Below are 65,226 nucleotides of genomic sequence, written 5' to 3'. Positions count from 1 at the left end.
GACAAACTGAACCGTTGACGGAGTGACTGACTGGTTTACGGTTTAATATATTATATATATAATATATCACTGAACTCGGATGACAGATGCTTATTGTGCTGAATTGTTTCTTGTATCTTTTTCAAGGATGTGAAAAATTATTCTCAGGGCTACGGTGATACACTGGTTAGACCTGTCGCCTCATATCGAGAAGGTTCTGGGTTCAAACGTGACAGCAGCTGTGTGGAGTTTGCATGATTCCTCACAGAGACCAAAATCATGCAGGTTAGGTTGATCGGTGACTCTTAATTTCCTGTGGTATGAATGTGCGTGTGAATGGTTGTCTGTCTATATTTGTCAGCCCAGTGATTGACGCTGTTCTCCGCCTCTCACCCAGTGTCAGTTGGGATCGGAAACTGGGTTGTTTTTTCACACGGTGTTAGGGCATAAAATGTCTGTTTCTGTTCTTAATACTTTAGTTATTGATCAATCTGATAACAGGCTCTAGTTTGATTATGAAGGAATGATGAAATAATGACATCACCATGTTTTTAATTATAACAGTAGTATAGTTTGAAGTAAGTTTAAATCCAAGAAGGGACACATTGGTTTTTTCTGTGTTTAAATCTTCATTAATGTTATTGTGAGATAAACACAGCAAGTGAAACAGTGTTTGTTTTAAAGTGATGCCACTGACATACATGAGGTTTTCATGCTTTGGACTTACAAACAGTTCAGATTGATATGTATATATATGTATAAATTGGAAGAAATGTGCCAAAATTAAAATGAGCCGTTAGTGAAGACAGTGCAACTGAAGAGTTAAAGTTAGCCATCATTCATACAATATTCTGACAAAGGGTGATCTATCACACTTCCATCCATTGATAAAACTTAAACTGGCTCACAATGACATAACAATGATCTTATAATCAGATATATTTAAAAAGTGATGTTATTGATTTTTGAATGAACACAAAACAAGCTAAGCAGCAAGACATATACCAGTGATCAAACATGTTCTTCCAATGTTGAAATGCTATTATTTTAGTCATGTTTCTTGTTAATCATCACTGGTGATTAACAAAGATGACTTGTTTCTTCTACAGACATTCATTCAAAAAAAAAACATTTAAAAAAGTTTATAGTTTCACAATAGTCATTTACTTCTGTACTTTACTTTCACTTGGTTTTAGTTTTGTAGTTATTATCATTGAGCTTTTACTGCTGACTTCAACCTGCCGTGTCACCGTGACACCCGGCACCATGTAACTGAGAAGATGGACAGCTTCACCGTATACAGCCGATCATACTGAGTGTAGGAGCTGTGGGTAAAATGAATGAATGCTCCAGAGCTTTCTCTTTGTTGCAGAGTTATGTTTCTGCATGAATTCTTGCCTCACAGCTTCTTGAAATAAATCCTGCAAACACTGAACTGGATTTCTCTGTAGAAACACTTTCTACCTGGATGCATGAAGATCACCGGTTGCCATGACATCTTCATTCACAGTTATACTCCTCATTCAGTCCAAGCATCAGAATGACCATCACTATAGTCAATTTGTGATTTATACAAAATCTTTCATGTTATTTATTTGTTAAAATGAGAGCAAATGTGAGCCTACCTGTGTCTGCAGCCACACTGAGAGACTGAACACATCTGGGCAGGTAACAGCACACCTGAGACAGATGTAGCCTGAGGCTGTGTGAATATGAGAGAGAGAGAGAGAGAGAGAGAGAGAGAGAGAGAGAGAGAGAGAGAGAGAGAGAGAGAGAGAGAGAGAGAGCAAGCGACCGAGCGAAAGAGAGAGAGCAAGCGACCGAGCGAGAGAGAGAGCAAGCGACCGAGCGAGAGAGAGAGAGAGAGAGAGAGAGAGAGAGAGAGAGAGAGAGAGAGCAAGCGACGGAGCGAAAGAGAGAGAGAGAGAAAGAGAGCAAGCGACGGAGTGAAAGAGAGAGAGAGAGAGAGAGAGAGAGAGAGAGAGAGAGAGAATTTTGAATTTTCAACAACCTTTATTCACACAGTCAAGTCAACAGAACATCAAAAACACAAAATTCAGCCCAGCATTTGTCCAAAACAGAGCTCCTCTTCATCAATGGAGCACAGAACATTTTTATAGCAGCACACAGACACAAAACAGTCCAGGTCATTCATCATCCTGTAATAATTGTGATAGTCTGCTTATCATTTTGATCAGTATGGTGACAGCATCAAAAACCCATCTTAGCTTGGCCCAGCAGAAAGTTGAACTGGCACTTTTCACAAGCCTTCCATGAGTACTTGTAACCCAGGATGAAAACCTGTTTGGAGAAAATTTCTCCAAACTCACTGAAGAGCCTCTCTAAAAACAGGAACAGAGGAGTTAACCTGACAAATGTTTGTCTCTGAGAACATAAAGGACAGGACTCAGAAACACTAATGAAAGCATTTACAGGCAGGACATTGTGTAAAATCTCCCACTTTTTTGGTCAACGATGGCTTATAAAGTGCTCTCCATTGAGGCCTCACCTCAGCACCCAGACCCAGGTGAGACCTCCATGGTGTGTCAAATCAGGAGTCAGTGTGATTGATGGAAAAGGATCAGAGTCGGTGGGTAAAACAGAGCCCTGGCAGTATGAGACCAGGAGGTTCTGTTCAGTCTGTGAGAGCTGGTCTCTCCACACTCTGAGCTGGTTGGTTATGAGTCTCTCTGAAAATACTCCCAGCTGAGAAGCCAGAGCAGAAACCATCTCTAGCTTAGGTCCACCAGTCTCACCAGCTGACCCAGTGTGACGACTCCGGAGGAGACAAACCTCTCCATAATTGAGGTTCCCAGTCCACAGAGTGTTTTAAAACGTAGTCCATAGACGACAGGTTCCTTTAAAATCCAGTACAATGAGCTTTCACTCAGCGGCCTGTGCTTCTTAAACATGCCCCACACCTTGAACAGCCCCTTATAAAAATCAGAAAGCCCACTCAGTCTGCGGTTCTGTAGATCCATTAAAAACAAATTCTCAGTCAGTCCTTGACCTCCACCTTGGCCCAGGATCGCCCGAGCCACAGGCCTCCGCACCAGATCAGCAGGGCTGGTCAGCAGTCTCTGAATGTGCTGGAGGCGGAAAACAGCGCCCCTACTGGCCAGGTGAATCAGTCCTTGTCCTCCGTCGTCTTTAGATAAGAACAAGACACTCTATGGGATCCAGTGGAAATGATCCCAGAAAAAGTCCACGATCACCCTCTGGATGTTTGACAGAAGGTTAGCTGGAGGATCAACACAGTACAAACGGTGCCACAACATAGAAGCAATCAGATTAATAATAACCAGAACACGACCTCTAAAAGACAACTTGGGTAAAATCCACTTCCATTTTTTAAGTTTACCTTCAGCTTTCTCTAAAACTTTGTCCCAGTTCTTAGAGACAGTGGTGGATCTCTGAGGTATTTGATGCCTCCTTTTTTCCAGGTTCCTCCCTGGTAAGCTGAGGCGCTTTAAACCATCACCTACCCTCAGAGCTTCACTTCTTCCCTAATTAATCTTTGAAGAGGAGATCAGACCAACATTTTCTACACTGTCAACTAAAGAGTCACGACACTGTTTTTGGACCAACATTATGACATCAGCATAGGCAGAAAGCGTACAAAAGAGTTACAACCTGGGAGATTAAAACCAGAGAGTCGTGTTCTTAGTTTGTGTAAAAAAGGCTCTAAGGCCAGTAAGTACAACATGCCTGAGAGGGGGCAACCTTGTCTAACCCCCCTCCCCACCTTAAAAGGAGCACTTAATAATAATAATAATAATAATAATAATAATAATAATAATAATAATAATAATAATAATAATAACAACAACAACAACAATAATAATAATATGTTTTATTTGGAGGCGCCTTTCAAGTCACCCATAGTCACCTTATAAGAAATAAAAGCATTAAAGAATCAAAAAAATATCAATTAAAACAAAACATCAGCATAAAAACAGGTGAGGTGCACAGTGTCCAGTTATAGGGAGTATGCCAGTTTGAGCAGGTGAGTTTTGAGGTGGGACTTAAATGAGGTGATGGAGTCTGACTGTCTTATATGTGGGGGGAGAGAGTTCCAGAGCCTGGGTGCTGAGCAGTGGAAGAATGCAGTCCGGGTGATGTTTTGAATATGGGGTGCAAATAAGGGTGCTGTCCAGAATGACACTGAGGCTCTTGACTTGTGGGGAAAACGGTACAGGGAATCCATCGATGATGATGGGCAGAGCTGGGGTGAGTTGGGATTTGGTGAGGGTGGATTTGGAGCCAATGAGCAGGGCCTCGGTTTTATTGCCGTTCAGCTTCAAGAAGTTCCTGCTCATCCAGCTCCGGATGTCGTCAAGGCAGGTGATGAGGGAAGTGGGGGGGATGGCAGTGGTGGGTTTGGAGGAGATGTAGACCTGTGTGTCATCGGCATAACAGTAAAAATGGGCCCCATGGTGACGAAGAAGAGTGCCTAGGGGGAGGAGGCAAATGGTGAACAGAAGTGGACCCAAGACTGACCCCTGGGGGACACCCAGTGAAATACCCGAACACCCCTTGTGGTTCCTCACTTAAACCACCATTTATCTTAAGTACACTCTCAAACAAAGCCTGGATCTGTGCTATCAGACCTGGATTGAAACCAAAAGCTCTGAGCGTCTGTCACAGGCACATATGTTCAACCCGGTCAAAAGCCTTTTGTTGATCTATGGAAATCAGCCCAAGATCTAACCCCAAAGAACTGGAGAGGTCCACAACATCTCTAATTAAAGCTATGTTGTCTGTAACCAACCTGCCAGGTAGGGTTAGGTATCCTGCAACTCTCCTTTTTTAGGGAGGAGAGTTAGGACTGCTCTTCTGCAGCTTTGAGGCAGCAGGCACTTCCTCAAACCGTCATTGAGGACCATCAGGAGGTCCCCACCAACCACGAACTAGAAGGTCTTATACAAGTTGGCAGGCAGACCATCAATGCCCGGAGATGTTCCACCCCACGTGCCCTGCAATGCAGTACACAGTTCTTCAGAAGATATCTCATTCTCCAGCTCTGCCTTGGCCTCCTCCAAGACTTTTGGCAGATCTACATAGAAGAACTGAGACACTTGGTGTGGTCCGACCTGAACAAGTCACCATAAAAACTCACTGCAAACCTGCAGATGTCAGCAGACTCTTGCAGCAGCTGCCCAGTATGTGAACGTAGCAACAACATCTGCTTCCTCTGCCCATCTTTCTGCTCAGTCTAAAGACAAAGTGAGAAGGAGCGTCCATCAAAGCTACATTCTGAAACCCCTTGCAGAGGTACCAAGACAAGGCAAGTCAGCCAAGACAGACCTTTTAGTTTTGAGGTTCTCAATACGTTCTTTTCTTCTGTGGGATCTGCAAAAGCCTGCAGCTCCATCACTTCTCTCTCCAGAGCTCTTATAGACCCGGCCATGTTTTTGGAGACATTAAAGGTGTACCGTAAACACAGTTTCTGGATTTGGCTTTTCCCAGTATCCCAACACTGCTGCAAAGAGCTGTAGAAGGATTTTGTTTCTCTAAAGTTTTTCTAAAAAAAAAGAGAAACATCTTTAAAATTTCCATCCAATAAAAGCTATGTGTTGAAACGCCAATAGGCGCTGCCAGATTGTACCTGCTTGAACAAAACAGAGCACAACCAAGGAGTGGTCACCAACTGGACTTAATAACAAACCCCTAAAAACATTCAATTGATGTTTAAAGCAATAAAATCTATCAAGCCTGGCTATGGACAAAATGTTGAGTATGGACCCAGGACCCTCCAGGACCCACCATCACTCAGCTCATGAGCTTCCAGTAACTTTAATATAATATTCTTAGAAGCCAAGTGTGAATCTGGATGGTTCCTGTCCATTTCTGAGTTTTCCGTTCAGTTAAAATCACCTCCAAGGAGCAGAAACTTGTCAAAATGACACTGTTTAATTACATCACTTAAAACATTATAAAAGCTTTTTCAGCGCCTGCAGTTGGAGCATAAATGTTGATAAAAACCATTTGTACCACTCTCTCCTCCATTCAGCAGCATTTTCTTCTGTGCTATGAGTTTCCTGGACAAAGGTAACATTCAAATTTTACATGTGAATCAAGCAAAACAGAGGCTTTGTAATATCCCTAGTGCCATTCAGATTTAAAGTGCTGATATTTAAAGTGCACATGTGCAAAATGGGACAAAACAGGGATAAAAACACACAAAATAGGAAGACTGCAAACTCATTATTCATCAGTGCGAATTTGATTTTTCACCTTCAGAACTATTTTTTTCCATCTGAAGATCTCTTGATCAGAAAAAACAAGCCATCCAAACTCCTCCATGTTCTTCATGTAAACTCTGAGTCCAGAAAAAGTTGTAGGTCTGGAAAATAATTGTCTTCCTTGACTTGTCTCATCCCCTTTGTGTCCTGTCAAAACTTTTTTACCCTAGTGAAAGAATATCCACTCTCTAAGTTTCTCTAAGACTTTTACTTTTATTTACCTGTTTGACATTTGACCCTGTCTCCAAATCACTTTGTGAAATACATCTCCATGTATTTTCCCCAGTTACGCTTGTGTCACGTTGTCTGTCCCCATCTTGAAACACTGCACTGCTGGACGCAACACGGACCAGTGACCCCGGTGGCAGAACCCCCGCCCAGTCGGCTCTGCGCCCAGGGCCGGACCCAACGGCCCCACCCTCTCCGGGCAGAAACGAATGAGGTGCCCCTTCAAACGACAACCAAAACACTTCATATTATCTGTTGTTACATGTATAGTGTAATCAGAATAATCTACTTTGAATTTGAAAGTAAGGTGTAATTCATCCTCGTTTCTACTAAGAATCATGAAAGCCTGTCTGCAAAAAGACATGTTTTAAATGGGGAGATTTAAAGCCCAGGGGAATCAGTTTTATGGGTGACATGAGTTGCCTGAACAACTCTTTCGCCAGCACTTCATTTCTAATGAATGGTGAAACATTGGAAATGATGACTTTTTTAGCGGGGTTAACCAACGAGAACACCGGAGTGAAGATGTCTTGAATAACCACATCTGTCTCAACAACACGATTTACTTTGTCCACGCTGTCCAAAAACAAACCACAGTGTTGTTCATCCGGAAGGCATATTTGACACTGACAACCTCACCAACAGCCAGACCACAATCCTCCACACTACATCTAACCGCCAGAGTCAGCTTAATGGTGTGCTGGCAAGTTAACATCTCCAAGCCAGAGCCTCCACCTGCTGTCATGCTTACCAGCAGAGCTTGCAGCTGACGCCACCAGATTCACTCAAACGCAGTGAAAGACACACAAAACAACACAATGAAAAACACAAAGAAAAACATAAAAATCACAGTCTCACAGAGAGCGCAAGCATTAAGACATACATTGACTTAATTATGTTATGATCAACTTTTAACTTTAACAAGTCTAAAATCATCATTTTCCAAAAGAAGCCCAAATCTTAGGAAATCAAATATCAATTGAAACTAGGAAACAGCATCTAGATCACAGCCTATAATATGATTACCTGGCTCTCAGAATCAGTGCGTCAGGTAACTTTGGTCTGGCAGTGAAACAAAAAGCATGTAGAGCATTTTATGCAATTTGAAGAAAATTTTACAAAATAGAGATGAAAATATTTGACAGTATAATCCAACCAATCGCCCTTTATGGTAGTGAAGTTTGGGGTCCATTCAGTCATCAGGACTACACTAGATGGGACCAGCATCCCATAGAAACCCTGCATGCAGAATGTTGTAGGCCCATATTAAACATCCAGAGAAAAACACCAACCAGTGAATGCAGGGCAGAATTAGGCCGTTACACATTGATTATTCACATTAAAAAAGAACACTTTTTGGTTACATCTCAAATTGAGCCCCTAAGACACACTGAGATTCCAGGCACTACAAACCCAGGAACTGAAGCCCCAAAAGAGTCCTTTCTGTCAGCTGGTCCTGAGACTTGGTGATTAATAACACCCAATACTGCTCAACCCCAGACCAGCACTGATCAATAACACCCAATACTGCTCAACCCCAGACCAGCACTGATCAATAACACCCAATACTGCTCAACCCCAGACCAGCACTGATCAATAACACCCAATACTGCTCAACCCCAGACCAGCACTGATCAATAACACCCAATACTGCTCAACCCCAGACCAGCACTGATCAATAACACCCAATACTGCTCAACCTCAGACCAGCACTGATCAATAACACCCAATACTGCTCAACCCCAGACCAGCACTGATCAATAACACCCAATACTGCTCAACCCCAGACCAGCACTGATCAATAACACCCAATACTGCTCAACCCCAGACCAGCACTGATCAATAACACCCAATACTGCTCAACCCCAGACCAGCACTGATCAATAACACCCAATACTGCTCAACCCCAGACCAGCACTGATCAATAACACCCAATACTGCTCAACCCCAGACCAGCACTGATCAATAACACCCAATACTGCTCAACCCCAGACCAGCACTGATCAATAACACCCAATACTGCTCAACCCCAGACCAGCACTGATCAATAACACCCAATACTGCTCAACCCCAGACCAGCACTGATCAATAACACCCAATACTGCTCAACCCCAGACCAGCACTGATCAATAACACCCAATACTGCTCAACCTCAGACCAGCACTGATCAATAACACCCAATACTGCTCAACCCCAGACCAGCACTGATCAATAACACCCAATACTGCTCAACCTCAGACCAGCACTGATCAATAACACCCAATACTGCTCAACCCCAGACCAGCACTGATCAATAACACCCAATACTGCTCAACCCCAGACCAGCACTGATCAATAACACCCAATACTGCTCAACCTCAAACCAGCACTGATCAATAACACCCAATACTGCTCAACCTCAGACCAGCACTGATCAATAACACCCAATACTGCTCAACCTCAGACCAGCACTGATCAATAACACCCAATACTGCTCAACCCCAGACCAGCACTGATCAATAACACCCAATACTGCTCAACCCCAGACCAGCACTGATCAATAACACCCAATACTGCTCAACCTCAGACCAGCACTGATCAATAACACCCAATACTGCTCAACCTCAGACCAGCACTGATCAATAACACCCAATACTGCTCAACCTCAGACCAGCACTGATCAATAACACCCAATACTGCTCAACCCCAGACCAGCACTGATCAATAACACCCAATACTGCTCAACCTCAGACCAGCACTGCTTTCAACCACCAGTCAGAGTTGACCAAATTATTAAACTACCTTAAGAGGCAAAGATGCACTTCCTCTTAAAATGTGACAAATATAATAATATTAATTCAATTCAATTTTATTTATATAATCACAAATCACAACAGAAGTCATCTCAGGGCACTTCTTACATAGAGCAGGTCTGGACCAAACTCTTTAATTTACAGAGACCCAACATTCCTCCATGAGCAGCAGCAGGAAAAACTCCCTTTAACGGGAAGAAACATCAAGCAGAACTGGATTCTAGGTGGACGCCATCTGCCTCGACCAGCTGGGTTGAGAAAGAAAGAAAGAGGGAGACACAGAGAAGCAGAATAACAATAATAGATATATGACTATTATTATTGTTGTCGTTATTATTATTATTATCATTATTATTATTATTATCATCATTAAGTTAGTGACATGCATTGATGTTACATGAATGCATACAGATGGAGAGGAGGAGGAGGAGAGAGGAGCTCAGTGCATCATGGGAAGTCCCCCAGCAGTCTAGGCCTATAGCAGCATAACTAAGGGCTGATCCAAGGCGAGCCTGGTCGGCCCTAACTATAAGCTTTATCAAAAAGGAAAGTTTTAAGCCTACTCTTAAACATAGAGAGGCCGTCTGCACCCCGGACCCAATCTGGAAGATGGTTCCACAGGAGAGGAGCCTGATAGCTGAAGGCTCTGCCTCCCATTCTACTTTTAAAGACTGTAGGGACCACCAGTAAGCCTGCATACTGGGAGCGCAGTGTTCTAGTGGGATAATACGGTACTATGAGCTCTTCAAGATATGATGGTGTCTGACCATTAAGGGCTTTGTAAGTTAGGAGAAGGATTTTAAATTATATTCTGGATTTTACAGGAAGCCAATGCAGCGAAGCTAAAATGGGAGAAATGTGGTCTCTTTTTCTAGTTTTAGTCAGAACACGTGCAGCTGCATTCTGGACCAGCTGGAGAGTCTTTAGAGACTTGTTAGGGCAGCCTGATAATAAGGAATTGCAATAATCCAGCCTAGAAGTAACAAATGTGTGAACTAGTTTTTCTGCATCTTTTAGGGACAGGATGTGCCTGATTTTTGTGATATTACATAAGTGAAAAAAGGCAGTCCTTGAGATTTGATTTATGTGGGAGTTAAAGGACATATCCTGATCAAAGATAACTCCCAGATTCCTTACGGTGGTGCTGGAGGCCAGGGTAATGCCATCCAGAGTAGCTTTATCATTAGATAATGTGTTTCTAAGGTGTTTAGGGCCAAACACAATAACTTCAGTTTTATCTGAGTTTAGTAGCAGAAAATTGCAGGTCATCCAGGTCTTTATGTCGTTAAGGCATGTTTGGAGTTTAGTTAACTGAACAACAACTTCCAACACCTGCAGAGCTGAATTAGGCCCATTTCCATAATGATAACCATAATTGAAAATCCAAAAGCGATCAATTAAATGGCTTCATATAAAAGAAAGTGACCCTCACTCCTACCACCACAAAGCCCTGCAGTGCCAAGAGATGAGCTCAGGACCAGTCTGAGACCAGAACTATTCGAGCCAACCAAATTATAACACAACAGAAACAAAACTACCTCACTTATTGGAACACTTTGGAGCCCCTAAGGGGACATGGGCAATTTGTGAACATGAGAAGCTCTTTCAGGGCTAGGGTTAGGGTTAGAGCTGCAAGAACATTAAGCTCATATTCATTTTCCTGAAAATGTCAAATATACCTGATAGTATCATCAACCAACTAAAAGATGATGAGGTAAATGATCCTGCTGTTAACTCATTGCATTTTCTGAAGATAAATGTTAACTTCAGCCACACAATGTTAGCAATACATCATTAATCTCATTTGGTAGCTTTTTCTACCTGGCTGGTTTGATCTTTTTTTCCAAATATTTTTGACATTTGCCCTGTTTTTTTTTTTTCTCAGATCAACATCAGCATCATAGATGTTATGACTAATGAGGAGTTAGGACAGTATATCGTAAAACATGGGGATCAACTTATACTCAGAGCATTTTGTCGACAAAGAACTGTGACAAACAAAAAGTCTGGAGAAGTAAAGACAGTTCAGTCCGCTTTCATGCAAAGAGTAAGAGACAGACTACGGCAACCATGGAAACCTCCTGCCAACGGTGACACAGCAGGCCCTGGTGTCGGCAATAGACATGCAGCCAAAGACAGCTGGTGGGTTAAAATGGGATAGCTCCAGTTTGATAAGGGTGATTCCCACCAGGTCTGAACAAGACATGGAGGTGGAACACAGCACCTGAGCTGCTGGAAAAGGCTTGTTTATTCCAAATGGACATTCTGCTAAAGGACCAGTGAAAGACTTCAAGTTTGATATTTGTAATTTCAGTCATAAGACAATACTGCTTTAAAGCACAATGAACCAGCTGTACGAGCAGACTAAACCACGAATGCTGCGCATCTACACTCGCTCCCAGGAAAAAGATAAAGAAGTTTTCCCTAAAGATGTTTCAGTAATTCTTTCTGGTACATCTTCAGATTTCAAGCTCACAAAGGCCAATGAAGGTCATTTCTCTTCTGCCACATTTGTGTTATCAAAACATATTGTTGTGGAAATCATAAGACATAATGAAATGGATGACAGCATTCATTTGGAACATGAAACTTGTGTATGATTTGTGTGTAGATGCGCCATTGGATCACTAACCATACGTGAGGAATTGGATGCTTTTATATAAGGAGGCTCTGCATTTTGCCCTCATGGCTGCAGTGTGTAGAACAAGTGTATATACTTACAATACAGGACCATTTTAGCACTGCTGATAGATTAAACGAATAATATCAAATAATATTAAAACTACTAACCAGTGGAGAAGTGTAGAAACCTTATTCAGAGTTACAGAAAGAGCTTGACTGCAGAAACAGGGTTCTCCACGTATCTTCCAACAAAAAGCAGCTGAATCAGGTGCTTCTCAGTTTGAGGACAGCAGACTTCAAAAAACAGAAGGGACTGGAGCACACTGATTAATTTACAGACTTTAATTGTGCAAACAGACGTTTTGACACTATTGTGTCTTCATCAGAGTCAGGGTGGACAAAGACATGAGGCAAATAACATGTAATCAACCTAAAACAGGTGTGCAGTTGTAATTAGATAATAGGTTAAGCAGGATTTCAAAGCTATTGGATGATGAATCCAAGGGTGGGAGTTGCCATAGTCAGTGTCCAAGTGCCACACCCCCAACACGTCAGGAACAAAAGACCACAAACCACTCACAATTAATAAAATGCATCAAATCCAATCCAGTCCATCAAAAGTGACAAACTAGAAGAAAGATGACATACTTAGTTCTTTATCGATGCCAAAGGGACAACACCATATCAGAAACAAAAACAAAACAGAACCCCTTCTAGAGAGTTACAGAAATAAAAGTACCTAAAGTACAAATGCAAAAATCTATGAAGTATGACAAGTCAGAGGAAACATGACAAATTCAGTTCTTCATTGATGCCAAAGGGCTCCACCGTGTTCAGAGTGCGAATCCAAAACGCCTCTCTTTCCCCAGAACTTTAATGATGCTGCAGAGCCTATATGCATAATGACATAGCATAATGACGAGCCATAGTATAGTGCATGTTTTGTATACGTATTGCAGTCTTATGTTCAGATATGTGAGTCTTTAAGGCTCTTTTTGTTTGTCCAACATAAACCAAACCACAGGGGCACTTCAGCACATAGACAACATGTGTGCTACTGCGATTAATGAAAGATCAGTATGTGGATGTGTGAAGTACTTGGTGTCCGATGAGTTAGAACATTGTGCACAGTGTCCACAGCGAGGGTTGATTAGCCAGCCAGGAGGCTGTTTTTTAGTATCAGAATGAACCAGTCTGTCTCTCAGGGTTAGGGTTATTTAAATGTGATCAGGGGAGGGTTGGTAGAGGTAGAGATGGGTTACTTTTGAGGACACTCCAATGTTTAAGGATAATATTTTTGACCCGTCTGCCAGAGAAGAGTACTCAGTAGAGTATCTGTGATCTATGAATAAGTGGTGGTAGCTCTAATTTTCTTAACTAACAGGGATTCCCTCTCTGTATGTAGAGCCCTCAGATAGGCTGAGGAGATGTATGATGTAGGGTAACCCCGCTCTTTCATTTCAATAGTTTTAGACTGGAAATCTGTAAAAACTGACCAACAGGAATATTGCCAATGAGTTGTTTTGGATGGTTCTCAGCCTTTAAAAGTGTGTTTCTGCTGAGGGGTTTATGGTAGATTGTAGTCTCAATAGTACTGTTGTTTCCCTTGTAAAGTGTTAGATCCAGGAAGTGAACAAAGGTATCATGCTGTTCCATAGTGAAAGAAAGATAGTAGTAGAATTTATATATTTCAGGAAATCAAACAGCTCTCCTCTGTCACCTCTGCATATCTCCAGGTATCCATGTCCACACCTCTTTAGACATGTGTTGGGGGTGGGGAAACTCCCACCCTCGGATTCATCATCCAATAGATTTGAATCCCTGTTCAACCTATTATCTAATTACAACTGCACACCTGTTTTAGGCTGATTACATATGTTGTTTACCTCATGTCTTTGTCCACCCTGACTCTGATGAAGACACAGTAGTGTCGAAACATTAGTCTGTTTGCACAATTAAAGTCTGCAAATTAATCAGTGCGCTCCAGTCCCTTCTGTTTTTGAGAGCTTGACTGCAGTTATTGCCTCCAAAGGCTGAGCTGCTAATTATTAAGTTAAGGGAACCAATATTTTTGGTCATTTTCATTTGCTTTATTGTATTAAATAATATGTTAAGTTGTAAATCAAAAGCAACGTTTCAGTTATATTCAATGTAAAATAAAGAATGACAGATACCATATACTTCTGTCAGTTTCAACTTAATACAGAGAAAATTTATTTTTTTTAAAAAAAGTGGATGGGTACCAATATTTCCAGCAACGTCTGTATATCCGTGGTTAAATGGGCACCTGTCAATCTCCCATAATGTTTAAAAGTGGAGAATCGCAGAACTTGTGGGTTTTTTGAGTGGAAGAGATTTTTGCATAAGCTAAATTTTCATTGAGAGACAGCCAAGAACAGTTTGATTAAGGTTAGATTTAGTATTAGATTAGATACATACTATAGAATAGACAGACACAAATACACACACATACCTGTACTGTAGATGGATACACCAACCAGCACACACACATACCTGTACTGTAGATGGATACACCAACCAGCACACACACATACCTGTACTGTAGATGGATACACCAACCAACACACACACATACCTGTACTATAGATGGATACACCAACCAGCACACACACATACCTGTACTATAGATGGATACACCAACCAACACACACACATACCTGTACTATAGATAGATACACCAACCAACACACACACATACCTGTACTGTAGATGGATACACCAACCAACACACACACATACCTGTACTGTAGATGGATACACCAACCAGCACACACACATACCTGTACTGTAGATAGATACACCAACCAGCACACACACATACCTGTACTGTAGATGGATACACCAACCAACACACACACATACCTGTACTATAGATGGATACACCAACCAACACACACACATACCTGTACTATAGATAGATACACCAACCAACACACACACATACCTGTACTGTAGATGGATACACCAACCAACACACACACATACCTGTACTATAGATAGATACACCAACCAGCACACACACATACCTGTACTGTAGATGGATACACCAACCAACACACACACATACCTGTACTATAGATGGATACACCAACCAACACACACACATACCTGTACTGTAGATGGATACACCAACCAACACACACACATACCTGTACTATAGATAGATACACCAACCAGCACACACATACCTGTACTGTAGATGGATACACCAACCAGCACACACACATACCTGTACTATAGATGGATACAACAACCAACACACACACAAAAGCATTCTGAGAGATACTGCAGATCAGCAGATAGATTTAGTTGACTGATAAAAGTTTAGTGTGAGAGAACTAGAAAGTGTTTGAGTGACTTGTTCAAAGTGTGTGTGTGTGTGTGTGAGTGTGTGTGTGTGTGTGTGTGTGTGTGTGTGTGTGTGTGTGTGTGTGTGTGTGTGTGTGTGTGTGTGTGAGTGTGTGTGTGTGTGTGTGAGTGTGTGTGTGTGTGTGTGTGTGTGTGTGTGAGTGTGTGTGTGTGTGTGTGTGTGTGTGTGTGTGTGTGTGTGTGTGTGTGTGTGTGTGTGTGTGTGAGTGTGTGTGTGTGTGTGTGAGTGTGTGTGTGAGGAGTGTTTGATAGAGTGAGGGAAGAAGAAAAAGGGGGAATGGGGGCAGCACCAGCAAAAAGATCATATGTATGGGAGCACTTTGACTTAATTAGTCCTGAAAAGGTCAAATGTTTGATCTGTGCTCAGTAGCTGTCAGTGTATCGGTGTCATGTGAACACGTCTTCTCCAAAGCTAGAAGGTAGTGAGCAAGAAGAGGAGCAGACTGAAGCATAGTGATGTCCAAATGATTTCATTTTTGAGTAAGAAATCTTTGAACCCCCTGCATATACACATCAAAATCCCCAACATGTTTTTATTTTCTTTTTTCATTAGCACAATCACTTTCCTAGTTGCACAAGTATACCCTTAAACACTATATTATCATTGTAGCACAATCACTTTCCTAGTTGCACAAGTATACCCTTAAACACTATATTATCATTGTAGCACAATCACTTTCCTAGTTGCACAAGTATACCCTTAAACACTATATTATCATTGTAGCACAATCACTTTCCTAGTTGCACAAGTATACCCTTAAACACTATATTATCATTGTAGCACAATCACTTTCCTAGTTGCAGCATACTATATAATGCAGACATGTTTATTCCTTTATTTCATGTCACTGCTTAAAGCCAGTAATCATATAAATCTGTCACAGAGTTTACTGTCCCTACGTCATCAAACAGTTTATAAAAGTAGTAAGAGGTTGCCACAAGATATATTTGTACATCCAGAGACAGTGTTGGTAAATAACCTTTATTGAATAAAATGTGACAGAAAACATCAAACAAATGACAGCAGTGAGTTTACTTATAGTTTACCTGTTTCATGACGTCTTGCCCCAAATCCTTGCATATAAAAGCAGATGTCACTATTTTGACTGTATCAAATGCTTTGAAACATATGATGATCATATGATCCACTGCTTCAGAAAGCTTCGTTTCTCCCATCAATAGCTTACAGGTCGTAACAAGAGACAGTTCAAAACAGGCAAACAAGTCCAAAGGGGTAACAAAGATAAACTGACAGAGGATCTGTATATGTACAGCGGAGCTAATGAGGGAACGGGCAGCAGGTGAGCAGTGTGTCTGGAGGCATCTGGTGGACAGGTGGAGAACGACAAGGCCAGGAGAGGAGAGTGAAGGCAGAGTGAGAAAGGTCGAGACATGGACCTGGAAACCTATTTCCTGACAAAGCATAATACGACTATTAATGATATGAATGTAGTTGCATACTGGACCTGGAAAAGATATCTGTATTTTTACAGATATCTTTTTTCTTTTATAGATTTTTCCTGTATTTCAAAAATACATAAAATGTCAATAAAATTACAAAAATATACTGTGAATGTATATGTCTAATGTAAAATGACATGACTCATGTGTAACTGTGATTTACCATAAAATTTCAATTTTTTAAAAGAAAATATAGTTAAAATGTGTATGTATGTGTATATATAATTACAGAGGAAACTTGTGTTTTTGTGTTTCTCTTTTCACAGGTGGAAAGCTTTTTTCCATTTAAACACAAACAATATAATAAAATTACATTTCATTATAGAAGTTATACTTGAAGTGGTCTTGCATTAACAATAGATTGATGCAATTATAAACCTGATTATATGTTTTACAACAGTATTTTGACATTTTTTGAAAGGTAAATCAAATGTTTTATTGGTAGTTTATCATTTTATTGCACTGAATATATTTTAAATACACAAGATGTTATGTAACATTATGTAATTAAATCAACTTATAACAGGACATTTCTGTAATTTTAAGCCTGATTATTTATATTATAGCAGTGTCAGTAAATGTACCCTTATCTCTTTATATAAAACAAGGAATCTCTGTCTGTCTGTTTGTAAGTTTGTCCTTCACATATCTTGAGAACCGTTCGTCTGATCCACTTCATACCTGGCAGGTGGAGAAACAAGGAAGTGCAATGTTGATGTGTGAAGTTGTTTGGATGAGCAGTTCTCAAGAAATATATAAAAATACCTCATAAATAACATTGATTTGCTTATTCTTCTGCCCGTGGAGTTACCAGCGCCACTCTGCCATTGCAACCCACACTGTGGTCAGAGGTGGGATTACACCCATAGTGATAATAACTGGAGAACTGGAGAGTTAAACTCTATTCCTGTTTGTATGTATGTTGAAGACATAGTGCAGGATGTCTTAGACAAATTGTAGTCTCCAGATAATCTGCATGTGAGGCATTAAGGGAAAGATTAAAACTCTCTCTAGGTATTAAGAAATCGTTCCAAACAGGCACATTTTGATCATTAAAAAGCCAAAAAACAAAACAACAAAAACAAAAATCCACAAGATTTTATGTAGAATTAAAGCTCTAAACTGTATTTAGATTATGGAAAATTAATGTATTTTTATGAGATGGTTATTGTCTGTTATTTTACAGTATTTTATTGGCACTCCATTTTATAATCTATTTTTACAGTGTAATTTAGTAAAGATGAGGTGAAAAGTAAAACTATTAATGTGAATAAATAATCCATGTTTATAAGGGGAACAGATGACAAAATAAATTATTGAGATTGTTAAAACCAGCCACCACCACTGAAGTGACAAATCAAATCACGACTAGTCCAGAGTTCCAGTTTAAAGTTGTATTGCTGAAAAGTGGTTTTACAGGGTTTATAACACAGTCTGTGTGTGTGTGGGGGGGGGGGGACCTTGTACATCACTTAAACTAAAACTAGCATAATTAGCATGACCAGCAGTAAAGCAAAGGAATATACATGTAACTGTATGAAGAATATGTACAATTCAATAAACACACAACAGCCAAAACTAAAGGCACTTACACTCTTCTTTGAGCTTTGAATGGGTTTAGAACTAACAGATGAACTTTGTTTGCACTGATGGAATTAGTGGAGGAAATAACAACTGCAGTAGATAATAAAGAATATACAGTGGGGGGGGGGGGGGGGGATTTGATATTGTTGACCATGACTTATTATTGAAGAAATTACAAAGATATGGAATTAGAGGGTTAGCACATTTGGTTAAGTAGTTCCTGGAGAATATATAGGTTATCAATATGTCCAAATCAATAACTTTAACTCACAACTATTGAGTGTTACTTGTTGGGTCACCCAAGGCTCTGTGTTAGACCCATTATTACATAAATTATATATTATATTATATTATATATGTGACATTTCCACACTGGAGAGGAGAAACTAAATTTCTAATCTTTTGTAACTCATAAAGCAAACTCATGATAAACGACGTCGAGAAGAGAAAGACTGAAATTAAATGATAATAGATAATAAATCATTCTGGAAGTCACATAAAAATTATATCAAATCTAAAATAACAAAGTCAATTGCAATACTGTATAAAGTTCTTAAAAATACCTCATACTGTTCCTTTATAGTCCCAAAAACAAATACTAAACCAGTCTTCATACTTCAGAAGAACCATAAGACCTGTAAACAAAACCAACAAACTCTGGTCGACTTTAAACTGGTTCTCATTATGTATTAAGCAAAAAATTAATTATTATATCCAAAAGTCTTTTAAAAAGAGAGAAAGTCGATGTGATCTGAGAAGAATTTACATGTTTAAAAAACAATTAGTGAGGACTGAATTCATGGAAGAGCTGCAGTGAGGAGCTGAAAACATGTAAAACACAAAATAATCTACTGAACAAATATAAAAATGGATCAGAAAGGAATAATGGCAGAGAAAGACGGTACAGGATATATAAGTTGTTTCTGGACTTGAGAAATCTTAAAATTGTGTTATTGTGTTTTAAATTGTGGCATTTGAGTATCTGCCTCTTTGTATGTGTTTATGTATGTATGTGTGCAGATGAATTTATATATAGAGAGTCGGTCCAAAAGTCTGAGACTACCTTGAAAATCTCCTGGAAAAATCACCTGGTAATAATCAGAAAGATTAAAAAACACAAGAAGTTATGACGTATAAAATTAAGAAGAAATATTTCAGATTCTGCACCAATCAAATTTTTAAAAACTTGTGACCAACTGAACTACTTGATACAGGAGGTCGGATTTCCTCGAGTTGTTTCTCTTCCATTGAAGTGTTCAGATGACACTCAGCTGTTCACTAACTCAACCTGCAGCCAGCGTTCACCTGTTATAAATATGGCTGCCTCAAGTTTCCAGCAGATCATCGCTCGATAAGCAGCGTTGTGATGGCGGGAAACATGACGTCAGAACTATGTGAAAGAGTCAGAACTGTTATTCTAAGCAAAGAGCAGCTTTCTCGGCATCACATCATAGCTCGACTAAACTCTCTGCAGAAACTGGATCAGTGCATCCAAAACACCATCAGAGGATCAATACTTAGTTCCCTCAGAGATAGAAACTTCATCACAGTGTGTGTGTGTGTGTGTGTGTGTGTGTGTGTGTGTGGTGTGTGTGTGTGTGTGTGTGTGTGTGTGTGTGTGTGGTGTGTGTGTGTGTGTGTGTGTGTGTGTGTGTGTGTGTGTGTGTGTGTGTGGTGTGTGTGTGTGGTGCGTGTGTTTGTGTGTGTGTGTGGTGTGTGTGTGTGTGTGTGTGTGTGTGTGTGTGTGTGGTGTGTGTGTGTGTGTGGTGTGTGTGTGTGTGTGTGTGTGTGTGGTGTGTGTGTGTGTGTGTGTGTGTGTGTGTGTGGTGTGTGTGTGTGTGTGTGTGTGTGTGTGTGTGTGTGTGTGTGTGTGGTGTGTGTGTGTGTGTGTGTGGTGTGTGTGGTGTGTGTGTGTGGTGTGTGGTGTGTGTGTGTGTGTGTGTGTGTGTGTGTGTGTGTGTGTGTGTGTGTGTGTGGTGTGTGTGTGTGTGTGTGTGGTGTGTGTGGTGTGTGTGTGTGTGTGTGTGTGTGTGTGTGTGTGGTGTGTGTGTGTGTGTGTGTGTGTGTGTGTGTGGTGTGTGTGTGTGTGTGTGTGTGTGTGTGTGTGTGTGTGTGTGTGGTGTGTGTGTGTGTGTGTGTGTGTGTGTGTGTGTGTGTGTGGTGTGTGTGGTGTGTGTGTGTGGTGTGTGTGTGTGTGTGGTGTGTGTGGTGTGTGTGTGTGTGTGTGTGTGTGTGTTACTGTAGTTTCCATTCATCTGTTAATGTTTGTCCTCAGACAGATGAGCTGATCTCTGATTGGCTGAGAGCTGGGCTCTGCAGGCCGCCACACGTTCACAGTCACTACACCTACCCACAATGCACCGGGGCATGCGGCCCTGGATGAGCCTTCAGATGTTCAAGTGGGGGGTCGGATTCACACACACACACACACACACATACACCCCCCCCCCCCCCCCCCCCCACAGTTAAACCTCAGTAACCTCACCTGCAGGTACAAAGGAGGAGGTGTTTATGTCTGTTGGGGTTGGGGTTGGGGGTTGGGGGTTTGGGGGTGGGGGGGTGTTAGGAATGTCTTTTGTCTGTAAAGTCCTCAGTGAAGTGTGTGTGTGTCCTGGGGGGGGGGTTCATGACTGTCTCCCAGTGGAAGACAAAAGAGTTTTGATTCATTTTCTTCAAACAGTTTTTACAACCTGAATCCTACATGTCCAAAAGTATGTGGACAGCTGACCACAGAATAACATGTGATTCGGACATTAATGTGCTGCCAGAGCAGCCGTTTGGTTCGCAGCAGATGTTTGAAGCTGACCACATGTTGGTGACGAGCTGGTTCATCTTCACAGTGTGGGACGGTTTTCTTTATGTTGAAACAGGAAAGAGACAAACACAAAGTTTAGTCTAAACTATCAGATTTCACTTCAACCAGAACAAAAGAACCAATGAAAGATCAGAACTTCATTCTTCTGAGTCTGTAAAGGGACTGAGAGAAACAGTCACACAGGAAGTCAGGTCAGTTTGCTTTCACAATAAGAGTTTGAAACCATTCAGTTCAATACAGCTCATCCCAGTGAGGGCATTTACATGCAGTTGTATGAACTTACATGCAGTTACATGCAGTCACATGCAGTCACATGCAGCTACATGCAGTCACATGCAGCTACATGCAGTTACATGCAGTTGTATGCAGTTACATGCAGTGTATGACCTAACATGCAGTTACATGCAGTTACATGCAGTTACATGCAGTTACATGCAGTCACATGCAGTTACATGCAGTTACATGCAGTCACATGCAGTTACATGCAGTTACATGCAGTTACATGCAGTTGTATGCAGTTACATGCAGTGTATGACCTAACATGCAGTTACATGCAGTTACATGCAGTGTATGACCTAACATGCAGTTACATGCAGTTACATGCAGTGTATGACCTAACATGCAGTTACATGCAGTTACATGCAGTTACATGCAGTTACATGCAGTTGTATGCAGTTACATGCAGTTACATGCAGTTACATGCAGTTGTATGCAGTTACATGCAGTTACATGCAGTTACATGCAGTCACATGCAGCTACATGCAGTTACATGCAGCCACATGCAGTTACATGCAGTTACATGCAGTCACATGCAGCTACATGCAGTTACATGCAGCCACATGCAGTTACATGCAGTCACATGCAGCTACATGCAGTTACATGCAGCCACATGCAGTTACATGCAGTCACATGCAGTTACATGCAGTTACATGCAGTGTGCCAGCAGATCATTACATCAACACAGAGAGGAGAGAGAGAATACTGTCAATCCCAAAGCTGAAAACATTCAGTGTCTATAAGCTTAAAAACTATTTGAGGAACTGGTTACAAACATTTTCATAGATAACTTTAAATATCTAAAAAAAATGTTTTAAATATACAAAAGGTAATGCAAAAGCAAAAAAAAAAAAGAAGAAACAAAAAATGCCTGAGAAAGTGAGACGGCGGACAGCAGATTGGTTCAGTATGATCACAGATGGTTTGTGGTTTCACTCTAATCATCTTAACAAACCATCAATAGATAGATACTACTAGATACCATCAATAAGAAACTTTCAACTGAAGGTGAAACTCAGACAGAAAGTGAGTTGATTTAATTTCACACCTTAAAGTATTTTTGTTGTTATTGTGCTTTATTATTTTATCTTTATAAATGTACTATTTGGTTCCGTTTCAGTGTTTAAGAGCTCACAGTCTTGCAGTTAGAATTCTATATTTATTATATGTAAGCTAATGCTAATGCTAATCATAATGCTGACCTTTTATTCATCTGGTGTTTAACTGCATTAAATACTGAGAGTCCTTCTCACTTATATCAATCAGAGACTTTGATGTTTTATACAATTGTTTGTTGTAAATAAATAAATAAAGTCGGACTGTCAACATGACCGAACACTTTTATTTTGAAAGTTCCCCCGGATGTTGCATGTCGTGTACTTGCCGGTGTATCTGTGGGGGCGGGACCTGACTATCTGCAGGTCCGTGGGGGTCTGCGGAGGTTCAGACGCTGTGCGGGTCTTCAGAGTTCCGGACGGGTCGCGGTTTGCTGGACTTCAGGTTTCACAGCTTCGGGTTCTGGATCGGCAGCATGTTGCAGCTGCTGCTCGGTGAGTTCACTTTAAATGTTTGTTCTCGATCAGCTGCTCAGTAAAGTTTCATTTCTGAGTCCTGAGATCTTTGAATCTTTGATCTGATTCACTTTCCTTTGTTACAAACTGATTTTTGTTTTGAGATCAATAATCACGCGATCAATCAATCAGTTCACACAAACATTCACTTCAAAATGTTTTTAGTTTTTTTTAATCAACATGAAAAACAGAATTTCACCTTCAGCTCCTGAATCAACCGTGACGTCATTTTTTCTCACCTAAATTAAAAATCGATCGGTTTCTAATTACTGATCAATCATTTAAGTAATTTATTAATCAAAGTCCCAAACAGTCTCCTCTGCTTTTCTATCACACACTGAATATGATTATATGACATAATAAACAGCTTCAGACTGAATGTAACATTAAAGAAGGAAGTTTGTTTTTACTACTTATGATGTTTAATAAACTGAAATTAATGAAGATGTAAAGGTTAAATGTAGAATAATTAGTAATGAAATCTTGACTGTTTCATACACAAACATACATGTTACATTAAAATGAATTTGTAAATCAGTTACAAAGTTTATTTGTTTAAAACTTTAAAGTTATTTTCATAAAACACAAAGAGACACGAAGGAGAGAAACGATGAGATATAAAAAGACAGAAACAGCGTTTAAGAGTAAAATGAAGTAGAAAAAATAAACTCGAAGAAGAAGAAGAAGAAGAAGAAGAAGAGAGTTCTCATAAAGTAAAAAGTTTTAAACAAATGAAAAACATTTAAAGGAACCAGAGCGAAAGGATCAATAACTGATCTGAATCAAAACAAGGTTTTTAGATTTTCTAAAAGTTTGATAAGTTTTCATGAAGCTCTGTGATTGAATCACTGCAGTCTGTTAATCAGTCAATGATTGATCAGTCAATGATTGATCAGTTAATGATCAATCATTGACTGCAGCTGCTGTCTGTGTTAACTCACAGACTCTAAATACAACCGTCAGTGAGAGAACTGACATCACTCTTCTTCGTTTGTGTCATTATTTACCTGTCAATCAAACAGTGGGTGGGGCTTCAACACCCGACTTCACTGTTAACAGTTTCACGTTGAAATCAGAGCAGCGTCCCAGTTTGACCTCTGACCTCAGTTCACTTTTTAAAACAGTCTTGTGCTCTCAGCGTTGCAGGTGTTTACCTGTGCCCAGGTGGGCAGGGCCCAGGAGGACAGCAGCCTCCCGGAGCTCAGTGACGTCTGCACTGAAGGCAGCTGTTACCCGGCAACAGGAGACCTTCTGATTGGCCGGGCCCACCAGCTGTTGTCTACCTCCACCTGTGGACTGAACCGACCCGAACCTTTCTGCATCGTCAGCCACCTGCAGGTAAACAACACCTAAACAACACAAACTGCAGGTAAACAACACCTTAACAACACACAATGCAGGTAAACAACACCTAAACAACACAAACTGCAGGTAAACAACACCTAAACAACACAAACTGCAGGTAAACAACACCTAAACAACACACAGTGCAGGTAAACAACACCTAAACAACACAAACTGCAGGTAAACAACACCTGAACAACACACAGTGCAGGTAAACAACACCTGAACAACACAAACTGCAGGTAAACAACACCTTAACAACACACAATGCAGGTAAACAACACCTAAACAACACAAACTGCAGGTAAACAACACCTAAACAACACAAACTGCAGGTAAACAACACCTAAACAACACAAACTGCAGGTAAACAACACCTGAACAACACACAGTGCAGGTAAACAACACCTGAACAACACAAACTGCAGGTAAACAACACCTAAACAACACAAACTGCAGGTAAACAACACCTGAACAACACACAGTGCAGGTAAACAACACCTAAACAACACAAACTGCAGGTAAACAACACCTAAACAACACAAACTGCAGGTAAACAACACCTAAACAACACCTAAACAACACAAACTGCAGGTAAACAACACCTAAACAACACAAACTGCAGGTAAACAACACCTAAACAACACCTAAACAACACAAACTGCAGGTAAACAACACCTAAACAACACAAACTGCAGGTAAACAACACCTAAACAACACACAGTGCAGGTAAACAACACCTGAACAACACAAACTGCAGGTAAACAACACCTGAACAACACAAACTGCAGGTAAACAACACCTAAACAACACAAACTGCAGGTAAACAACACCTGAACAACACAAACTGCAGGTAAACAACACCTAAACAACACAAACTGCAGGTAAACAACACCTAAACAACACAAACTGTAGGTAAACAACACACAGTGCAGGTAAACAACACCTAAACAACACACACTGCAGATAAACAACACCTGAACAACACAAACTGCAGGTAAACAACACCTAAACAACACAAACTGCAGGTAAACAACACCTAAACAACACACAGTGCAGGTAAACAACACCTAAACAACACAAACTGCAGGTAAACAACACCTAAACAACACACAGTGCAGGTAAACAACACCTGAACAACACACACTGCAGGTAAACAACACCTAAACAACACACAGTGCAGGTAAACAACACCTAAACAACACACAGTGCAGGTAAACAACACCTGAACAACACAAACTGCAGGTAAACAACACCTAAACAACACAAACTGCAGGTAAACAACACCTGAACAACACACAGTGCAGGTAAACAACACCTGAACAACACAAACTGCAGGTAAACAACACCTAAACAACACAAACTGCAGGTAAACAACACCTGAACAACACCTAAACAACACAAACTGCAGGTAAACAACACCTAAACAACACAAACTGCAGGTAAACAACACCTGAACAACACACAGTGCAGGTAAACAACACCTGAACAACACAAACTGCAGGTAAACAACACCTGAACAACACACACTGCAGGTAAACAACACCTAAACAACACACAGTGCAGGTAAACAACACCTGAACAACACACACTGCAGGTAAACAACACCTAAACAACACACAGTGTAGGTAAACAACACTTGAACAACACAAACTGCAGGTAAACAACACCTGAACAACACAAACTGCAGGTAAACAACACCTGAACAACACACACTGCAGGTAAACAACACCTAAACAACACACAGTGCAGGTAAACAACACCTGAACAACACAAACTGCAGGTAAACAACACCTAAACAACACAAACTGCAGGTAAACAACACCTGAACAACACACAGTGCAGGTAAACAACACCTGAACAACACAAACTGCAGGTAAACAACACCTAAACAACACAAACTGCAGGTAAACAACACCTAAACAACACAAACTGCAGGTAAACAACACCTGAACAACACACAGTGCAGGTAAACAACACCTGAACAACACAAACTGCAGGTAAACAACACCTAAACAACACAAACTGCAGGTAAACAACACCTAAACAACACAAACTGCAGGTAAACAACACCTAAACAACACAAACTGCAGGTAAACAACACCTAAACAACACAAACTGCAGGTAAACATCAACAACACATTCTTCAACCCAAACCTGCCACAGTTCTGGTGTTTTCAGTGTTTCACAGGTCTGAAGCGTCCATTAGTCCTGCAGTAGACTGTCACTAGAGTTCAGAGATGAAAACAGTGAGTCAGTGAGTGAAAGGACAGGAAACGTTTAATCAAAATGAATGAAGGAAAATTAATTTAAATGTCAGTCAGTAAACATCTTCCTGTTTTCTGTCTAAACATGTGTTAGTTTTGGCCTCATGCCGTGTTTGTCTGCTTCACCCTGATTGTATGGTCAGTGTGTTTAGTTAAAGTGTGTGTGTGTGTGCGTGTGTGTGTGTGTGTGTGTTGGGGGGGGGGGGTGTTACAGTCTGGAGTGTTTCCTGTGTAGGACGGTCCCCTATAAGGAAGTGTTGATCTTTGTGCAGCTGTGCAGAGAACACACAGAACTCTTTAAAGGTTCAAACTGAAGCTGTCCAATCAGATCGCATCATGTTGAGAGATGAAACGGAGCACGCTCAGTGTGAAGCTGTTGTGTCTGTAAACACTGAAGAGTTTCTTTTTGTTTGATGCAGGAAGTGATTCAGAGTCAGAAAGTTTCCTCGTATCTCCACTGAACTCATAAAGACCACCAGCAGTGAGGAATCTGAGGAATGTCTCTCATCATTAACCCTCCCCCCGTTTCTCTCCCTCTCTCTGCCCCCCCCCCTTTACTTTCTGTCAGGAGGAGAAGAAGTGCTTCTTGTGCGACTCGGTGGCGTCCTACGATGAGCTGACCAATCAGACGAGCAGCCATCGTATTGAGAATGTCGTCACCACATTTGCTCCAAACAGACTGAAGACCTGGTGGCAGTCAGAGAACGGTAAATCCTGAGCGGGGGGGGGCTGGGTTGGTTGTTTTAGGTTCCAGTGAGAACAGATCCAGAAAGTTCAGTTTAAGAACAGATGAATGTGTTTATTGGGGATTAAGGTTGTATTATATTGTATCAGACACCAAAACACCTTACAGCGGTTTGTAAAGCTCAGACAGGATTGTACAAAGTTATCACGGCAGGTATTTTATCTTTCACCATGATGACTGCAGGGTGAACAGTAGAAATGTGACGTTCATGTTACAACATAATACCAGGAATGTGCGCTTGCACGAATGTGATTGGCTAACACACTGCCTCGGATGACATCATGTTGCGTTGCAGGAAATGGAACCAGATTCTGGACAACCCAGTGTTGTTTTGCTGGAGCTCTCTGTAATGAAATGTACCGCCCCATCAAATGAATGGGAAGCGACGTTTCCACAGAGCTAATGTCAGTCTGAATGTGGCCTCAGGCCTTCATAAATCCTTGATTAGAGGCTTTCAAACTGTGGGGGTGTGTTTGACCAGAGGGGGAAATTATCAGAGGTTGTTTCCACTGCAGGAACTTTCCCACCAGATCAAGAACTCAGAAAGTTTACTTGAGTTTGAAGAAGGAAGCACATTCAGTTCCAAGTGTAAAAACATTTGTGGGAGGTCTGACCATCTCTGATTGGTCAAACACTGACAGTGTGGCTTCTTCAACTTGTACACAGCTTCATTCATAAAACAAGGAAGGACTCTAGTATTGATTTAAGTCTAGTCAAGTCAGTTTTATTTATATAGCGACAAATCACAACAGACGTTATCTCAGAGCAGTTATCACATAGAGCAGATGTAGACCGTACTCTTTAATTTCCATCCTGCATTCTGGACCAGCTGGAGAGTCTTTAGAGACTTGTTAGAGCAGCCTGATAATAAGGAATTACAATAATCCAGCCTAGAAGTAACAAATGTGTGAACTAGTTTTTCTGCATCTTTTAGGGACAGGATGTGATTTTTGTGATATTACGTAAGTGAAAAAAGGCAGTCCTTGAGATTTGATTTATGTGGGAGTTAAAGGACATATCCTGATCAAAGATAACTCCCAGATTCCTTACGGTGGTGCTGGAGGCCAGGGTAATGCCATCCAGAGTAGCTTTATCATTAGATAATGTGTTTCTAAGGTGTTTAGGGCCAAACACAATAACTTCAGTTTTATCTGAGTTTAGTAGCAGAAAATTGCAGGTCATCCAGGTCTTTATGTCGTTAAGGCATGTTTGGAGTTTGTTTAACTGATTGGTTTCATCAGGCTTCACTGATAAATATAATTGGGTGTCATCTGCATAACAATGAACATTTATGGAGTGTTTCCTAATAATATTACCTAAAGGAAGCATATACAAGGTGAATAGTATTGGTCCAAGTACAGAACCTTGTGGAACTCCGTGTCTAACTTTTGCCTTCATGGAGGATTCATCATTCACATGTACAAACTGAAATCGGTCTGATAAATAGGACTTAAACCAGCTTAATGCAGTTCCTTTAATGCCAATTAAATGTTCCAGTCTCTGTAATAGGATGTGATGATCAATTGTGTTGAATGCAGCACTAAGATCTAACAGGACAAGTATAGAGACAAGTCCTTTGTCTGATGCAGTTAGGAGGTCATTAGTGACTTTCACCAGTGCTGTCTCTGTGCTATGATGCCTCTAAATCCTGACTGAAAATCCTCAAATAAACTATTGTTATGTAGAAAGTCACATAACTGATTAGAGACTGCTTTCTCAAGGATCTTAGAGAGAAATGGAAGGTTAGATATAGGTCTATAATTGGCTAAAATGCCTGAATCAAGAGTAGGCCTCTTAAGAAGAGGTTTAATTACAGCTACTTTAAAGGACTGTGGTACATAGCCTGTTACTAAAGACAGATTGATCATATCTAGTAAAGAAGTGCTCACTAAGGGTAAGGCTTCCTTAAGCAGCCTAGTTGGGATGGGATCTAAGAGACAGGTTGATGGTTTAGATAAAGAAATCGTTGAAAGGTCAATTGGAGAGAAAAACAGTCTAATTACATATCAGGTTTTACGGCTGTTTCTAAGGTTCCTGTGTTTGGGGATAAATCGGTGCCTGTTACTACTGAGAGCTATAGGTAACCATGGATACATGGATTCTTCTAGTTTGGTGAAACTCCATATCCTTTCAAGTTTCCGCAATGTTTGCTTTAATTTGCAGGTTTGGGAGTTAAACCATGGAGCTAAGCTCTTATGTTTAATTATCTTCCTTTTTAAAGAGGCGATGGAATCGAGTGATATTTACAGTGAGCCTGCAGCACTATCAACAACTGTTATATTGAGACATGGCATTGAATTCAATGCTGATTGAATTGCTTCCTTAAATGTAGCTACAGTGATATCAGATAAACATCTAGTGAGGACATTTTTGCTTAATGGCATATAATAGGAATTCAAAAGTTAATGGTCCAATATGCCAAAAGAAGACATTCCTGCATGTGAAAAGATGCAAAGCAACAGAATGAATGTTATATTCTACAAATAAGCTTTTTACTGAAAAGATATATTTGGATGTAACCCCTTTGTAATGACCAACATTTTGATTAGTAACTGTATTTTAATTACATATTTTTTTCTCAATAACTGTCACGGATTACAGTTACATGTATTTAGTCATTTATTTACGTAACGCTGTAACATGTAACTAGTTACTCACCAATACTGGTGGTAGCAAAAACAAAGCCATTGAATGAATGAAATTAAATGTTATTTTCTGATTGTTTCATGTTGTTTTGTTCTAGCAGATGATTTACTGCAGAGACAGACGCTCACTGCATTTCTGCTTTTCATTCATTCATCACATCCAACTCATGCAGCAGTAAATACGAAGAACAACAGGACAGATCTGTGTTGTTATTTTCTTATGTGTGAATGCCGCATTTTATTTTTTAATTTATCATGAGTCTAATCTGCAGGATCAAACAGGATGTTTAGTTCCTGAGATTAGGTCCTCTGGTTCCAAATTACCTGAACTTTTGGTCAAAACGGGGCCAAAGAGTCCTTCCAGCAGGCCTTTCCCATTCACTTCAATGCAGTTTTTCCAGAGGTTGATCACAGTAGCATCTAGTGGACATTAGAGGAACTGCAGCTGAGGAAACATACGGAGAACACACAGTTCCTTTTGATATATAGATTATTGATCTGTTGGTGTAATCTGATCAGATGTTGTGCTGCTGTCTGCAGGTCTGGAGAACGTCACCATCCAGCTGAATCTGGAGGCCGAGTTTCACTTCACACACCTCATCATGACCTTCAAGGTAAGCCACATAGCAGGAGACTCTGGGTAATCACAGACTGATGCTCTTGGTCGTTTTAAAGATTACGGGTCATGGTTAGTCCTCCGCACCCTGAGACAATAACTCTGATGACATCAATATGACATCTTCAGGTCTGCGTCACAAAGTGGTGTTGAGTTTGAAAGATGTGGCTGTTTACATATAGGATGTTCTAATGAAAGTCACTGACTGCAGTCTGCCTGTAGTCCACCTGTAGTCTGCCTGTAGTCTGTAGTCTGCCTGTAGTCTGACTGTAGTCTACCTGTAGTCTGACTGTGGCCTTATTGTAGCTTGACAGTAGTCAGCCTGTAGCCAGCCTGTCGTCCGCCTGTAGTCTACCTGTAGTCTGTAGTCTGCCTGTAGTCTACCTGTAGTCCACCTGTAGTCTGCCTGTAGTCTACCTGTAGTCCACCTGTAGTCTACCTGTAGTCTGTAGTCTGCCTGTAGTCTACCTGTAGTCCACCTGTAGTCTGCCTGTAGTCTGTAGTCTGCCTGTAGTCTGACTGTAGTCTGCCTGTAGTCTGACTGTAGTCTGCCTGTAGTCTGCCTGTAGTCTGTAGTCTGCCTGTAGTCTGCCTGTAGTCCACCTGTAGTCTACCTGTAGTCTGTAGTCTGCCTGTAGTCTACCTGTAGTCCACCTGTAGTCTGCCTGTAGTCTGTAGTCTGCCTGTAGTCTGCCTGTAGTCTGCCTGTAGTCTGACTGTAGTCTGCCTGTAGTCTGCCTGTAGTCTGTAGTCTGCCTGTTGTCCGCCTGTAGGTAGCCTATAGTCTGCCTGTAGTCCACCTGTAGTCTACCTGTAGCCTGTAGTCCACCTGTAGTCTACCTGTAGTCTGTAGTCTACCTGTAGTCTGTAGTCTGTAGTCTGCCTGTAGTCTGTAGTCTACCTGTAGTCTGTAGTCCGCCTGTAGTCTGCCTGTAGTCCACCTGTAGTCTACCTGTAGTCTGTAGTCTGCGATGTTGGTTCTCAGTGGGATCAGCAGTTACAGAATTAGAGGATGTTTTGTAATGTGATACAATCTTCCTGCAGACGTTTCGTCCAGCTGCCATGGTGATCGAGCGGTCAGCTGACTATGGGAACACCTGGCATGTGTACCGTTACTTCGCCTACGACTGCGAGACATCCTTCCCCTCTGTTTCCCAGGGTCCCATGCAGAAGGTCGATGATGTCATCTGTGACTCACGTTACTCTGACATTGAGCCGTCTACTGAGGGAGAGGTAAATGATGTCATAACTCACCTTTGTGATGTCACTGTGATGTCATCTTTGTTTCTAGCTATTCAGTTCAACAGGTCAATAAGTTGGTGAAATGTCCTTTTTTTCTTTCAGGTGATTTTCAGAGTCCTGGATCCAGCGTTCCAAATCGATGACCCGTACAGCCCCAGAATCCAGAGTATGCCCCCCTACATTGATCATGTGACCGCAGTCTGAATAAAGGGTTGATCTGTTATTGACCCGTTATTGACCTGTTATTGACCCAATATTGACCTGTTATTGACCCATTATTGACCTGTTATTGACTTGTTATTGATCTGTTATTGACCCATTATTGACCTGTTGTTGACCTGTTATTGACCTGTTATTGACCCATTATTGACCTGTTATTGACTTGTTATTGATCTGTTATTGACCCATTATTGACCTGTTATTGACCCATTATTGACCTGTTATTGACCCAATATTGACCTGTTATTGACCTGTTATTGACCTGTTATTGACTTGTTATTGACCTGTTATTGACCCATTATTGACCTGTTATTGACTTGTTATTGATCTGTTATTGACCCATTATTGACCTGTTGTTGACCTCTTATTGTCCTGTTATTGACCCATTATTGACCTGTTATTGACCCATTATTGACCTGTTATTGACCCAATATTGACCTGTTATTGACCTGTTATTGACCTGTTATTGACCTGTTATTGACCCATTATTGACCTGTTATTGACCCATTATTGACCTGTTATTGACCCAATATTGACCTGTTATTGACCCATTATTGACCTGTTATTGACTTGTTATTGATCTGTTATTGACCCATTATTGACCTGTTGTTGACCTCTTATTGTCCTGTTATTGATAACTGTTGTTCAGACATGTTGAAGATCACCAACCTAAGAGTGAAGTTCACCAAACTGCACACGCTCGGAGACAACCTGCTGGACTCTCGTATGGAGATCAAAGAGAAGTATTACTACGCTGTCTACGACATGGTGGTCCGAGGAAACTGCTTCTGCTATGGACACGCCTCTGAGTGCGCCCCCATTCAGGGAGCCAGCCAGACCAGGGAGGGCATGGTGAGTCTTGAAGGGGGCAGGGTGAGTCCTGGGTATGTAAATATTGATTGGTTATTGATAATTGTATGTGTGTGTGTCTCCAGGTTCACGGTCACTGCATGTGTAATCACAACACCAAAGGTCTGAACTGTGAACAATGTCAGGATTTCTACCATGACTTGCCCTGGAGACCAGCTGAGGGACGCAACACCAATGCCTGCAAGAGTGAGTCTCTACTGGTTTCTACTAGTTTCCACTGTTGTGTACTGGTTTCTGTGTGTCTCAACTGGGAGCTGACAAGTACAAACACAGTCTCTGCTGGTTTATTGTGGACTGCAGTACTAAAATAATACCTGCGGTCCTGTTTGTGTTTCTGAAATGATCCTGAAGATAGTCGAGGATTAAACAGCACAGACACTTACTGGTTTAAAATCTGTACTGATGTGGAAGTCAAATGTGTTACTGCTCGTCCTGTTTCAGTCTGTTTTATATTGATCAATAATCAAGGCACATTTATTTGCACAGCACATTTCAACAAGGCAGTTCAAAGTGCTTTACTTAAAACATAAAAGGCATCAAGACAAAATGTAAAAGATACATTTAAATACAATCAAAGTTAAATAGAAAATGAAAACAAGCTGAAATAGAATAAGATATAAATCAGGAGAATAAAAGTTAGAGTGCAGTGCGAGATATTAATGAAAAGATCAGGAAACAGCTGCAACAGATAAAATGGATAACCAATGAATGTGACCTGAATTCTGTCACTCTGTTGACTGACTGAATTTCTCCTTCTGTGGTGTCTTTAGAGTGTAACTGCAACCAGCACTCGGACTCCTGTCACTTTGACATGGCCGTGTTCGTGGCTTCAGGAAATGTCAGCGGAGGCGTCTGTGATGACTGTCAACACAACACAGCCGGACACAACTGTGAGCAGTGTCAACCATTTTACTTCCAACATCCCGAGAGAGACGTCAGAGACCCCAACATCTGTCAGCGTGAGTCCAAATTGTCTCATTAGTTTTTCTAAAAAAAAAAAAACAACTCAACATTGTAAACAGTTTGACTTCCAACCTCCTGAGAGAGACATCAGAGAGAGGGAATATCTTTTTGAAAATGGTGTTCATCCCTCCAGAGGAGTTCCAGAGACTATAGGATCAATGCCAAGGCTGAGGAACACCATTCTTCATAAAGATCTTCCTCATGTGGTGTTGTGATGATGATGATGGAGAGCGCTGTCTAACACGTCAGCTGGGTTGAGATCTGGTGACTATGAAGGTCATAACATGTGATTCACATCATTTAATACACATCAAACCATTCATTGTCATCCTGGAAGAGACCACTCCCATCAGCACAGACATGTTTCATCACAGGATAAAGCTGATCACTCACAACTACTTTGTATTGATTAGCAGACCCCCTCACTGTAGGGGTCCAGCATTCAGACCTGGACCAGTTTTTCCTTTAATGTGTCACCATCTGTATATATAAATATATGTCATTTAAGTTTAAGTAATTTTAACATATTAACTTTATACAAAAATACAAATGACACAGATGTGATATAAGAGGATTTATAGCCAATTAAGAAAAGAGGAAAAAAAGAAAAAACATACACATACATACATACATACATACATACATACATACACATACATACACATACATACATACATATATACATACATACACATACATACATACATACACATACATACATACATACATACATACATACATACACATACATAGATACATACATACATACATACATACACATACATACATACATACATACATACATACATACATACATACACATACATACACATACATACATACATACATACATACATACATACATACATACATACATACATACACATACATACATACATACATACATACATACATACATACATACACATACATACACATACATACATACATACATACATACACATACATACACATACATACATACATACATACACACATACATACATACACACATACATACACATACATACACACATACATACACATACATACACATACATACATACATACATACATACATACATACATACACATACATACATACATACACATACATACATACATACATACATACATACACACACACATACATACATACATACACATACATACACATACATACATACATACACACATACATACATACACACATACATACACATACATACACATACATACATACATACATACATACATACACATACATACATACATACATACATACATACACATACATACACATACATACACATACATACATACATACACATACATACATACATACATACACATACATACATACATACACATACATACACATACATACATACATACATACACATACATACACATACATACATACATACATACACACATACATACATACACACATACATACACATACATACACATACATACATACATACATACATACATACATACATACATACACACACATACATACATACATACACATACATACATACATACATACATACATACACACACACATACATACATACATACACATACATACACATACATACATACATACACACATACATACATACACACATACATACACATACATACACATACATACATACATACATACATACATACATACACATACATACACATACATACACATACATACATACATACACATACATACATACATACATACACATACATACATACATACACATACATACACATACATACATACATACATACAGACAGACATACACATACATACATACTTGCATATATACATACAGACAGACATACACACACCCATCCTGTCCACTAGTACCCTATACCCTCTCTAAGATGTTGCATCTCTAATGTAAGCCAGAGAAATCTGCCATATTTGGCTAGTTTTGCTTGGGATTTTATTTACCCTGACAATCATATTTTCAGAGGCAGCAGTCTATGTCATGAGTTTAAGCCACTCTGTAAACTCTGTGGGTTCTTCCAGATGTGTAGAATAAGCACGGCCACTAAAATAAAACCTGTTGCTGTCAGTCCAAGTTCTGCTTTAGTAAGGCCTGCTGGCACAAGAGATTTTTCCACTAACAGACATAGTTTCTAGTAGAGGTTGTTTGAGTGACCCTTCGAGGTTTTTCAGTACCACTTTCCAAAAAGGCAGTAACATGGGACAGTCCCATAGAGCATGCAGAAATGTGCCCACTTCTTTGTTACATTTCCAACATTTATTGTCCTGGGTTTAACCCAATTTAAACAGTTTCAGGGGTGTAAAATAATATCTCTGTTTATAAAGCAAGGAATCTCTGTCTGTCTGTCTGTCTGTCTGTCTGTCTGTCTGTCTGTCTGTCTGTATGTATGTGTGTATGTGTGTATTTTTGTCCTTCACATATCTCAAGAACTGTTCATCTGATACTTCATACCTGGCAGGTGGATTGCTGGGGAAATGACGAAGTGCAGTGTCAATGTAAAGTCAATGTAAAGTTGTCTGGATGAGCGGTTCTCAAGAAATATATAAAAATACCTCATAAATGACGTTGATAACATTGATTTGCTTCTTCTTCTGCCCGTGGAGTCAACAAGCTTAAATATAGACCACGGCACTCTGTCATTGCAACCCACATTGTGGTCAGAGGTGGGATTACATCCATAGTGATTAGAACAACCATAGCGAATGAACTGAAAAAGTTGAGAGAGTTCAGCTCTATTCCTGTTCCTCACATGCAGAAACTTTGTATGTATGTTGAAGACATAGTGCAGAATGTCTCAGGCACGTTTTGAATGGGCACTACAGTTCATCCCATCAACTACAGCTCAACTCAAAACTGTCTCCAGATATTCTGTGTGGGAGGTGTTTAGGGAGAATTGGTAAATTATAGTGTCTACTGATAGTCTGCATGTGAGGCATTTAGGGAACATCGGTAAATTGCAGAGTCTACCAATAGCCTGCATGTAGGCATTTAGGGAACATCGGTAAATTGCAGAGTCTACCAATAGTCTGCATGAGAGGCATTTAGGGAACATGGGTAAATTATAGTGTCTACTGATAGTTTGCATGTGAGGTGTTTAGGGAACATCGGTAAATTGCAGAGTCTACCAATAGTCTGCATGAGAGGCATTTAGGGAACATGGGTAAATTATAGTGTCTACTGATAGTCTGCATGTGAGGCATTTAGGGAACATCGGTAAATTGCAGAGTCTACCAATAGCCTGCATGTAGGCATTTAGGGAACATCGGTAAATTGCAGAGTCTACCAATAGTCTGCATGAGAGGCATTTAGGGAACATGGGTAAATTATAGTGTCTACTGATAGTTTGCATGTGAGGTGTTTAGGGAACATCGGTAAATTGCAGAGTCTACCAATAGTCTGCATGAGAGGCATTTAGGGAACATGGGTAAATTATAGTGTCTACTGATAGTCTGCATGTGAGGCATTTAGGGAACATCGGTAAATTGCAGAGTCTACCAATAGTCTGCATGAGAGGCATTTAGGGAACATGGGTAAATTATAGTGTCTACTGATAGTCTGCATGTGAGGCGTTTAGGGAAGGGATACAACTCTCTCTAGGTACTGAGAAATCGGCCCATTCCATTCAGGCACATTTTGAACGGGCACTGCACTAGTCTATGTACAATTTTATAATGGATAAACTCACTTCTTGCATCCCTTGTAGTCCAACCCTACATTTGAGATCACATCCTGCCATAAGTCTTCCCTAATCTCACTACCAAGATCCTTTTGCCATCTCAAGCTTCCACACATTCTAGTTTGAATATTTAACATTTTCCCTATAAAATATTGAAGCAGAGTGTAGAGTATGAGGAGAATTTAGAAACTCTTGAACCTTATTCTCTTCTTCCTCTTCCCTTTTCAGTCAAAAGACACATCTCATGCTGCTCCTCAGCTGTAAATACTTCCAGAAATCCCCTTTATCAGTTAAATTAAATTGTTCTTTAAGGTCCTCAAATGACATTAATAAATGATCTCTGTAGAGATCATTGACAACACATATCCCTTTTGCCAACCATGTATCCTATAAAAATACCTTTTACCTTAGAGAGATTGAGGGGTTTTTCCATATGGAGCAGTAGCTTTGTTTTTACTGTGAAACCCTCTAAAATCTTGTGTGCCCTTGCCCATGCCCACTGGGCGTGTTGTAAAATTGGGTTTCCTTCTTCTGTCTGTTTTGCTGTGTTCTAATAGTTCCACAACACCAAATGGAGCCACAGGTGCCCCCTCCATCTTTACCCACATGGAGTTGGACTCATAATTTGCTGTCTTGCTAGCTTATTCATTTCAAATGCTATGTTATATACAGTAATTCTATATTTGGGAGAGCCAATCCACCATTATCTTGAGTTTTTTCAGACCCATCCTGGGCTTTTTTCCATTCCATAAAAACTCCTTAATCAGAGGGATATATTGTTTGAAGAATCTGTAAGAGATGGTTACTAGTATTATTACAGAGATATAACTGAATTGTGGAGCATCCACCATCTCATGCCTGACTCGATTTGATATATTTTTAAACAAATGACCAACAGTCCTGTCAGGATGTTTGAGCCTGTTTCCTTTTCTTTGAGATGTTATTGTGAACGTGATGATGTCACTTTTATGTGCAAAACTTCCTGTCGAAAATACTTCACTTGACCTGAAGTCTCAGTTTAAATGTTTGAAGTTTGTGCTGTGTGTGTCTCCGTAGCCTGTAACTGTGACCCTCTGGGCTCTCTGAATGGAGGAATGTGTGACAGGATGACGGATGTTCGAGCCGGACTGATCGCTGGTCAGTGCCGCTGCAAAGCCAACGTGGAGGGAGAGCGCTGCGAGCGCTGCAAACAGGCGCACTACGGGCTGACCGATGAGCCTGAAGGCTGCAAGGGTACAATATGATCCACAACACCTGTACGATATATGCACATGTATATGTATATATATGTACATGTGAGTATGTATATATGCATATACATATATAAATACATATACACGTGTGTGTGTGTGTGTGTGTAGATGGATAAAGATGTGTTTGTGTTTCAGCATGCACCTGTAGCCCTCTGGGAACGGTTCCTGGAGGAAATCCCTGCGACAGTGAAACAGGAAGCTGCTTCTGTAAACGACTGGTGATTGGACGAGACTGTGACCAGTGTGTGGTGAGAAAATACACACACACAGATACAGTTTTTGTTGTGTGTGTTCATTTCCTCTCACAGCTTGAAATCTAACATCTGCTCTGTGTGTGTGTGTGTGTGTACAGTCTGAACACTGGGGTCTCAGTAATGATTTGGACGGCTGCAGACCATGTGACTGTGATCTGGGAGGAGCCATCAACAACCAGTGAGTTCACATCCAAATAACAGCTAACAGTTAACATTTAACTGCTAAGGGCCCACTGTTGTGGCCCTCAGGTGTCATGGCCCTCCCTGTTGTGGCCCTCAGGTGTCATGGCCCTCCCTGTTGTGGCCCTCAGGTGTCGTGGCCCTCCCTGTTGTGGCCCTCAGGTGTCATGGCCCTCCCTGTTGCGGGTTCTCTTTCAGTTCATTTTATTTTCCTGACATTCTTCATTTCCTGTCGTCCTGCAGGTGTGATCAGCTGACCGGTCAGTGCGTCTGCAGAGATCACATGTTTGGTCGTCGCTGTGATCAGGTCGAGTCTGGATTCTACTTCATTGCTCTGGATCACTATACCTACGAGGCTGAGGATGCCAAGTTGGGACCTGTGAGTCATATTTCAACCTTCAACCTCTCTTTGTCTTTGAATCCCATTGCAGGGGATCAGGATCTATCACAAGATCTATACCAGTATGACCGATGGCCAGTACACCACTGCTGCTGCTTGTACAAAATGAGGACATTTCACCCATTTTGGCATCTTTAAACTGGATTTTTGATCCAGTGATTTTCTCTTTTAGAATCAAGTTTAAACAGCATTTTGTTCGAAAAGCAGCTTTCTGTTGGTTTTGATGATTCTGCTTAAAGCTGGTTTAGATCAGAGCTCAGACTGTTGTTGCTGAAGATTAAAGGTCAGGTCTTGTTATTTGCTCTATACATAAATAATATTTATTTCCCTTTTCTCTGCTGATGATACGTCCTGTATTCTATCGGCTCTTCCTTCTCCCCCAGACTTATTTTATTCATTTAAAGTTTGCTCTTAACTCCAAAAGCACGAAATATCTGCAAGAGCTCACAGCTTTAAAAGTCATAATTTTGACTTGATGCTTCCATATGAAAAATAATCAAATGTGCCAGTTCTTCAGTTTTCATTACTTCATGTTGTGTCTTTAGGGAGTGATGGTGGTCCCGAGGCCCCACCCTCTGGACCGCAGTCCCACCTGGACGGGTGTGGGCCTGGTCAACGTCCCAGAGGGGGCCTTCCTGGAGTTCACTGTCGACAACATCCCTCACTCCATGGAGTACGACATCCTCATCCGCTACGAGCCTCAGGTAGGCTGCTGTCAGCCAGGTGTAGCCCCGCCCACCAGCAGAACCCAGACCATGGCATTGGATGCTGACGTCCCTCTGTTTGATTAACGTTGCATTACAGAGACTAAAGTTTTGTCCTTAAACCTCTGATGTGTGTGTTGGACCTCCAGCTGCCTGACCAATGGGAGGAGGTTCTGATGACGGTGGTGAGACCTGGCCCAATCAGAGCAGACAGCCGCTGTGTCAACACCGTACCAGACGACGACCACCAGATGATCTCGCTTCATCCCGGCTCACGGTAAAGTTCAGCAGCAAATCCTGTTTTCTAAAACGAGATGGATCGTGTCTAGGTTCACTGCGTTGGGTGGCTGATCAAAAACTTGGAAGACCCTCAGAGCGACTCAGTTGCAGCATTTATTAACTGACACTGCAGCCTGTATTGTACATTTACTGCCACTCTGACAACTTACTGCTAACCTTTTCCTCTGCTCCGCTCACACTCACTGTGACGTTTTCTGTTGCTTGCTCTCTCCACTCGCTCAACTACACACTCGCTACGCACACATATTATGCACTGCCCTATTCCTATTCCTTAATGGAGCCACGCTACTCTCATAACAGCACCTTTCATGTAGATGTCCTTTGAAGAATGAAGAGAGGGAGGATGACTCAAAAAAATCCACAATAATGCAGGGTGTTGTTGTGCTTTCACACTGTGCGAGTGAAAATCATTAGTAGCCTGTTGATATTAATGATCATGTGAAATTTTAGCAGCTGTGCTCATAATTTTACAAGCGGTGGTGCACTGCTGCAGAATGAATATCAGGGAAACACTGACATGTCCGCAAAATGTTTTCTGTCAACATATCTCACCAATTTACTTCACTTCACTTCACTTCACTTCTATTCTATTTTATTTATATAGTGCCATATCATAACAGAAGTTATCTCAGGGCTTTTTTCACATAGAGCAGGTCGAACTCTTTAATTTACAGAGACCCAACATTCCCCCATGAGCAGCACTTGGTGACAGCAGCAGGAAAAACTCCCCTTTAACGGGAAGAAACATCAACCAGAACTGGACTCTAGGTGGACACCATCTGCCTCGACCGGCTGGGTTGAGAGAGAAAGAAAGAGGGAGAGACAAAGAAGCATAATAACAATAGCAACAATAATAATTATAGAAATATGACTAATAATAATAATAGCAGGTGTGGGTGTCAAGCAGGACTACGGCAGCATGGGGTCCCTGCAGCCACGGTCCATAGAAGCCTGCGATCCATAACTAGGGTTCCACGACCCTGATCCACACCAGTGTTCCTACAGTATCGTCTCCTGGCTCTAAATCTTGATTAAAGAGCTCCCCTGGTTGTGTTTAGCATAAAGTGTAATGTTTAAACTGCTTGGTGAGTCAAGAGGTTTTCCTGCATCCTGTCTTTCTCTTCAGGTACGTGGTTCTTCCCAGACCAATATGTTTTGAATCTGGTCTGAACTACACAGTCCGCCTCAGTCTACTGCTGTACTCAGCCCTCAGCGACGTCCAGTCTCCATACACGCTCATCGACTCGGTGAGGAAACTCATTTACAAATTATAAAGGAAACCATATGTCGACATGATGTTCAGCTCCTAGAGTTGTGAGTATAAAGTTGATGTTTGGTGTCTGGGCTCTGACCTCATAACTGACCTCTGACCTCAAGCTCAGCACAGCAGAGGTTGGGGAGTGATGTTAATAACTTATATGTAACTCAGTCATATGACCTACATGTGACATCGATATTTAAACATTTAAATATCTGAAGAAACTTCTTCGGGTCTAAAAACTATTTATCAGTCCTGTGAGATCTGAAGCTTGATCTCACAGAGAGGGGAGGGAGACGACCGTCGCAGAGAGGGGAGGGAGACGACCGTCACAGAGAGGGGAGGGAGACGACCGTCGCAGAGAGGGGAGGGAGGCGACCGTCACAGAGAGGGGAGGGAGACGACCGTCGCAGAGAGGGGAGGGAGACGACCGTCGCAGAGAGGGGAGGGAGACGACCGTCGCAGAGAGGGGAGGGAGACGACCGTCACAGAGGGGGGAGGGAGACGACCGTCACAGAGAGGGGAGGGAGACGACCGTCGCAGAGAGGGGAGGGAGACGACCGTCGCAGAGAGGGGAGGGAGGCGACCGTCACAGAGAGGGGAGGGAGACGACCGTCGCAGAGAGGGGAGGGAGACGACCGTCACAGAGAGGGGAGGGAGACGACCGTCGCAGAGAGGGGAGGGAGACGACCGTCACAGAGAGGGGAGGGAGACGACCGTCACAGAGGGGGGAGGGAGGCGACCGTCACAGAGAGGGGAGGGAGACGACCGTCACAGAGAGGTGAGGGAGACGACCGTCGCAGAGAGGGGAGGGAGACGACCGTCGCAGAGAGGGGAGGGAGACGACCGTCGCAGAGAGGGGAGGGAGACGACCGTCACAGAGAGGGGAGGGAGACGACCGTCGCAGAGAGGGGAGGGAGACGACCGTCACAGAGAGGGGAGGGAGGCGACCGTCACAGAGAGGGGAGGGAGACGACCGTCACAGAGAGGGGAGGGAGACGACCGCCGCAGAGAGGGGAGGGAGACGACCGTCACAGAGAGGTGAGGGAGGCGACCGTCACAGAGAGGGGAGGGAGGCGACCGTCGCAGAGAGGGGAGGGAGACGACCGTCACAGAGAGGTGAGGGAGGCGACCGTCACAGAGAGGGGAGGGAGACGACCGTCGCAGAGAGGGGAGGGAGGCGACCGTCACAGAGAGGGGAGGGAGGCGACCGTCACAGAGAGGGGAGGGAGACGACCGTCACAGAGAGGGGAGGGAGACGACCGCCGCAGAGAGGGGAGGGAGACGACCGTCACAGAGGGGGGAGGGAGACGACCGTCACAAAGAGGGGAGGGAGACGACCGTCACAGAGAGGGGAGGGAGACGACCGTCACAGAGAGGGGAGGGAGACGACCGCCGCAGAGAGGGGAGGGAGACGACCGTCACAAAGAGGGGAGGGAGACGACCGCCGCAGAGAGGGGAGGGAGACGACCGTCACAGTCATAGTGTTACACTCATTTGTTCACATGAAAAGTTACAGAAATAGTCGAGAATGACAAAGAAGATCAGGGAGAGAAGTTGAAACCCAGACTCCCTCCTCACCTTCACACAGCTGAACAATCACGGTGTGAAACGGGTGTGAATGTCAGCTTGTCTGTTTCGGAGAGTTACAGAAATGGCCATGCATGACCCCCCCTTATCCACCGTTGGGAAGGGAGTTTAATGGGCATTTCCACCCTCTGACAAGCATATCTGAAGGAATATACAACCACCTTTAGACCTGGATTACTGAGGGTCCTCAGAGTCAGGATCAGTTAAAGACACTTGTAGACAGTGTTCTTTCTGTCAGTCTCATGGTTTTCTTCCTCTCAGATCGTGCTGATGCCTCACTGTAAGAACTTGGAGATCTTCACGCCATCAGAGGGAGGAGACTCCAGCGGGAGCAGCGGCTGGGACACTTTTCAGCGTTATCGTTGTCTAGAGAACAGCCAGGGCGTCATCAAGTCTCCGATGACCGACATCTGCAGAAACTTCATCTTCAGCATCTCCGCCATGCTACACCAAGGAGCCAAAGGTACACCAGTCCACTTTATGCCTGCTGACTCCACCTTTACAATCTCACACTATCGTTTACAATTCTTTATGGTCCTTTATGAGCCTTTACTAACCCTTACCTGTCTTTACAGTTCTTTATGAGCCTTTATGAGCCATTACGAACCTTTACAAATCTTTGAGTCTTAACGAGCCATTATGAACCTTAAGGAGACTTTAAGGAGCAATATGAGGTTCAGTTTTAAGCCCTCTGTTGTTAAAATGAACCACAAGAATTCAAACTATGACCTGCTGACGTGTTCTTGAGCAAATTAAAACAGATCTGTTCTTTAGTGGCTTGTATGAGTCATTTAGAAGAACTCTAAATAATATTGATGTTAAGGTTGCACAAGTCGATTTCTGGATTTCATTTGCACAAATACTTCCATAAATTCCAAAATCCATGAAAGTTTGATGAATGTCACACTCGCATGAACAAACCTGATGGAGTTGTAGGTGACGATGATGGAAATGGTCCTGCATGAGATCTGATGAGTCTCTGCTCTGCTGCTCAACTCTGACCCTTGACCTCTGTGGAATGAGAGTAGGAAGGAGGAATCCCCCTCAGGGTTTATTAAAACCTGGTTCTGCCACTCAGAGGATCAGAACAGATTCAGTTTATTTGATCTGTTTCAAGACTAAATATCACTGCAGACAGTCTCAATCACTTCAAATATTTTTGTTGGAGAAATGATGCAGGTCAGAGCTTGTGTTTGATTGGTTTAAAGAGGAGCTGCAGGTCAGCTGATCCTGTTGTATGGTTTAAACATCTCTCTCATCACATCGTCTTCTCTGAAATAAAGTCTGACTGCTGCTGAACATCTTCTGATCTCTGCCCTCTTCTCTTCAGTGGTTACATTATTTCTTTCTTTCTTTTCCTTCCTTTTGTTTCCGTTAATCTTCTCAGCATCACAGTTTCCGTCATGTTGATCCTCGACATCCAGTTTCACATCTAGAACAAGACTCAACGAGTTTCCTCTTCACATTCCAGAAACATCGTCACACCTCTCAGCTCATAAATTTGTCATCAGCGCTCACAGGATCTGTGGCTGTGAAGGAGAGTTTATTGTCGTCTTTGTATTGTTTAACATCTGTCCTGTGTTTGACTTCATTTCCCAGAATGCCAGTGTGACCCTCAGGGCTCTCTGAGTACTGTGTGTGATCCCAACGGGGGTCAGTGTCAATGTCGACCCAATGTGGTGGGCAGGAACTGTGACAGATGTGCTCCGGCTACATTCCAGTTCGGACCCAACGGCTGCAGAGGTAATCACGTGATTTATAATCAATACATACTGATAATTATCATTAAGATATGCATGTATGATCGACAATGACAACATTCTGTATTTGTGCTCCGGCTACATTCCGGTTTGCAGAAGAGAACAGCTGCAGAGGTTCAGTCACAATCATATATAATAGGACTTATGACTATTATCAATATACAGTATCAATCAAATGTTTGGTGTCCAAACTTTTATATATATATATACAGTACTGTGCAAAAGTTTTAGACACTAAAAGTAAAGTGAGGATGCTCACAAAAATAATTCCATTAGGCTAATAGTTTTTATTTATCAATTAACTTCATACAAAGTGCAGAAAAGACAAGAAACCTCAATGAAATCAATATCTGGTGTGACCATGCTTTGCCTTTAAAACAACACCGGCATTCCTCGGTACACCTGCACACAGTTTTTCATGGTACTGGTCAGGTTGGTTGGAGAACTAGTTTCAGTTGTTCTGTGGATTCAGGCGTCTCAGCTGCTTCTGTCTCTTCATGTTAATCCCAGACTGACTCCATGATGTTGAGATCAAGGCTCTGTGGGGGCCGAACCATCTGTTGCAGGACTCCTTGTTCTTCTTGTCACTGAAGATGGTTCTTTATGACTCTGACTGTATGTTTGTGGTCGATGTCATGCTGCAGAATAAATTTGGAGCCCTTCAGACATCTCCCTGCATAATAGATAAGAATCTGAATATCTCAAGTGCCGAAAATTTTTGCACAGTACCCTATATATATATATATACATATATATATATGCACATATACACACACACACACATATATATATATATGTGTGTGTGTGTGTGTGTGTGTGTGTGTATATATTGATTGACTTAATGACAGAATCTCTTGTGTAGAAAATAAGGATGTTGAAGAGGTCAGAAATAGTTGTTGATACGGTTAATTTCACTTTACCAACTCTCATCTCAAAAACAAGATGCACATCCACCAAATAAATCTGTGCTTCAGTCTGACTCAAGGTTTAGGAGGAGAAAGACACATGAACATGAATGTGGAAGGTTAATAAGTAGTACACAGTAATGTATTGGATATCATGCTTGTCCCCCTGATGATGTCTTTATAATTTCAGTTATCCTACAGTCATGAACCATTAAAACAGTGTGGGTTTATGGTTTTTGTGTTTGCAGCATGTGAGTGTGACCCTCAGGGTTCACAGAGTCCGTTCTGCGATCAGCTGACCGGTCAGTGTGTCTGTGTTTCGGGAGCATACGGTCGTCAGTGTGACCGATGTCTGCCGGGCCACTGGGGCTTCCCTGCCTGCCGACCCTGCTCCTGTAATGGACACACCGAGGACTGCGACACCCACACCGGACGCTGCCTCGACTGCAGGGACCACAGCACAGGATACAGCTGTGAGAGGTGAGTCACAACTGTCATATAACACTGATAAACTGGGGACTAGTTGCAGAGGTCTGGGGTCCGGTTGCCAGATTCTGGGGTCCGGTTGCCAGATTCTGGGGTCTGGTTGCCAGAGTCTGGGGTCCGGTTGCCAGATTCTGGGGTCTGGTTGCCAGAGTCTGGGGTCCGGTTGCCAGATTCTGGGGTCTAGTTGCCAGATTCTGGGGTCTGGTTGCCAGATTCTGGGGTCTGGTTGCCAGATTCTGGGGTCTAGTTGCCAGATTCTGGGGTCTAGTTGCCAGATTCTGGGGTCCGGTTGCCTGAATCCTCCGGATGTACAGGAGGAATCTACAGGAGCTTCTACTGCCGTGTTTTCTCAGAGCAACAGTTCATCACTCAGGGTCCTCACCATCTGAGCTGACATCACTACAGTGTTGTCATGGTGATGGACAAGTCCTGACCCGGGCATCCTTTCCCCTGCGTGAGCACCAGCTCAGTCCAGGTGGAGCTTCAGGTGAAGCTTTGTTGCTTTGAGCAGCAGGTGGTTGCTTCTGTATCCAACATGTTCATGTGCAGCTTGAACGGCTCGTTCAGGTGTGACAGGGACGCAGCACTTGTAATGTTGATGTCATCTTAAAGAAACTGAATCTTCATTTAACAGTTCTCCTCATCACTTCCTGTCTCACCTCTGATCAGGTGTCTAGATGGTTACTATGGTGACCCGGTGCTGGGGTCAGGTGACCACTGTCGTCCCTGTATGTGTCCTGACGGCCCGGGCAGCCTGCGCCAGTTTGCAGGAAGTTGTTACCGCGGCGACGACTCCCAGCAGGCCATCTGTGTCTGCAACACTGGATATAGAGGTAAAAAACTTTATTAACACTGAGGTGAATACAGAGGTTAAACTTTGTTAAAGGTGACATTTTATACTCCTTTTCAGTAAGTTAATATAGCTCTGTGAGGTCCCCAAAACATGTCTTTGAAGTTTTTTTGCTGAAAATACCACTGAGATTATGCGTTCTAGCAACGCCTCCATGCCCCTCTGTTCCAGTCCTGTTCTCCATGGGCTGTTTCTGTGTGTTTGCAAATGAGCTGCAGCTCCTCACTCTGGAAACAGGCGTGAATCTCCGGCCACATGACTACAACAAGAGAGACGGAGGGCCGTTGACAGTATTCATATTCATACTGGAACTGCAACGGAGCTGCAGTAGTGTCACTAATACTAGTATAACGTTAATGCTAAGTGTATCTGAGGATCAGAATGGACGTGGCCCACAGTGAGCCACTTTATGGTCTGAGCAAGTTAGTTGCTCCTTGCTAATCAAAGTTACACAATGTTACCAGCAAAAGAAGTCCTGCAGTTTGACCATTTCTTTTTCACACATGTATTGTTACCTGCATGGCATGTCTATCAAGAACATTTACAGCAGCAACACACACATACAATTTACAATTTCATTTAGTAGACGCTTTTATCCAAAGTGACGTACATCTGAGAGTTGATACAACACAAGCAGGGATCTAGTCATAGAGAGAGCACAACGCAAATAAGTGCCATAAAGCTAAGTTCACGTCTAACAGGATGTAGGTGCCAACACATACCGGCGAGGACCATGGATCAGAACAGGCTAACATGTAACAACAAAGCTAGCTGAAAAAAACACCATCCAACCTACTACAGTCAGTATTTAGTTGGCTTCAAATGAGGCTTAACGTTCACACAGTTTCTCTTTACTGTCCCTCAATATTACAACATTAGTCCATTATCGCTAGCCATATTAGCCGTGCAACATGCTAACGCCAAGTTCAACAGGCTAAATAAAGTAAAACAGCATAAAACTTGGCAAAACTTACAGCTTCCAAGTTTGAGGTCAGTGCATATTTTTTCTTTTTGTGACCTTTAACACTGAGGTGAATACAGAAGTTAGATTTAATTAACACTGAGGTGAATACGGAAAGTATTTTTTAAAGCAGAAACAGGATAAAACATCAGATGTGAAACAACATGAAGAATATTTAACGTGAGTTCAGCCTCAGGACTCGTTCTCTGGGTTTCTGTTGGAGTCAAACAGCTGCTGCAGAGACAAACAGGGTTTTAATTTAAAGAGAAGCAGCTTTGTGATGTAAACAGAGGCTGAGTGCAGGAATGTGATGTGACTGCAGGTCTGTAATTACGGTGGGAAATAAGATGTTGAGATTTAAATCAGCTGCTGACAGACGCATGAATCACCAACTTTCGCCTTTTGTTTCCAAGTCAAATATTCTACTGACATAAATGGTAAATGGACTGCATTTATATATATACTCTTTCTAGTCTTCTGACCATTCAAAGCACTTTTACACTACATGTCACATTCACCCATTCATACACTGATGGCTGCCATACAAGGTGCCATCTGCTCATCAGGAGGATCTAATCATTCACACACACACCGCTGAATTTAGCCTTCGGGAGCAATTTGGGGTTCAGTATCTTGTCCGAGGACACTTCAACATGCAGTGTGGAGGAGCCGGGGATCAAATCACCAATCTTCTGATTAGTGGATGATCCGCTCTACCTTCTGAGCCACAGACGCCGTATGTCAGAAGATCTCTACTTATTATCTCTACTTATTACTACTAAGATAGATAGATACTTCATTTGTCCCAATGGGGAAAATGGTTTACATCATAATCACAACGCATTTCATCACAACATCACAAAAGTCACCAACAGTCATCACAGTGGCAGCCTCAGCACTGTTGCCAATCTCAAAGCAACAAAAGAAGGTGTTGAACTGGTTTTCCATCTCCAGTCCCTCACAACCATGCAAGACAAGGGTAGGTTTTCCCCTTCCCTCATGTGGAACACTGGTCGTGGTTTTAATTCCCTGCCATGCCTCTCTGGGATTGCCGGATGCCAGAGAGGCCTCTATCCTTTGTTTTTGTCTTTTTATTTGTCTCTGTGTGTCCCTTCTAGCTGTTTCATCCTGGTTTCTAAAAGCTTTTTTCTTCTGAATTATAAGTTTCTTTAATTTGTTAGACACCCAAGGCTTATCATTAGGAAAGACTTTAAAGGTTTTAGTAGGTATCACAGTCTTCATAGAAACTGATGTAATCAGACACTGCTATAACCTGATCATAACATCAGGGCTATTAAAGACCTCCCATAATGTGCAGTGGGAATGTCCCAACAAAACCATCACGCTGTCGTTGTTCCACACTTTGACAAACCTTTTGTGAATCTTCTCCCTCTGTAGTAGCGTCTGATAGGGTTAGGTGGCCTTCTCCCTCTGTAGGGCATGTTAACACTGGGTTTTATTGATTTATAAGGGCCTCACTGGTTTTTTACCCCCTTACATTATTTCGTTGTTGTCTTTTAATGTATCAAACTTGCTCAAATGATTTGATTACGTTGCAGGTGTCTTGGAAGGTGAGCTTGGTAAATCCAGTTTTTCGCACTGTGCACCTGCAACTTGGAATAATATGCAGAACATTGTAAAGCTTACCTCATTTTTACCCTAAAGGCAATTTAAATTTTTAATTTCATCTTATTTCACTTCCAACTACTCTTGTTTTTAGCTGACTCATTTTCTTTAAATTTTAATTGTTTTTATGTATTTTATGTTTTAATATGTTAGTGTTTTTACTAATTTGTTTTTTATTTAAGTATCTTATCTGTGTTTCTTGGCGCCTAAGATGTGTTGTTTGTGTTTTTCTCAGCTATATTGTAAATGAGTTCTCTACCTCGATCTATTTCCGAGTGTAACTTGAGGAGGTTTCTACCGCTGGGAGCAGGGATGCAGTTCAGGCGTCTTTCACAGTTCCATAACACACATTGAAGGTCTTATTTTTCCTACTGGGGCAGTCAACATACTGATAGTATTTGGCAGAACAGTTATTAAAATTCCCAAGACTAAACTTGGATACATCAGGTGAAAGTATCTCAAGTTTCTGAGAGAGGTTTAAAATAATCTCTAATGTCTTATTGGGTGAATATATACCATGGTCAAGAGGAAACTCGCTGGGCAGATGGAAAGGTCGAAGACACACAGTAGCTCAATGTCAGGGCTACACAGGTGATCTCTCACCACAACTGTCTGACACCATTTGTCCCTGATGAGGAGACAGATGTTGACAGATGATGGGGTCTCGGTCAGTCCGGAACGCCGAGAAACCTGACGGCTCCACCTCGTTAGGCGCAAATTTACTGTCCAGCCAAGTCTCAGTGATCGGCAAGACACAGGTGCTCCAGTACTCATGCAGGTAGTGGATGTCGTCTGTCTTTGCTGTCGAGGACTGTGCGTTCGTGAGCGGGGTAGTAGGCAGGGCGAGTTTGTTAGAATTCATTCTAAGACAGTTTGGTATCGAGTCTACAACAGTTGAATAGTCTAGAGATATGTGGTTGCATAACAGTAACAGCTTGATCCCACCGGTCAGTTTTCAAAATTCCCAATCATATATCCACAATAAACACAATTAAAACAAATAAAGATAACGTTTCACTACATAGCCTACTTAGCCATAGTAGAAGGAAAAAATCAAGGAAAATGACCACGTCAACAAAATCTGAGCATGTCAACAAAATTTGGAAGTTTAGTTGCACTGCTGCTGCAGTAATTATGGTAGCCTACAGACGCTCGTTTGGCTTTGACTGGGCTGCTGTAAGTACTGTAGTAGCAGTGCAACTGAGTTTAAAAGGGGGATGGCTTGACCACAGCCAAAACGCTGAAACGCTTCCAGTTCGGAGGACAGAACAAAACCACGTCGCAGCCGGAACGCGACACAGAAGCACCTGGTCGGATCTTGATGTAAGACACACTGAAAGGATGTGAAGTGTCTGTAGTTGAAGCACTGAAAGGGTGTGAAGTGTCAGCTGAAGAGGTAGAGGTGACAGCAGCCGACACATCAGTCAATGTTTAAGCCATGAAAACAGTTGAAATTAAACGGTTTGTTGGACATGAACAATGTTTGTAAATCTGTCTCGTCCTCACCTGTTCTCTCCAGGTGCTCGCTGTGATGAGTGCTCTCCTGGTTACTATGGAAACCCCAGTGAGGTGGGGGGGCAGTGCCAGCCCTGTCAATGCAACAACAACATCGACATGTTGGACCCGGATTCCTGTGACGCCCGAACTGGCGAGTGTCTACGCTGCCTGTACCACAGCGAAGGCCCCGCCTGCCAGAGCTGCAAGCTGGGTTACTATGGCAACGCCCTGCTGCAGGACTGCAGGAGTGAGTACACTGGGTTACCGTGGCAACTGCAGAAAATCAATCAAACCTTGATTGAAGTTTCAGAATCTTGATGAAATCTCAACTGATGTAACCGTGAAATCCTGATGAATCTGGATCTGAGTCTCGACTCACATTTTGACAATATCTGAAAATAATTCTAATTACATTTTGATAGAAATCCGGAGGGAAAGTTCATAAAAATCTGTGTTGTTGTGTCCACAGAGTGTGTTTGTAACCAGCTGGGCAGCGATTCCTCCAGCTGTCCGGCATCTGGCGACTGTCACTGCGACCGCCGCAGCGGACAGTGTCACTGCTTTCCTAACGTGATCGGTCAGCACTGCGACCGCTGCGCGCCTGACACCTGGAACATGGCGAGCGGCCATGGCTGTCAGACCTGCGACTGCGACACCAAACATTCGTACGGGACGTCCTGCAATGAGGTGAGGAGACTGTAAAGAGCTGCTGATCTTTATCATGTTTTCTCAAGGTTTCAGATTTCATGACATGAAGTGAAAACGTTTGTTCAGCCGTTGTGTTCTCAGGGCTTCATTTACTGAATTTTCTTCTGACTTTAGTGAAATAAGAAACATCCTCAGAAAGGATTTTAAAGACTTTTTTGTAGCCCAACAAATGATTAAAGATGTGATGATGAAACTAAAACCTTGTTGAGAGTTTTCCAGCTGTGAGTCCTGCTTCAGTGAGTTCTGAACAGAAACTTTCTGACGGTTTTGTCCACAGATCAGCGGTCAGTGTTCCTGTCATCCTGGTTTTGGAGGAAGAACATGCAGCGAGTGTAGAGAGCTGTTCTGGGGAGACCCAGAGGTCGAATGTCACGGTACGTTCACTGTCATATGTTACAACATGTTACTGTTAGAATCTGAACGGGGTTTCCTGACGCGTGGGCTCAGTCGAACAGGAACATCCTGATGAACATGATGATGAAGAACTTGTGTCGTCCTCATCAGCGGCAAACTACTTCAATGTTTAGTTTGTGATCTGAGTCCTCCGCTGCCCCGCTGCATCGTGGGAACATTCCAGCTCCCAGCGTCCTCTGCTGCCACTTATATTAAGTCCAGATGTTCCCTGAGGCCTGTAGGCCTGTCGCCATGGTGACGGGACAGGAGATCTGTCTGAACCTCCAAATATCTACAAAGAGGCTTTGTTAGTGTGAAGCAGAGCTGAAGGAATCAATCGGCTGCTGAGTGAGAGAGGGGAAGTCAGAATGATGGAAGAAAAGAAAGAAAGAAAAAATAAGAACAAGAAACGAGCAGGAAAGACGAAGTATGATGAAGAGGGAAGGAAGGAAGAAGGGAAAGGAAAGATGAGAAAAACAAAGAATGAAAGGTGGAAAATGGAAAGAAAGACGTCGTTTCACATGTTTATTATGTTTATTTACTCTGAACAGTAAACTTCTCAAGTTCTGTCCTTTAAAATCAACATTTCTGTTATTGATCATTTTGTTTTAGATGAAGAAATCTCTCTTTATAAAACAAGGAAACTGTCTGTATGTATGTATATATGTATATATATATATACAGACAGACATATATATATGTATATATGTCTGTCTGTATATGTGTGTGTGTGTATGTATATATGTATATATTATGTATATATTTATGTTTGTATATATATGTATATATGTATGTACATATATATGTATATGTATGTATGTGTACATGTGTATATATAGTGGAACAAAGGCCCCGCTCAGTTAAACTGCCTGAGAGAGAAGAACGAGGTGGAGGCAGTAAAATCAACAAATGGAAGGATGTAAACTGCTTCTACGGTTCAACCTCAGTTTAGTCTCACTGGTGAACTTTCTGTCTGGATTAAAACCTTTTAATTTAATAAATCCTTATCGTTTCAATTGATACGTTTGTCAGTTGATACGTATATATGTGGTTCTTGAGAAATAATAAGTAATCGGCCTGTTCTGAACAGGCGTGTTTTGAAGGGGCTCTGCACTGGTATGAATAAACTCAGGTTATTCAGTTACCAGGAGGACGAGAACAGAACAGGAAACAACTTCATAAACACAGACTGACCCGTCCGTCCCTCTCAGTTTATTGTTGTGTCTGCAGCTGAAAGCAGCTTCAAGTCTGTTTAATAGAAACCAGATGTTAACACACACACACTGATGCTCAGCAGATGTTTGGTCTTCCTGTTAATGTTTTTACTGTAAATGAAAAGTTTTATCTGCACTGAAGAGAAAGCAGCAGACCTGTGACTGTCTCTGTGTGTCTCGTCAGCGTGTGACTGCGACGCTCGCGGCATCGCCGAGCAGCAGTGCAACAAAGCCACCGGTCACTGTGTGTGCGTGGAGGGCGTGTCCGGCCCGCGCTGTGACGTCTGTGCCCGAGGATTCTCCGGCACCTTCCCCGACTGCCGCCGCTGCCACCAGTGCTTCGCCGAATGGGACGCCGTCATCGGTCAGCTGACCAATCAGACGCACCGCCTCGTCAACAAGGTCAACACCATCAAAGCCAGCGGAGTCAGCGGGCCGTACAGGAAGTCCATTGACAGCATGGAGAGGAGCACCGCTGACATCCGGGTCATCCTGAACCAGAACCCCGCCTCCCAACCACTGAGTGAGATCCAAGAGCTGCTGCAGCAGGCCAGGTGAGATTATATTTAATCTGGAGAATAAACCTTCTTAGATGAATTTAGACATGATCTCTGACCTCTGTGTGTCCCTCAGTGACCTGATGGGGGCCCTGAGCCGGGCATTGAACCACACAGAGCAGACTCTGGTCCAGGTTCAGGAGGGGGACGGCCATGTGGACAGGAAACTGGACTCAGTGATATCAGATGCTCAGAAACTGGAGCGGACGGTTCAGGAGCTGCTGGACCAGGTTGAATTCATCAAGAACTCTGACATCAGAGGTGAGAGGTCAAACTGAAGGTCAAAGGTCAGAACACTAGCTGCTAGCATGCTGCTAAATAGGTTTAAAGAGGTCCAGCACCTGCGCTCTGCGGCCCCCTGTGAGCAGAGTTTGAAACTGAAATGTGCAGGATTCTTTAAGAACTTTGTTAGAATTTAACTAAACCTCTGAGCTGTTCCTACTTCCTGTCTGTTGCCAGGGGCGACCGACAGCATCACTAAGTACTTCCTGCAGTCTCAGGCAGCTGAAGCTCGAGCGAACGCCTCCACCATTGACCCTGACAGCCCGGTGGAAAGCTCTGCCCATCTACGGCAGCTCACAGAGGACAAGATAAACCAATCAGGAGACGAGTTCCTCAGGAGACACACTGAGCATGCTCAGAGACTGGACGACCTGGCAGGAGAGCTGCAGACTCTGGACCTATCAGAGCTTAGCCACAAGGTAGGAGACGCTGATGCAACAACAACACAAACAACACAAACAAACAAAGCAGCAGACGAGCAGATGTTTGATTTTATGGCAGCAGTTTACAGAATGACAGGAATCGTCAGTCGGCCCTTTATGAATCTCAGGCCTCATGTTGTGCTACATGTGAATATGTTGGATATTATTATTTTTATAATGTGTGTGAACTACTCAACACTACCTGAAGAGATTTCCCGGTTAGATTAACAAATAAATGATGTTCTATAAAGACTTTTTATCACAGAGAGCAAAGACTCAGTGAACTGAGTTGAAGTGAACATATATGTTGACATTGATCTCCAGCTTCCTCTGTGTGTTTTGATCAGACACACAGATTTCTGCGTCTTTAACTCTTCAATATTTAAGTTGTGGTGTGTTGTGGATCTCGCAGACCTGTGGCAGCCTGGCAGGTCAGGACTTGTGCTCGGCGTCCCCCTGTGGAGGTCTGGGCTGTGTGGACTCTGAAGGCGGGACCAGGTGTGGAGGGGACGGATGTGACGGTGTGGTGATGAAGGCTCGCAGCAGCTGGCAGAAAGCTCAGGACTCTGAACAGGAAATCCTCAGCGCCATGGAGGAAGTGGAGCGGCTCTCCAAGATGGTGAGTCTGATCTCTATGGTCCTGGTTCTGGTTCTGGTGAACTGTAGTGGATCTTCTCACCTGTTTTCTCCTTTAGGTGTCTGAGGCCAAACTGAAGGCAGACGAGGCGAAGCTGAGCGCTCACGACGTCCTCATGAAGACCAACAGAACCAAACAGAAAGTCGACCAGAGCAACGAGGAGCTGAGAAACCTCATCAGACAGATCAGAGACTTCCTCACACGTACGTCCTCACTTCCTGTTCACATGACTAAACATCACGTCTGAAATGTTACGACACGTATGTTCTCACTTCCTGTTGTGGGTTTTATTTTGTAGTCCTGTTTTCAACATCAGAACAAAAACAAACACAAAAAGTTCAGATGTTGATCAGAGATCAGAGCCAAGGAACAGATCCCAGTGAAACCAGTGGATCCAATCAGACACAATGAGTCATCCTGCTTGAACTGTGTGGCCAAAGCTTCATAAAAACGACAAGGTTGCCTTTCTGCAGACGAGGTCTTCAGACTCAGTGGTCCAACCTGTAACAGTGTGACCTGTCATTTCAGAGGATGCGGCGGACCTGGAGAGCATCGAGCTGGTGGCTAACGAGGTTCTGGCCATGCAGATGCCAACCACGCCGGCTCAGCTGCAGAACCTGACTGACGAGATCCGGCAGAAGGTCGGAGAGCTGGGACACGTGGGAGACATCTTGCAGCAGAGCGCTGACGACATCCAGAGAGCTGAGAACCTGTTGGACCAGGCTCGTCGAGCCAGGTGAGTCCCACCTGTTCATCCAGGACCGTTAACCTGCACTCACTTATCTCTGTTTTAGTCCGCTATGAGATCCAGCTGGTAGATCGGACTTTAACTCAAAACCCTCCACTGAAACATTCAGACCTATTTGTCTTCAAAAGACATGAATAGTCTTCAGTAACAAACTTCCTGTGTTCCAGTGAGGAGGCGGCGGATGTGAAGGACTCTGCAGAGAAGGTGAAACAAGCTCTGCAAGAAGCTCAGAGAGCTCAGACCGCCGCCAGCAGCGCCATCCAGCAGGCCACCGCAGACATCCGGAACACCAACAACCTGCTGTCCTCTGTCAGTCCTCCGTTACTTTACTGACGTCATGTTCAAACATATTCTAAACCTTTCAGTGAGCTACAGTAACGTTTACTTCACTGATTCACATCAGAAACATGAAGGTAACGTGTTGTCTGTCTGTGTTGCATGCAGGTGAAGTCGGAGACAGCAGATGCAGAGGTGAAGCTGAACAACGCCACCCAGAGGCTGCAACGGCTCGAGCAGGATGTGACACTGCTGAGAGACAAAACTCTGAATGCCACACTGAGTGCCGAACGGACCAATCAGGATGCAGCGAGCATCGGAAAGATGGCAGAGGAGGTCAAGAAGGTGAGTTTACCGTCTCAGAATGTAACCAATTAATCCGCGGCAGGGCGGCTCAGTGAACACACCTGCAGATTACCGCATTGTCCTGAATATAAAATACATACATTACATTTTAAAAAATGGCCATCGTCTTATTTTTGAGGACGAGATGATTACGTGCTCATAAGATCAGAGATTCTTGTTGAATGGAAAGAGTACCGCTGTAACACCGGCTCCTACAGAGAGTGATGCATTCTGGGTTGTTTGTAGGATTAATGTTGCTAGGCTAGCGAGTTTCTTCCAGTCTGTTAGACTCAGTCGGCACTGAAAGTGTTTGCTGGCTCAGTTTAACTTGTGTGACGTGTTTTTCTGCTGCAGAGAAAATAAATTCATGACGAGTGAAAATGAGTCAAAAGTGTCTTTTGACGTCTCTGCTGCAGAAATGTTTTGGGGTTTGAATCATCTGTCAAGCAGCCAAGAAATACTGTTGTCACAGATGACGAGGAGCTCAAAACCACCGGAGAAAATAACTTTGATACGTCAGGAGTGCAACTGATAAAGTTACACAAATGTTGGATTTACGTTCTTTTTTAATGCAAAAACAGCTGTTGGAAAAGGAAGAGTCGTCTAATAATCACGGTGTTCTTATGTTTGGGCCAATATGATATTTAAGCGTTTCCAGTTTCTGTTGACCAGTTGTTGTTGTTGTTGTTGTTGTTGTTGTTGTTGTTAGTCTTCTTCTTGGTCTTCTTCTTCTACAAGTTAAGGTCAAAAAGAATAAACCCAAATGTCATGAATCTGTGTGTGTTTAGGACCTGGACTCTGAGCTGAAGGATAAGTACACCACTGTGGAGCAGCTGATTGGCCAGAAGGCAGGGGGTGTGGCCGACGCCAAGAAGAGGGCGGAGTCACTGCAGCAGGAAGCTAAAGAGCTGCTGCTGCAGGCCAGCAAAAAGCTGCAGCTGCTGAAAGGTGACATCACACTGACATCACATCTTCACCCTGAGAATGTCCCATCTGGACACAACAGTCCTCCGTTAGACTAGAAGTTCAATAGTTCCAGTTACTGCAACAACTGTTGTTAAACAAGAAATAGTTCCAGTCACTGCACTGACTGTTAAACAAGAAATAGTTCCAGTCACTGCAACAACTGTTGTTAAACAAGAAATAGTTCCAGTCACTGCAACAACTGTTGTTAAACAAGAAATAGTTCCAGTCACTGCACTGACTGTTAAACAAGAAATAGTTCCAGTCACTGCAACAACTGTTGTTAAACAAGAAATAGTTCCAGTCACTGCACTGACTGTTAAACAAGAAATAGTTCCAGTCACTGCAACAACTGTTGTTAAACAAGAAATAGTTCCAGTTACTGCAACAACTATTGTTCAACAAGAAATAGTTCCAGTCACTGCACTGACTGTTGTTAAACAAGAAATAGTTCCAGTCACTGCAACAACTATTGTTCAACAAGAAATAGTTCCAGTTACTGCACTGACTGTTGTTAAACAAGAAATAGTTCCAGTCACTGCACTGACTGTTGTTAAACAAGAAATAGTTCCAGTCACTGCACTGACTGTTGTTAAACAAGAAATAGTTCCAGTCACTGCACTGACTGTTGTTAAACAAGAAATAGTTCCAGTCACTGCACTGACTGTTGTTAAACAAGAAATAGTTCCAGTCACTGCACTGACTGTTGTTAAACAAGAAATAGTTCCAGTCACTGCACTGACTGTTGTTAAACAAGAAATAGTTCCAGTCACTGCACTGACTGTTAAACAAGAAATAGTTCCAGTCACTGCAACAACTGTTGTTAAACAAGAAATAGTTCCAGTTACTGCAACAACTGTTGTTAAACAAGAAATAGTTCCAGTCACTGCACTGACTGTTAAACAAGAAATAGTTCCAGTCACTGCAACAACTATTGTTAAACAAGAAATAGTTCCAGTCACTGCAACAACTATTGTTAAACAAGAAATAGTTCCAGTTACTGCAACAACTATTGTTAAACAAGAAATAGTTCCAGTCACTGCACTGACTGTTGTTAAACAAGAAATAGTTCCAGTCACTGCACTGACTGTTGTTAAACAAGAAATAGTTCCAGTTACTGCACTGACTGTTGTTAAACAAGAAATAGTTCCAGTCACTGCAACAACTATTGTTAAACAAGAAATAGTTCCAGTTACTGCAACAACTATTGTTAAACAAGAAATAGTTCCAGTCACTGCAACAACTGTTGTTAAACAAGAAATAGTTCCAGTCACTGCAACAACTGTTGTTAAACAAGAAATAGTTCCAGTCACTGCAACAACTATTGTTCAACAAGAAATAGTTCCAGTCACTGCACTGACTGTTGTTAAACAAGAAATAGTTCCAGTCACTGCACTGACTGTTGTTAAACAAAAAATAGTTCCAGTCACTGCACTGACTGTTGTTAAACAAGAAATAGTTCCAGTTACTGCAACAACTATTGTTAAACAAGAAATAGTTCCAGTCACTGCAACAACTGTTGTTAAACAAGAAATAGTTCCAGTTACTGCAACAACTGTTGTTAAACAAGAAATAGTTCCAGTCACTGCACTGACTGTTAAACAAGAAATAGTTCCAGTCACTGCAACAACTATTGTTAAACAAGAAATAGTTCCAGTCACTGCAACAACTATTGTTAAACAAGAAATAGTTCCAGTTACTGCAACAACTATTGTTAAACAAGAAATAGTTCCAGTCACTGCACTGACTGTTGTTAAACAAGAAATAGTTCCAGTCACTGCACTGACTGTTGTTAAACAAGAAATAGTTCCAGTTACTGCACTGACTGTTGTTAAACAAGAAATAGTTCCAGTCACTGCAACAACTATTGTTAAACAAGAAATAGTTCCAGTTACTGCAACAACTATTGTTAAACAAGAAATAGTTCCAGTCACTGCACTGACTGTTAAACAAGAAATAGTTCCAGTCACTGCAACAACTGTTGTTAAACAAGAAATAGTTCCAGTCACTGCAACAACTGTTGTTAAACAAGAAATAGTTCCAGTCACTGCAACAACTATTGTTCAACAAGAAATAGTTCCAGTTACTGCACTGACTGTTGTTAAACAAGAAATAGTTCCAGTCACTGCACTGACTGTTGTTAAACAAGAAATAGTTCCAGTCACTGCACTGACTGTTGTTAAACAAGAAATAGTTCCAGTCACTGCACTGACTGTTGTTAAACAAGAAATAGTTCCAGTCACTGCACTGACTGTTGTTAAACAAGAAATAGTTCCAGTCACTGCACTGACTGTTGTTAAACAAGAAATAGTTCCAGTCACTGCACTGACTGTTGTTAAACAAGAAATAGTTCCAGTCACTGCACTGACTGTTGTTAAACAAGAAATAGTTCCAGTCACTGCACTGACTGTTAAACAAGAAATAGTTCCAGTCACTGCAACAACTGTTGTTAAACAAGAAATAGTTCCAGTTACTGCAACAACTGTTGTTAAACAAGAAATAGTTCCAGTCACTGCACTGACTGTTAAACAAGAAATAGTTCCAGTCACTGCAACAACTATTGTTAAACAAGAAATAGTTCCAGTCACTGCAACAACTATTGTTAAACAAGAAATAGTTCCAGTTACTGCAACAACTATTGTTAAACAAGAAATAGTTCCAGTCACTGCACTGACTGTTGTTAAACAAGAAATAGTTCCAGTCACTGCACTGACTGTTGTTAAACAAGAAATAGTTCCAGTTACTGCACTGACTGTTGTTAAACAAGAAATAGTTCCAGTCACTGCAACAACTATTGTTAAACAAGAAATAGTTCCAGTTACTGCAACAACTATTGTTAAACAAGAAATAGTTCCAGTCACTGCAACAACTGTTGTTAAACAAGAAATAGTTCCAGTCACTGCAACAACTGTTGTTAAACAAGAAATAGTTCCAGTCACTGCAACAACTATTGTTCAACAAGAAATAGTTCCAGTCACTGCACTGACTGTTGTTAAACAAGAAATAGTTCCAGTCACTGCACTGACTGTTGTTAAACAAAAAATAGTTCCAGTCACTGCACTGACTGTTGTTAAACAAGAAATAGTTCCAGTTACTGCAACAACTATTGTTAAACAAGAAATAGTTCCAGTCACTGCAACAACTGTTGTTAAACAAGAAATAGTTCCAGTTACTGCAACAACTGTTGTTAAACAAGAAATAGTTCCAGTCACTGCACTGACTGTTAAACAAGAAATAGTTCCAGTCACTGCAACAACTATTGTTAAACAAGAAATAGTTCCAGTCACTGCAACAACTATTGTTAAACAAGAAATAGTTCCAGTTACTGCAACAACTATTGTTAAACAAGAAATAGTTCCAGTCACTGCACTGACTGTTGTTAAACAAGAAATAGTTCCAGTCACTGCACTGACTGTTGTTAAACAAGAAATAGTTCCAGTTACTGCACTGACTGTTGTTAAACAAGAAATAGTTCCAGTCACTGCAACAACTATTGTTAAACAAGAAATAGTTCCAGTTACTGCAACAACTATTGTTAAACAAGAAATAGTTCCAGTCACTGCACTGACTGTTAAACAAGAAATAGTTCCAGTCACTGCAACAACTGTTGTTAAACAAGAAATAGTTCCAGTCACTGCAACAACTGTTGTTAAACAAGAAATAGTTCCAGTCACTGCAACAACTATTGTTCAACAAGAAATAGTTCCAGTCACTGCACTGACTGTTGTTAAACAAGAAATAGTTCCAGTCACTGCACTGACTGTTGTTAAACAAAAAATAGTTCCAGTCACTGCACTGACTGTTGTTAAACAAGAAATAGTTCCAGTTACTGCAACAACTATTGTTAAACAAGAAATAGTTCCAGTCACTGCACTGACTGTTAAACAAGAAATAGTTCCAGTCACTGCAACAACTATTGTTAAACAAGAAATAGTTCCAGTCACTGCAACAACTGTTGTTAAACAAGAAATAGTTCCAGTCACTGCAACAACTATTGTTCAACAAGAAATAGTTCCAGTCACTGCACTGACTGTTGTTAAACAAGAAATAGTTCCAGTCACTGCACTGACTGTTGTTAAACAAAAAATAGTTCCAGTCACTGCACTGACTGTTGTTAAACAAGAAATAGTTCCAGTTACTGCAACAACTATTGTTAAACAAGAAATAGTTCCAGTCACTGCAACAACTATTGTTCAACAAGAAATAGTTCCAGTCACTGCACTGACTGTTGTTAAACAAGAAATAGTTCCAGTCACTGCACTGACTGTTGTTAAACAAGAAATAGTTCCAGTCACTGCACTGACTGTTGTTAAACAAGAAATAGTTCCAGTCACTGCACTGACTGTTGTTAAACAAGAAATAGTTCCAGTCACTGCACTGACTGTTAAACAAGAAATAGTTCCAGTCACTGCAACAACTGTTGTTAAACAAGAAATAGTTCCAGTTACTGCAACAACTGTTGTTAAACAAGAAATAGTTCCAGTCACTGCACTGACTGTTAAACAAGAAATAGTTCCAGTCACTGCAACAACTATTGTTAAACAAGAAATAGTTCCAGTTACTGCAACAACTATTGTTAAACAAGAAATAGTTCCAGTCACTGCACTGACTGTTGTTAAACAAGAAATAGTTCCAGTCACTGCAACAACTATTGTTAAACAAGAAATAGTTCCAGTCACTGCACTGACTGTTGTTAAACAAAAAATAGTTCCAGTCACTGCAACAACTATTGTTAAACAAGAAATAGTTCCAGTCACTGCAACAACTATTGTTAAACAAGAAATAGTTCCAGTCACTGCACTGACTGTTGTTAAACAAGAAATAGTTCCAGTCACTGCACTGACTGTTGTTAAACAAGAAATAGTTCCAGTTACTGCACTGACTGTTGTTAAACAAGAAATAGTTCCAGTCACTGCAACAACTATTGTTAAACAAGAAATAGTTCCAGTTACTGCAACAACTATTGTTAAACAAGAAATAGTTCCAGTCACTGCACTGACTGTTAAACAAGAAATAGTTCCAGTCACTGCAACAACTGTTGTTAAACAAGAAATAGTTCCAGTCACTGCAACAACTGTTCAATAAGCAATAGTTCTTAAAAAACTTCCTGTTTCCTGTTGCAGATCTGGAGAAGTCGTATGACGACAACCAGCGGACTCTAGAGGTGAAAGCAGAGCAGCTGGTGGAGCTGGAGGCAGCAGTGAAGGAGCTGCTGCAGCAGATCAGCAACAAGGTGACCGTCTACAGCACCTGTCTGTTCTAGGTCAAAGGTCACCTGTCTGTTCTATGGTCACAGGTCACTTCTACAGCCAATCAGAGGTGTGATCACTGCCCTCATAGTTCCTCTGTGACCTGAAACAGGCAAAGAAGAAAAAGACCAAAAGTTAAATATTTTAATTCCAAAATTAAACGCTTGTGTCTGAATGAAACCAAATATTTTATTTCATTTTATTTCTCTAATGATCTCACTCTTACAAAGATACTGAACATTTAATCAACAGCTAATTTCCAAAGTGGACATTTTAAGTTTTGCATGTCTCAGTGTTCGTCTGAAAGAAACATTCAGGTCAGATTGTGATTGGAAAACAAGCTGAAACTGATCGAAGTGATCAGACATGGATGAATTTAATTGGTCGGTTTATCAAATGAGAAATAACACGATAATCAGACGTTCAGTGTATGTTTGAAATGTGTTGAATGTCTTCGTGAATGTAATGAAATCCAAATAACTGACTTTCACTAATAGTTTAAATGTCTGAATGTTGAACCATGTGACTGCAACAGTTTTTACTTCCTGTTTTGTTTTGGGGTTTTTTCTACGTGGCCAAAACTTTGAACCCAAAATGATTTTTAATAAAAAGTTCTGGTTGAAATGACACCGAGTGCGTTGATTCACCAGGTTACATGTCTGTTCATGTCTTCAGATAGTTTGTTTTATTTCTCTTAGAGCTGAAAGGAGTTTAGTTTGTTTTACTAAAATCATTTCAAATGTCATCTGTAAAACTACACAGTAAACAGAATAATTACCTCACTGCCAGTTTCATGTCAGATTACAGCAAAGAATCAATCATGCTCCAATTAATAATCAATATTCACAGCAAATAAATGTAAAATCTAACCATCAAATATAAATATCAATATCTAACAATGTCCAAAAGTCCAAAACAGTTGAAATACAACTCCATCATTTTTTATCTTAAGGTCTATTCCACCAGACAAAAGACATAAATCCACCAGCTTCCAGTCAGAACATGAAACTTTAAAGCCCGACAGCAGCTGGACACATAGGTCAAAGGTCATCAGGGACAGTCCCTCAACAGAAGTCAGAAAACTTAAAAAAGTTATTATTAAACATTTGAAATGAGCAAATAAATTAGTTTGAACTTGTTGAGTTGATATGAAATTAAGTTAAGATATTTTCTGTCCTGATCAGCTGCAACACACTGATACAAGCCAACGAGTGTAAGAAGAACCAATCAAATGACAGGATTCATGAGTGACTGGCTGGGCAGCCAATCAGAACCCACACAGCGAGGCTGTTACTGTTTGTATGGGAAACTGAATTTACAACAGAGTTACAGAGAAAACAGGATAAAAGATTTTTGACTCAGACGTCACAAAAAGTAAAAATGCTCGCGGTTTTAGCTCAGATGAGTTTAATGGCCTCACAGTTTCAGGGTGTCCAGATATACACTAAAGGGGCTTTAAATACATGTAAGTTTGTTTTTTGGTTTGAGAACTTGCTGGTGTGAACTTAATATTTGGACATTTTTATTGGATCTTCTCAGCTCAAAATGCTATGAGTCAATGTGGAGACATTACTTTTTTCATTGATGCTGCTTTCCAGTAGCCTTCCACCAATGTACAGTTACTCTCCTTCAACTGGTGAATATATATTCCCATAAATCAAGAGCAGGTTTACAACATATACATCACTGTCTTTGAAATAATAATTTCCTTCTCTAACAAACACATGCTTCTTTAAAACCAACAGTTATGCTTCTCTGAACAAAGTTCATTGTGTCCATTGTGAGTCAAAACATTTTAGATTAAACAGATGAATTAAAGTCTCATCACATCTTCCACA

At 41.7% G+C, this 65,226-nt stretch overlaps 1 protein-coding gene across 1 annotated transcript; it reads left to right on the top strand.

Annotated features, from left to right (window-relative positions):
* The first annotated feature begins 22,802 nt into the window (after positions 1-22,802).
* On the top strand, positions 22,803-64,015 carry lamb1a (laminin, beta 1a). Its single transcript, XM_067591048.1, has 33 exons — positions 22,803-22,942; positions 24,102-24,301; positions 27,143-27,281; positions 30,505-30,578; positions 31,625-31,813; positions 31,925-31,988; positions 32,691-32,893; positions 32,977-33,097; positions 33,682-33,870; positions 38,627-38,803; positions 38,959-39,071; positions 39,176-39,255; positions 39,501-39,636; positions 40,203-40,361; positions 40,511-40,638; positions 41,788-41,908; positions 43,771-43,972; positions 45,109-45,252; positions 46,423-46,654; positions 47,330-47,493; positions 51,617-51,841; positions 52,064-52,281; positions 52,580-52,676; positions 54,094-54,463; positions 54,543-54,727; positions 54,926-55,167; positions 55,583-55,789; positions 55,866-56,010; positions 56,336-56,543; positions 56,723-56,864; positions 57,000-57,176; positions 57,965-58,124; positions 63,263-64,015. The coding sequence occupies exons 1-33, from the start codon at positions 22,924-22,926 to the stop codon at positions 63,400-63,402; spliced, it is 5,370 nt and encodes a 1,789-aa protein (XP_067447149.1). The 5' UTR covers positions 22,803-22,923; the 3' UTR covers positions 63,403-64,015.
* Positions 64,016-65,226: the final 1,211 nt, after the last annotated feature.

Source organism: Thunnus thynnus, chromosome 5 (assembly GCF_963924715.1).
Source record: "Thunnus thynnus chromosome 5, fThuThy2.1, whole genome shotgun sequence".
NCBI lineage: Eukaryota > Metazoa > Chordata > Actinopteri > Scombriformes > Scombridae > Thunnus > Thunnus thynnus.
This window is presented reverse-complemented; position numbering and strand designations above follow the sequence as displayed.

What these genes read in the sequence shown, in the direction of transcription:
- lamb1a (XM_067591048.1), top strand. An exon ending in CAAGAACTCTGACATCAGAG is followed by an intron (nt 54,728 to 54,925) that starts GTGAGAGGTCAA and finishes GTCTGTTGCCAG; the next exon opens with GGGCGACCGACAGCATCACT. An exon ending in GACCAGGCTCGTCGAGCCAG is followed by an intron (nt 56,544 to 56,722) that starts GTGAGTCCCACC and finishes CCTGTGTTCCAG; the next exon opens with TGAGGAGGCGGCGGATGTGA.